The 72,089-nt window shown below is 32.4% G+C and overlaps 1 protein-coding gene, 2 long non-coding RNA genes and 1 pseudogene across 16 annotated transcripts; all 4 read left to right on the top strand.

Annotated features, from left to right (window-relative positions):
- Positions 1–19,810: 19,810 nt before the first annotated feature.
- On the top strand, positions 19,811–57,675 carry Syp (synaptotagmin binding cytoplasmic RNA interacting protein). 14 transcript variants are annotated; one of them, XM_083053265.1, is made up of 14 exons: positions 21,586–21,718; positions 22,384–22,438; positions 22,976–23,352; positions 23,487–23,594; positions 23,821–23,997; positions 32,368–32,503; positions 37,173–37,378; positions 37,501–37,650; positions 38,348–38,493; positions 39,355–39,470; positions 41,711–41,725; positions 45,505–45,653; positions 50,152–50,317; positions 53,383–57,675. In XM_083053265.1, the coding sequence occupies exons 3-14, from the start codon at positions 22,978–22,980 to the stop codon at positions 53,628–53,630; spliced, it is 1,992 nt and encodes a 663-aa protein (XP_082909391.1). In that variant the 5' UTR covers positions 21,586–21,718; positions 22,384–22,438; positions 22,976–22,977; the 3' UTR covers positions 53,631–57,675. The 14 variants fall into 14 exon arrangements, with proteins under 14 accessions (XP_082909393.1, XP_082909397.1, XP_082909391.1 ...); XM_083053270.1 differs by having other exon boundaries at positions 21,702–21,718; positions 22,387–22,438; XM_083053268.1 differs by lacking the exon at positions 21,586–21,718 and adding an exon at positions 21,765–21,892.
- Positions 57,676–60,035: 2,360 nt separating this feature from the next.
- Positions 60,036–60,428, top strand: LOC145944915 (uncharacterized). Its single transcript, XR_014426765.1, has 3 exons — positions 60,036–60,104; positions 60,264–60,279; positions 60,366–60,428. It is a non-coding gene; the product is annotated as an uncharacterized LOC145944915 (long non-coding RNA).
- Positions 60,429–61,425: 997 nt separating this feature from the next.
- On the top strand, positions 61,426–63,244 carry LOC145944485 (uncharacterized; annotated as a pseudogene).
- A 1,898-nt stretch (positions 63,245–65,142) lies between these two features.
- On the top strand, positions 65,143–66,041 carry LOC145944852 (uncharacterized). The gene is made up of 3 exons (XR_014426756.1): positions 65,143–65,178; positions 65,415–65,633; positions 65,833–66,041. It is a non-coding gene; the product is annotated as an uncharacterized LOC145944852 (long non-coding RNA).
- Positions 66,042–72,089: the final 6,048 nt, after the last annotated feature.

Here is a 72,089-nt window from a genome sequence, read left to right as displayed (position 1 = left end):
AAAAGTATGACTTAATGTGAGATAACATTTAGGCGACCTTTATTATGATAATCCACATAGCGCCCTGGTCCAACGACCCCTCGAGGAAACCGGGCTCCGCCTTTACCTCCTCTGCTCCTCCTTTTTTCGTCCGAATTACGCTTGGCTGTTCTGCCAAGCGATGGTTATTGTCCTGTAATACAGGTTCACCCCTATTTATCCCTGAAAAAGGGAGAATTTCTCTCAGAGACGAAACGAGTTTGCGCGAAAGCGAGTAAGGAGAAGACAGCACGACTCGCTGAGGATCTGCTGGGGGGCCAATGTTAATGCCACACTGTTTATGCTAGCTTGTGAGGGGAGGGGGGGTCTCTCCTGAGAAAAATCTTCCTCACTGTCTGCATTCGTGGTATGGATCGCCGATATTAACGTGGGAAACAAACCGAACTTGCACAGCGCGGTCATTAAATATTGTCGTCAGGAAAAATTCTCGTCGTCTCCTCTCTCAGCTGCTGTGCGGTCGAGCATCACTTGATTCTCTACATATGCTCTTGGGCTCACGCTCGTACTGATAGCTTTGTACATTCGATATTGTGTTAACGATATTCGTCGGTATTCGAAACCATCGAACAATTTATTGTTCCAATTTTTATAGTATATAGTAAAGGATTTGTCTATAAGTATAATATTTCTTTAGTATTCTTCTTTTGAGAAAATTTGCTTTTATTAAAAAAAAAAAAAATATGACGAAGTTTTAATATAACAAATATAACAAACATAACAAATAAAATGTAACAAATAGTTTGACAGCTGTCTGACTCATTAAGATCAAATATAAAATTAACAAAACGTAATATGACTTTTTCGCATATTATCTTCATTGATAACGTTGTTAATGATTGGTTTTCAAAATCAACAATTATGATGCATGAATATCTAGACACAATAAAAATGTAATCTATCAAAATGTGACAGATGCAGCTGTTTTTTGCTATTAACTTTTAATATAATAAATACGTGAATCATTTGAAATATTTCGATTTAGAATGTTTTGATTCGGAATATTATTTTATTATATTGATTTAGAAAATTGTGGAAAATTATTAAATCGTTTAGAAAATAGTGTCGGATAGTAATATGGAACATTTGTGATGAGACATTTATAGTCAAAATCTGAAGCATCCCGCGAAAAAATCCATATCAATACGCATATAAATCCAAATGTAAATATATACATATACATAATTATATATAAAATATATACATAATTATATATATATAAAATATGTCCATATATGTTTTCTTTCTCTTGTATAATCTCTGTACAAGAAAAATAATAAGAAAAAAATTGAGAAATAATTAGAAGAATAATTTTTTGCATCTTTTTTTTAGAAAAAGTAAAATTTGTGAGAAAGAATTACGTCGTTATCTTGTAAGTAATTAGTATAATGTGTGCAAAGTATGGTTATTATACATACAAGATGAATTTATGTCACGTGTTCCATAAAATACTAAAATTTGTATTAAATGTTTTATAACTTTATTTCCTTCTTTCCTTTTTAATATTAGTATTCTTTCTATATGATTCTTCTTTTTATTAATATTTATAATATGTACAGTCGCCGACTAAAAGATTGTCCGCTGAAATATGAATTTTATTAGCAATTTTATATATTAATATATTTGACACCTTATACATCTTGTTCGTCTGCTTCGCTAGGATATGCCGTATGCATTGGCGCTCATATACTTAAATAAGATCCGTATTCCGAAATTTATTCAAGCAAAAGCGGACGACCTTTTAATCGGCGACTGTACATTAAATATGAGCAAATGACACGTCAACCGTTAATGAAAGAGTCAGAAGTTGTCGTATTGCAGAGCTATATATTATTGAAAAGTTAGTAGCCGCAAGTAGTAGGTGCAAAATTTTAAGCCGAAAAAATTAATATAATTTTTAAAATAATGCTATTAAATCATATTCATCACTATATTCATCTCATACAGCGCTGCAACTTATGTTATATATCGAAATATCTATGTTATTCTAAAAAAAAAAAATAGTGCGTACATAATCAAAAAACAGATAATTTTTATTTTTATTTTTAAGATTACTACACGTACAATAAAATTTAAAAAATTAATAAAATTAAAAAATATATATAGAATATATATGAAATATGTCCTGTATGAGATCCTCCCTCCTTATGCAGGGTGTTAAAAAATCATTTAACATTTATATGGTAGATAATACATACAGTACTGAGTAAAAAAGTCTTAATAAACATAAGTCGAAAAAACTATCGTTTCAGAGATATAAGCAATTTTCTATATTACTATCATGAGTCAATACTTATTGTTAGTGGCTTTTACGTGTCACATATGAAGGTTTATCTCATAAACTGATGTGTAAAATAATGTGTACAATCATATCTTAGAATGCTGACCATTCCTCCTGAAAAAAATACTCTGTATATACTAGATACATAGTATTATAGGTACATATGTATATACTTACAATTAGTAAGCAGAATGCGCGCAATATACCAGCAGATTGACAATAACTGTATTCGCATCAGGCTTGGTTGTATCCGGATCTGGCGGCCGATTCTGCTCACAGAACCTGATGACAGATTCGCAGTAAAAACCGAGCAAGAGGTGCGGAGTGACAAATGGCAGAATTGCAAATGGCTGCAGATTTGCTTGATTTCTACCATCAATTTGCTGTCAGATTATGTCAGTAAGCTCTGTTCTACAGACATAATTTGTAAACATAATCAATAAAATTAATAAACTCTATAGTAGCCTTTCTACTGACAGAAATGTTACAGAAATTTATAACAGACACTTGGCAAATTCTGTTTAAACACATAGCTCACACACACACACACACACACACACACGCGCGCGCGCACGCACGTATGCAGGCATGCACGCACACACACACAGAGGATGTCTAGGTAAAAGAACGTTTCTACTCGGTTTGAATCGCTTTATATGTTCATACATGAGAGGTGTGGCGATTATCACCAGACATCCTGTATACAGGGTGTTTCATTTTAATTGCACTCATTTTAATTGCAATCATAAATATCTCAAAATTATTGTAGAAAAAATGTATTTGAAAAATAAAAGTTTGAGAATTCGGAGGGGGAAAAAAGAATGAGCACATTAAATCTTTTAAGTAACTTTTTTTAAAGTCATTTTAAAATCAACTTTGTTTTTTTTAAATAAAAAAATGGGTAATTTTTATTTAATTATTTGATAGAACTGAAATATAATAAACGTGAAATATGTAAAAAAAATTGTGTCTGAGACATATGTAAAATTCATTGTTTACGAGATGTTTAACAATTATACTTTTGACTTTGATTCAGACAATGAGCGTCTTGAATCTACACATAAAAACTTGACCTTCAAAATTTCAAAAGTAAGAATTTTCAAGGTCATTTGAAAATTGACTGAAATATTTTAAAGAAAAAAATATTTTTCTGAATTTGAAAGTGTCAAATTTCTTTATACAATCAAGCGACGCGATATAACGTCGCGATGCCAAGTACATATAAATATTTCTTTCTGGCTTGTCAACAGCTTTGCCTATGTACAGGAACCGTGGTGCTCAAGTTGCTTATCCGGAGTTTTATGTCTAATAAACTTTCGATTAAAATATCTCAGGCACTAAAGCCGTAATTAAAAATCTAATAGGACTTTTATTATATAATATGAAAACAAGTTTTCGATTGCAACCAGTTTAAATAAAATAATCTTAAATGTTTTTTCGATCACTTGTTTAATATATCGAAATTAATTAAGACTGATAATAATAATAAATATAAATAGTTTCAAATATATGAAAAAATATATATTATTAGCATAGAAAGAAAGAATATATAATAATTTTTTTAGAAATACAAAAATATTTATGAAAAAGCTAATAATTTACTAATTACAAAAAATTGTAATTAATAAAGTTTATTAGCTTTTCTATAAAATCTTAATTTGTACGCAACAAAAATTTTAAATATACATTTTTACAAAAGTAATTACTTAAAAAATAAATAAAAAATAATGTATTTCTAAAAAATATAATTATAAAAAGTAGTAATATCCCACAACATTAAACAAAACTTCACAAAAGTAAAAAAATACGCCAAATATAAAAAATATCCTTTAAAGCCAAATTTTTGTATGTCACTTTATTATTTAATTTTAACTTTTTTAGTTTTGGATTGAGCTGATAAAGTTTATAATTTCAAAATAAGTCGATTAATTTTTGGCACGAGACACTTTTAAATTCGAAATTGGCAATTGATGTAATTGACATTATTGCAGTAAGACTTAAATATTTTATGACTTGAATGAATTTGTGATAAAATCCATAACGTAATAGTAATATTTTATGTAGTTTTTTACGACTTATTATTTGTAATAAAATCCATAACAGTACTATTTTATACATACAACAGTACATTTTATTTAATATTATAGAAAATATTTATTTGGAACATAATAGTGTAATTTTATATACCATACAAAATTGAACTTATTTTGAAAATTAGGTTTTTCTTAATAAATGCATTTTCATTTTTTTTTTTTAGAGATTCTATCATTCATAATATTTCTATAAGCAAGATTAATTTTATGACAACTACTATTTTAAATTATAAATCCTCACAAACTGAATTGCTTCTAATTGTACTTAGCTGGTTAATTATATATTGATTTTATATTTAGTTTTTATTTTTTTATTTTTTAGAGGTTGATTTCGTATTTAATTTAGATTTTATATTTTTTAGAGGTACATTATTTTTTGAAAAGTACATTACTTTTTTTTAGAGATATATTATTTTTGGGGGGGATATTTCTTATCCACTTGGCGTATTTGTTGCCTTTGCGAGATTTTGTTTAATAGAATGATGTAAAACACACGCGGGAAAAAACTCAATACATTGTGAGATACAATTATTTATATTTTGACTTATATTTATTCATATTTATATTTTGAGATTATGTTTGTATATTTTTTTAACGAGTTAAAAAAATTTTGTAGAAATCCGCTGTCTTAGTATTATCCGAGATCAACGACATGGACATAGCGAGAATCTGATCTCTAAGATGCTTGATGGTTAGTCTCTTTGCCTCTCACTTTTGGGATGCTATTGTAATATGAGTTTTTTTGCTTCTCTTACGATATTTTGTTATGTTGAAGTTACAAATATTGTTCAAAGTGATTATCATTCTGTTGAATACATAACAGAAAACGTTTAAATATCTCTATTGTAGCTAATAAAACATGTTGCGGAATATTTCTGTTTTAAAAAGCATTTCTGTTCGAAATGTTTCTGTTTTAATACAAGTTCATATCAAAAGGTTAGTGAATGACGATATACAATATCTTCAAGATGATCTTATAAAAAAAATCAGGCATGAATTGAGATCGGATAATTTTGTTGGCCATGGAACGGGATCTAAACAACCAATCCAATAATTATTAAATGTTGCATTAAGGTAATGTGTGATTACTTCACGTACATTATATAGAGTCCCGTCTTGTTGAGATCATAACCGCAATGCTTAATACTTGAGTGGTACTAACGCATATTATATAAAAGAAAATGCCAAAAGTGATACTCTAACATATATACATAATAGTCATATATTTTTAAATATTTTGAATCAATTATTTGGATAAAATTTGATATCTAAGGATATCTAAGGGTTTTTAAAGTTGTAGCTTACGATTTTGAGGTCAAAATTGCAAAATCAAATATGGTGAACTCAAAATGACGGTTTATAAACTGTTAGAAATATGAACTACTTTTAATGAATTTGAAGATCGTTAATTTTATTCTATCGCGCAAATCGCTACCTTAGAGTTTTTATTTAGAGTTGGTCGTAAATTGCGATTTTGAAATTAAAATTGAGAAATTCAAAATGGCGGACTCAAAATCCGAACCAAAAATTATTGCAATCGGCTTAAAATTGGATTAATGGTTTATTATAATAATATTAATGGATTATGAGTTTATAGTTTATAGGGTTTCAGAAATAAATGGCTAACTAAACTTTGAGTATATTCTACTCATTATAAGAATGAAATAAAGAACTTCCTTACCAAGTTATAAACATTTTTATTTATAATAAATAACATTTTGTATTTTGTCATACAAAGATATATATATATATATATATATATATATATATATATAAACTTATACAAACCTACGTTATCAACTCCTTAAATTTAATTCTATAATCTCTACTTCTCCTATCTAAAACACACACACACACACACATACACAAAAGAGAGATTAGCACCCCCATGGTCATCACTGTCACGATATTTACATATTATGGGCGCTTTTCAGCAAGCAACACAAGTCGACACAGAGTATCATTCTATCTTCTTTCAACACCAGTGGACAACAAAGAATGATACTCTGTGTCACACTGTGTCGACTTGTGTCGTTTGCTGAAAAGCGCCTTATGATTTCTTAGCTTCCTGTGTGTGTGTGTGTGTGTGTGTGTGTGTGTGTGTGTGTGTGTGTGTGTGTGTTCGTGTGTGCGTGGATTTCAGGAAAAATTGAAAAATAAAGTCATCTTCATAAAATACAATGTTTGTGCATGAAAACAAATGTGCTGCTAATAATTTCTAAAGTTTTAATGGATTTTTGCGTGCAAAATTTAGAGAGAATTTAATAGAATGACAAAAGAATATTTTCTCTGAAATTATTAATAGAATTTCAAAATATATTTTCAAAAGATATTGTCGTTATAATTTGATAGATCATATTAAAAAATGTAAATTCATATTCAATTAAATAGGCTCTTCAATAGATTTTAATACAAATGCAAACTTAGGTAGATGGAATTATCATATTTTTCTTTAGTTATTATCATTTCAAGATTTAATTAAACAAATGGAAAAATGATTAGAGGGACTGTAACAAAATATGATTCTAAAATTATTCATTGAAGAAGTAAATTATACTTTAATGCTGGTAGACTATCCAGCCTTAAATTGAAAACCGCTTGCAATGATTGCTAAAGTGAAAGAGACAGAAAATAGGCAAGAATTAATTGCCCAAATTATTTTAGAAAGTAATTTTTTTAAAATTAGAAAAAAGATTAATTAACAGAAAACCTGGTGATTTCGATTATTTTCCAGGGAAAAAAGGAGAGATATCTTCTATATCAAGAAATCATTTCAAGAGATATTTTTGTCAAAATTGATTGGCAATGGCATTGTTATTAAAAGAAGGAATTTTACATAAAAGATGGATTCGAATTAAAAATGTTATATTCTACAAATTATTGTTCGGAAAAGAATTTGTCAAATTCTCTAAAGGAGTCTGGTGACTCCCCTTTCGAAGGAATTTTGAAATAAATAAAACTCTCGAAAAGATTCGAAAAAGATCTTATTGAGCAACTTGCAAGAAAGATGCTGATGTAAATTATGTAACATTTGCATTAAAAAATCTTTCTGATAAAGGAAAGTTTTGTAAATTTATAAATATTGGTGAGTTCACAACGTATATTCAGACGGATATACTTGGTCCTCTTCCGTCTTTATCTAAGAAATAGATACTTGCTAGTAATATACTGATTGTTTTTATGTGTAAATGGATAGGGGCCTTTCATTTAAAAAATATTAATTCACAGTTCATAGTAGATTAGTTACACAATTGCAGAAATTTTTGTTAATCAAATAATTTCTAAGCATAGTGTTCCACTAGAGAACACGGATTAAGGAAGGAATTTTGAGTCATGTTTGTTCTAATAAGAAATAACGCGGTTATTAGACATAAAAAATATAAGAACCGATGCTTTGCATTCATAATCTGATAAGCAGGGCATAACGACAACATCGAATTATTTTAAATTATTTATATAAATGTATTAAGAAAAATAAAAAAAATTAGAATTATTGAATTTCGATGTACCAGTACGTATATCGGAATCTATGAAATATACTAATAAATACATCGGAATCTATGAAATGTATCAATAGATACATTGGAATCTATGAAATCATTTCCGAAGCAATTCCCATGTTATATTTTGCAAAATTTAAGATTATCGTTGGACTTGTTGAAAAGACATCTGCCTAAAAATGAAAAAGGAAATACAATCAAAGCTTATGTTAGACAATTAAGAAAAAAAATTAGATAAAATTTATATAAATGCGAGGCATCAAATGAAAAGTTACAATTGAATAAACTTAATTTAATCGATGAGCGAGATAAATTAAATTCGAAAGACAGAAAATCTGATTGTATAATCTTCAATGAGAAAGAACTCTAAAATTACAAAGAAATTGGAAAAGGACTCTAAGAGATATACAAGAAATTGATGACATCGTATTTAAAAGTCGAATAGGAATAAAATTGTTTATTTGAATAGATTCTTATATTGTGAAAGACAGATAGAAGATTAGGTTCGCTAATTGGAATTGATTATTAAATTAAAATTAGATAAAACAGATGAGAGGGTTAGAAACGATAAATTTTAAATGTCCTCAAATAATAATCGAATGGATTCAGAGTCCGAGTTAATCAGACAATACTTGCACGATCCAAGGTCTGTAAATGAAAGAGGAATAAACAGGTCTTCACACGAGCGCCATCTTGAATACCAAAAAGTATGTGTGAGTGTGTTCGTACGAGAAGAGTAAAGAGTGTGGTAGAAAAATTGTGAAAGAAAGGTGCAATATATATTTAATAATGAGTGAGAGAAAGATAGCGGTCGTCATTTTGGTGCCAAAATGTGTGAAGTGAGTGCGAAGACTTTCCCTCTCCCCGTTCATCTACCTTGGCACGGTCTATCCATCTCCCAGAAAACTGTTCATTCAAATAACGTCTAGCTTCTCGATCGAAGTGGAGCAGAACACCGTCATACATGAACCACATACGATGATATCTTAGGTAAACTTCATTTAGTAATCCATATAAATGATAAACAGCAAATTGATCGAAGTTTCCTATCTTTTAACTCTGTTGGAAAATAAAATAGGTTCTAACTCGGAAACAAGATCATATTAAACATACGTTTATATAAACGTTTTTTTTTTTTATTTTTGTGTCCTGAATTTACTACTGCAATACTTTTCATTTATTAAGAAACACCCTGTATATATGTACACAGGGCTATACTGGCCAAAAGTATAAAGTACCTATTCTTAATTGCAATAATAATTAAACAAAATAAAGTTGCGAAATAAAAAAATAGTTGTCAATATTGACTTTCTTAAAATAAACGGTAAATTTTTTACACTAAAATTATTTTTAAACTATTTTTTATTTCATAACTATTTTATTTATATATGTTTTTTTATTTTTATATCGCTAGTATATTAATTATTTTATTTGTTATTGCAATTAAGAATGGATGCTTTATAGTTTTGGCCAAGGATTATAGTGCCGATTTTGAAGAGGGATGAAGAGAGGAAAGTAACAAATTTTAGGGAAGTTACGTTGGCAACGTCGCTATATTTATATGGCGATTTATACGGCGATACTGACAAAGAGGTTGAGGGAAAAAGATGGAGGGAAAAGATGGAGAGTAAGGGATTGATTCTACCGAATCAAGCAGGAAAGAATGGAAACAATGGACAATGTATATGTTTTGAATTATTTGATAAATAGACAAATTAGTAAGAAGGGGAGGTTGTTTTTCGTGGATTTGAAGGCCGCGTTTGATTCGGATTGATCAAAGTTGTTGATGGCGCAAGAGGAAGGGGATGAGGGAAGGGTTAGTGAGAAGATGTGAGAATATTTGGGGGAGATATGTTTTAGGGTAAGGATAGAGAAGGATTTAGGGGAGAAGTTTTGGACGGGAAAGAGAGTGAAGCAGAGGAGGGAGGACTGGGAGAGAGTAAGACCGGGGGAGGAAAAGGTTGATGTATTTTAAAAAATCGTTAATTTTTACGTTATTTTTATTCATTTGTATCATGTCTATATATTTTTATAAAAATTTCAATTATACTGTTTTCAATTATACCATTCAATAGAACAAAGTTTCAGCTTAAGAATCAGCTTTTTAATTGCAGTACAATGATTTTTAACGGAATTAAAATGAGCAATCAAAGTCAAAATGCTCATTTTTGTTTAATCCGCGATAACTCAATAACAAAAAATCTTAGAAATATTTTTAAAAAACGATTTTGTAGGGAAAACTTTAAACACATTAGAAAGTTGAAAATTGTCGCAAACAAGTTGTTTTTTTTTTTTTGACATGTGACCAGTGCTCACAAAGTGAGAAGAAAATTTCTTATATTGTCCAGCTCATAGTTTTCAATATGTAAAAATTATCAAACTCAAAAAATGGTGACTTTTCAAGTAGAGATTTCGCTTTGAATTTTTTCTTTGGTGGGATTTAAATTTATTATAATTTATTTTTAACGAAGTCACAGTTGCCTAAATTTTGCTTATTTTTTAAGAAAAATTAAATGTTCCTTTAATTTTTGTGAGTAGTAAAGACCGCCCACACTAAGTACATAGCGTTATTTCTTATCACAAAAATAAGTCGAAAAATCCTGAATAATTTTTTCTATAACATTTAATAAAGAAGTAATTATTGGATCAATTAAAGTTAGGTCAAACAGCGTCGAGATGATCGGACGACCACCTTGTATATATTCGGTCAAAAAAAATGCAGTAGAAAAATAGAAAAAAATTGTAAAGCTTCAAATGTGCTTCTAACGCAGCTAATAAAATTAGCTAATAATATCGAGATTATATATTAACATAAAGAAACCGTCGCAATCTATTGTAAGTTCCGGAACAGGAAATCTCGAATATTCCAACCATATGGTATCCAAATGTAACATCTGGATACACTATATAGAATATTACTGAAAAGATCCTCTGAAGAATTAAGAACTTCGGCAGGGAAGGAAAACGAACGAGAGAGATTCTTCCTGCACGCTTTATCATCTCGAGGAGAGGCCTCTCGCATGACTCAAATGTAAGCGACGAGCGCGATGGGGGTTAGTCACGGAGGAGAAATATGCGCGCTTTAAAAACGAAAATAAAGCTTGAAATTTTATTTGTATTTTGAGAAAATTTTAATATTGATTATGGAGATAATCAATTTTGAAATGGTGGATGACACAGTGAAAACTTGCAAAATTGATTAATAATAGAAGGTCCAGTTTGAGTTGCACGGAGTGAACCAGTTGACCTAACTCAATGAGATAAAAAGAGCGTAAAAGTTCAAATTCTTCCTTTTAAAATATGCTTTTGCGGAACTCGATACGATTATTTTTCGCTGAGTTATGTTAATCTAAAATAAAAGTTGTTTTTTAACGACAAATTATGATTTAAAAGTGTTTGCCGCCGTTATTAATTCGAGCCGTTCAAGATGTATCGTATTTATTGTTTGAAATCACATCTCTCTCTCTCTCTCTCTCTCTCTCTCTCTCTCTCTCTCTCTCTCTCTCTCTCTCTCTCTCTCTCTCTCTCTCTCTCTCTCTCTCTCTCTCTCTCTCTCTCTTTCTCTGTGTGTGTGTGTATGTGTTCATGCGCGCGCGCGCACGTATAACATAAATGTATGCAACAGGGATGAAGACTCTATGGTTCGTCACGTTCACAGTAAATTGACTCCAAATCCTCCTTGCCGTGTGTTATGACAGTATGTTAATAATAAGTGTGACTTTCGCAGGCTCGCATTACCTTCTCATACTATGAGGCATATTTGTGATCAATGCTTTTATTTCTGCCTGATCTATCTCATTCCATGCTCTTTCAAGAACTTCTCGAATCTTCGAGATATTTTAAATGCAGACACACATTTTAAATCACAATTTATCGTTATAGAAATTACTTTTTTTAGCTTGATATAACTCAGCGAAAAATTATCGTATCGAGTTCCGCAAAAGTGTATCTTAAAAAGGAAGAGTTTGAACTTTCACGCGCTTATTATCCTATTGAGTTACACCAAATGTTTCATTTCGTGCAACTCATGACAAACTGGATCTTCTATTAATCAATTTTGCAGGTTCTCACTTTGTCATCCGCCATTGCAAAACTGATCATCTCACGTAATCAACATTAAAATTTTCTCAAAGTACAAACTTCAAGCTTTATTTCGTTTTTAAAGCCTTTCGATATCATAATTATTAGTTGCGTCATAAACATTTAAAGTTTCACAATTTTTTCTATTTTTCTATATATATAAATATGTTTTTTAAAATTAATATTTTATAAACAAACACATATATTAATGTTTTATAAACATATATTTCTCAAAGATTATCTAATGGATCGAATTATAGTAAAATGTGTATGTGCATGTATATACACACGGCCAAAAAATAAGTGGTACACTTGAAAAGTAATAAAAAATTGTGAAATTTTCAATATTTATAACTCAGCTAATTATTATGATATTATAACTCAGCTAATTATTATGATATCGAGGTATTTCAAAAACGAAAATAAAGGTTAAAGTCTGTAGTTTGAGAAAATTTTAGTGTCGATTACGTGGAATGATCAGTTTTACAATAGCAAATGACAGAGTGAGAATAATCTGCAAAACTGATAAATAGACGTTTCAAATTTCCTGAATTGTACGAAATGAATCAGTTGACGTAGCTCAATGGGATAAAAAGCGCGTGAAAATTAAAAAATTTTTTTTTTTAAATGCGCTTTGGCGGAACTCATACGATAATATACGATAATTTTTCACTAAGTTATGTTAATCTGAAAAAAATCGGTTTTTTAACGACAAATTATGATTTAAAATGTGTCTGCTACTTTTATCAAATTGGAGCCACTGTAATTCTATTCACGAATGTTGCATTGAATGCGAGGTCCCGAAGCGATGCAAATTATGTCGGCACCCCGCGCAAATGGAGGCCGAGTAAGACACCCATGGGGTTTTCGCCGGTAAGAGTTTAGACTACCCTTCGACTTTAAGGACCTCGGGGGTCAGAGGATTTCCCCGTGTAAAAGAAGAAAAAGAAGAAAAAAGAAGAAGAAAAGTCACATTGATGTTTGAAATCACATTTGTGTGATGTACGTGTGTGTGTGTATGTGTGTGTGTTTGCGTGTGCATCACTTCGGAACATTTATTCGCATTCAATGCAATATTCTTGAACAGAATTGCAGCGGCTCAAATTGATAAAGGTAGCAGACACACATTTTAAATCATAATTTGTCGTTAAAAAAACGACTTTTTTTTAGATTAACATAATTCAGTGAAAAATTATCGTATCGAGTTTCGCCAAAGCATACTTTAAAGAGAAAAGTTTGAATTTTTACGCGCTTTTTATCCCATTGAGCTACGTCAACTGATTCACTCCATGCAATTCAGGAAAGTGGATCTTCTATTTATTAGTTTTGCAGGCTCTCCCTCTGCCATTCGCCATTGCAAAACTGATCAACATCATTCCACGTAATCGACACTAAAATTTTCTCAAATTATAGACTTCAAGCTTTATTTTCGTTTTTGAAACAATTAACAAAACTACATTCTTCAGTTAATTTCAGATAAAGTTTAATAGAATTTTAATTTAAGTCTTAATTACAAAAGATACATGGTGGCAAAATTGAGAACATGCAAAAAATGATGAACTCCTTTGACATTTTCGCTGAGAAAAAATTGTTTCCAAATTGGCCACAGAATTTGATGGTGTGCTCCATATGTTTTCTTCAGTTACACCCTGTATATGAATTTAGTATGTGTTTAAGAAATAATTAGAAATAAATTTGTGTGTGTATGAAGATTTTATTTAATTTTTTTTCAACTTATTATAAGTTTGTGATATATGCATGTATACTAGAAAAACATCAGAAATCTGAACGGCATCCAAATTCTGTTTTTTTAAATGCATAAATTAAATTTATACAATAGATAATAATACTAACACAATCTGATAATATTTTACATTATTGCATTTTGATCAAAATTTTTTACACTATTGCATATAAAAATATATTTATTATATTTACGTATTACGTTCGTTTAAATAATAACAATTTAATTGCATTTGTTAACTTCAGAAATGGATGTGAATATGAATAAATATATTTATTATCATTATTTTCAATTTTATAAAGGGCCTAGGGGGATAAGCGTGTAAAAGTTGCCCCCGCACGTATCAAGTTTAGATTGACACCATAGATTGGCGTCTATGTGACTAAAAAATCCTGCAAATATCAACCTTAAAATTACATTTTTGTAGAAGTTATGAAGGGAGAAAGCAAAATCAAAAAAGTGGTTTTTCTCGAAAACGGCTGAACCGATTTTTATGAAAAAAATATATGTTATAAACATCAATGAGACTATTTTAAGAATAAATTTAAAAGAAAATTCTGACACAAATACGGATTTTTTTTGAGGTTATGTTTTAGAGATACACCTCTAATTTTTTTTTTAAATAAACCTTGAAATGTCTACTTTAACATATATTTTTTTCAAATTTTTCATAGAGGTACTTCATGGCGAAAAATAATGAAAATCATGTATTCGGCGCGGCTGCAGTACGGTTTTAAACTTCTTATCGGGGTGCTTTATTAGTGTGAGTCCCCTTGCCTCTCACAAAACGGGGTGCTTTTTTAGTCTGAGTCCCCTTGCCTCTCAGAAAACCGGGTACTTTTTATGAGTCAAGATTATTTTTTTAATCTTCATCACTATCACTCTCTATTACTGGAATGTAATTGTTTTTCTTGAATACTTTGCTGAGTATTTCCGCTGGTTTGAAAATTTTTGATAAGTACCTAGCATGTGATAAATAATATACCACTGCAGCAATATGGGAGCAACAACCAACAGTTCGTTTTCCATTGGCACATTCACATGTATAATGTGTCAAACCAGAAAAACCAACACTGTTAAGCTTATATCTTAAGAAGCACCTATATGTTGTTCGAGAAATATGATGAGATGGAACTTTCAATTTGAGTACATTTGACTGATCTTTAACATACTAAATTTTTAGCTTACCATCAACCATTTCTGCCAAATATGATACGGCTTGACCGAGTTGGTATGAACCGGTGAATAAGATTTTTAAATCTCTTACTGTCATTTCTGGGAAATCTAAAATGTCATCTGATGTAACACTTTTGAAAGGTAGCTTTCAACGAAGCCAACCATTTTCTTCTACCTCAGCCGCCAAAGTATTCTGTACATCTCTTTGACTATGCATTCTCTGTAGAATGTCATCAAAAGTGTCTACATCAGAATGAAACCTTTTTCCAAAGGTGTTGTTGAGAAACGACGTGCTTAAACAAAAATATCGCCTTTTGGATCATAAAACAAGTTTATACCGAAAATTGGATCTTACTTCAGAATCGCGTCGTTTCTCAATTACACCTTTGGAAAAAGGTTTCATTCTGATGTAGACACTTTTAATGACATTCTACAGAGAATGCATAGTCAAAAAGATGTGCAGAATACTTTGGCGGCTGAGGTAGAAGAAAATGATTGGCTTCGTTGAAAGCTACCTTTCAAAAGTGTTACATCAGATGACATTTTAGATTTCCCAGAAATGACAGCAAGAGATTTAAAAATCTTATTCACCGGTTCATACCAACTCGGTCAAGCCGTATCATATTTGGCAGAAATGGTTGACAAAGATGATAAGCTAAAAATTTAGTATGTTAAAGATCAGTCAAATGTACTCAAATTGAAAGTTCCATCTCGTCATATTTCTCAAACAACATATAGGTGCTTCTTAAAATATAAGCCTAACAATGTTGGTTTTTCTGGTTTGACACATTATACATGTGAATGTGCCAATGGAAAACGAACTGTTGGTTGTTGCTCCCATATTGCTGCAGTGGTATATTATTTATCACATGCTAGGTACTTATCAAAAATTTTCAAACCAGCGGAAATACTCAGCAAAGTATTCAAGAAAAACAATTACATTCCAGTAATAGAGAGTGATAGTGATGAAGATTAAAAAAATAATCTTGACTCATAAAAAGTACCCGGTTTTCTGAGAGGCAAGGGGACTCAGACTAAAAAAGCACCCCGTTTTGTGAGAGGCAAGGGGACTCACACTAATAAAGCACCCCGATAAGAAGTTTAAAACCGTACTGCAGCCGCGCCGAATACATGATTTTCATTATTTTTCGCCATGAAGTACCTCTATGAAAAATTTGAAAAAAATATATGTTAAAGTAGACATTTCAAGGTTTATTTTAAAAAAATTTGGAGGTGTATCTCTAAAACATAACCTCAAAAAAAATTTTTGAATTTTTCAAAAATTTTTTTTGAGGTTATGTTTTAGAGATACACCTCCAAATTTTTTTAAAATAAACCTTGAAATGTCTACTTTAACATATATTTTTTTCATAAAAATCGGTTTAGCCGTTTTCGAGAAAAACCACTTTTTTGATTTTGCTTTCTTCCTCCATAACTCCTACAAAAATGTAATTTTAAGGTTGATATTTGCAGGATTTTTTAGTCACATAGATGCCAATCTATGGTGTCAATCTAAACTTGATACGTGCGGGGGCAACTTTTACACGCTTATCCCCCTAGGCCCTTTGCGGTTTATTCTATTGTGGCATGATTTTATTGATATCCAAATGCTACACTTTGCATTGTAAAATGTATGTGCGAATACATAAATATGCGTAAATATAACTAGCATAAATACACGATAAGAAACTCTGAAAAAAATGGTAAAAATTCGCTAACATATGTTTCTTAAATTTCAACCTTCCACAATAATAATGTGTAAGAATTGCAAAAAGATGAATTGTTTGCATGGTGCAGACAATCGATTCATATGACAAGGACGGCGCAAAAATTTAAATATATGTAGATAAAGAAAAGAAATAAAATCGATCCAAAGAAATTGATGCCTCGTGCACAAATAAATAATCAATTTCAACAAAAAATAATTCTTCCTTGAAACTGATGCACTAACATTTGTTAGAAGCGTTTGGCTCTTATTAGCCGTTTTTAAAATATGTATGTGACATTTGAGAACCTTATTTATAATTTAGTTGTTAAGAAAAAAATATCTAACAAAAAATATAAATATAGTCTATTAAAAATGTGTGTGCGTGTGTAGGTGCGTGCGTGTGTATGTGAGAGGGAGGAGAGAAAGAGGAGAGAGGGAGAGGGGAAGAGAGAGAGAATAAAATTAAAGAAACAGGAAAAGGAAGGTGTGTGGCAAACGGCGTGTAACGATGTTCGAGAAGAATTTTTGTAGCAAAAACGTGGTTTGGCCGGTCGGCTGCTGTTGGTTGGTAGTTTTCAGAATGGCTTGCTTCCGGCAGAGCCAATGTGGCGCAACACACGACGTGGTGCGACACCTGGCTGGCTTGTCTGCCTGCTTACTTGCCTAGTTGCCCGCTTGTTTGTCTGTCTGCCTGCTTATCTGCTTGCTTGCCTGCCTGCCTGCCTGCCTGCCTGCCTGCCTGCTTGCTTGCTTGCCTGCATGCGATTCTCAGCAGATAAAAATAATCGCCAAGAAAGTATAGAAAAGTTCCAAGCCGAACAGGTTTCTGCAGAGCGAGAGTGAGTGAATCAACCAGTGAGTCTCGACGTATTCTTGCTCTCGCTCAGTTGAATCACCGCATCGCACCGCACCTACGGAGGGACGCGGGTGCGTGCTCCCGACACAACGGGTGGCTTACGGTTAGCACGCAGGGCCGTAATATTATTAGGTTCCGTCGGTTGAGATCGCAAATCACTATTTCGATGAAACAAACTTGTATAATGATATGCCAAGAGCATAGGATGCATGTACGTATGTGCATTTACAATTCACCGAACGCAATTCACGTGACTATAAGAGAGGAAGAGATGTAATAATTTCAAAAAATAACAAGTATTTTTTAATACATGAGAGAGAGGGAAAGAGACTTATTAAATTATTTATTTATTTTTTATATATTTATAAAAGACAATGCACAATTTAAATCTTTTAATTTATTTTATTGCTTATCTTCAGGATTGATGAAAAAAACAAAAATGGAACGCTTGAATACATTGCAATTTATATGAGAAATCAAATTGAATAAGTTTATTTTCGGAATACAAAGTTTTAAAGATTTTAATAGAATAACTTATTTATTCTTTTGTACTTTCATGTAAAACATATATAGAAAATATTAGATGATTTCCTTTATTTCTTGTCAAATAACGATAATAATCTAGATTAAGAAGCACGAATTATAACATATAAATATAATATTAATTAATTAATGTCGAGAAATGCGGCGATTTTATATATTGAAAATATTTTTAGATCTCATTAAATCATTTAAATATATGTGGGAGAGTAAAAAGGAGAATAATAATAATAATAAGGAGAATAATAAACTTTTAAAATAATAAAATTAAAGAAGAAAATTTAAAAAATGTTTTTAAATATATATATTTTTGAACTATCATATACATATAACACGCATATATATTACTTATCTATTTTTTCACATAATCAAAACATACGGATTCTAATGTACGAAAATATATTTCTATGCACTTTCGTAGAGCGTACAAAAGGCGAAGTAACATTTGAAGATTTTTGAGTTTGATAGTTATCTATGTCGAATAGAATTAAAACAAACCACACGGGGCGACCGGAGTGTTCGTGACGATCCTGATTAAGGCGGAGCCCGTATATACCGCGAAGAGAGGTGAGCGATTGAATCGGATTGGACTAAGGCGCAATTCCGACGGCGAGCGCAAAGAAACTGGTTTCGGTTTTGTGGAGTTTGCACCATTGCACCGCTCTTTCAGTGAGACAGTCCAATTTATGCATCACGGCTATGTAGGCACTACACGATATCAAAACGCTGCGCCCGAGTCTTAAAATCCAGTCATCGTTGTCTCTTGTCTCACGCACACATCGTCATAATTATTATCGTTTTCATTATCAGTATCATTATCGTTATCGTCGTCACTGCCATCGCTGTCGTCTATATCGCTAGTAAAATAATTTATAAAATCTGTGTTTCGACGTGGTATTCTGCCCAACGGACGGAAATCCAAATAAAACAAGAAGAAGAAGAATTTATGTGTCTGTTTATTTGTCTCGTTCTTCGGTTCTCAATCACGTGCAAGTGCCTACGCAAACTAAATTTAATCCAAATGATCTAAAATAACACGCACTGATCACACATAACAAAACGGTCTTTCTCTCATTGCCGATCTCTCTTTATCTTTTCGCGCGTGCCGCGTCATATCGTTCGATGCAGTTACGCGCAATAGTGTAAACATAACCGCGAGTACAGCCGCAGCAACTGCTGTCTCTGCTGTCGCTGTCGCCGTCGCCGCCACCGCCACCGCTATCGTCGTCGCCGCCACTGCCACCGCCACCACCATCGCCACCGCCACCGCCACCGCTATCGTCAACATCAACGTCAACGTCAACGTCACCGTCACCGTCACTGTCAGCGCCACTGTTGCCGTTACCGCACTATCGTAATCATTACTATCACCTCCTCTATCTCCACTTGTACTGCCATCATTACCGTCAGTACCACCGTCATCGTCATCGCCACCGTTAACATTATTGCCATCATCACTTCCATCATCACCTTCACACCCATCACTACCATCATCATTGTCACCACCGTCACCGGTTTCACTACTATCATCATCATCACCTCCACCACCATCATTACTACTACCACCGCTATCGCCACCGTCATTTCAATCGCCACCTTCACTGTTGTTTCCACCGCCACCTTCACCGCCACCGCCATCTCCATCTCTACTACCTCCGCCACCGCCACTGTCATTGCCATCATCACCATTACCGCCATCGCCATCGCCACCGTCGTCGCCACCACCGACGCCGCCACCGCTGCCACTGCCGTTGCCATTATCACCATAAGTCAACTTGACGTACGGAGAACCGCTTTCCTCGTGAAAAAACTGTGACGTGCCAATTAATTATGAATTTCATGATACCTGGCCGGAGATCCTGACTATTTTCTTGTGTTGCCATTGCAATTGGTGTTTCTTCGTCATTGAAGCAACGAATCTGCTAAATTAATACCGGTGAGGAGTACAAATTCAGCACAGGTACACATGCATCTTTATCATTGCTCCTGACATTGCTCCATTCTCTTCGTCTTTCCTTTGTTTTGTCTTTGTGTCTTCCTTTTGCGGTTTATACAGAACTATCATTTTATTTCTTCCATACAAGGTAATCGAATAGGTGCATATCTCGATGCATTTTTCTCTCTTGTATGTCTAACGTGTAAAATATTATAGGATACGGTGCAGAGTCACATGAGAGAAAAAAGAGTATACATATTTCATTTGGAGAAATCTTTTTCGGTCGATAACAGATACTGTGTAATAAAAAATGCTATGTTATGAAAAAAAATTATAAAATGGATTTCCATGGGAACATTAGGAATACGTGCAGCAAAATTACGTTTCATTGCGAATGTTGTCGCATTTCGTTCAAGTTCATTTGTAAACGAATAGCGGTGTTCACACGATATGCAAAACAACGTGTAACACGTGCACAAAAATCATCATATCGCTAATGAAAAGCATGGTGAGGTTTTTGTGCATGCCGATAAGCGCGCACAATCGTCGTAATTTCCGATTTTAAAATCTTGCGAGATTAACCGCTGCGCGTTCGCAAATATTCAATCTCACGTAACGTTCGCCGCTAATACACGTCATCGCGTATATATATATATATATATATATATATATATATATATATGCTCGCTACATTCGTGAACGTGCAATTTTGGTTGATGTGTGCGAACTCTATGTTTGCCCAGAACTATTAAATACGAACAAGATGAAGCGAGCGTCCGGCGAATACGGCAAAAGGCTTCTCTGGAAGTGGTTCCAATAAGCAAGAAATATTAAATCAATCTTTTGAAATATTAAATTTATGTAGATTGATTTATAAACATTTTGATATAATATTTTATAAATGTTAAAGAGAACTGTGTTACTTGATAATATAAAATAAGGATAATAAATGTTCTTTTCAGCTGAACTGGCTGCACTAGTTCATAGTTTATCTCTTTCTTTCCAATGTGGAGTAACAAAGATAAACTTTGAACTAGTGTAGCCAGTTCAGCTGAAAAGAAACAGACCTAATATATTTCGAGAAATTAAAAATACAGTGTAGAAATACTATTCTTAACATTTTTGTGATATTATTTCCCAATGAAGTAAGAAACAAATGTTAAAGAGAAATCTTTGTGTATACCCAATAACATGTAAGAATTACAATATTTTTGGATGGGAAATGGACTAATTACAAATATTCGCCAATTATACCTAAAATATTATTGTAATAAATTGAATTTTTCGCTTACTAGGATGAATAGCCACACTCTCTGAAAAGCCTAACCTCTCGCTGCAATTTTTCCCGCAATTTCGCATCTCGCGACGATCGTCGTAATAAATGGAGATTTATCTATCGCCGTAATATATCGCGCCGAACGAGATGAGGGCTCTCTCGTTCAGAGCGCGCGTAAAATGTATATATATATATATATATATATATATATATATATATATATATATTCTCCCGGTCTTTCGCTCTTCTTCGGCGAACAAAACTCTGGGAGCCGGAGCGAACTTTTTTTCCTCGTCGGACGCGCTTCCGCGCGACCGACGGACCAATCAGAATTCGCGCGGCCGGAGAAATGGCCAACGTCGTGTCGCTGGGTTCGAGCGTATCTTTGCGCGTCGTTTTGTGAACCCCGTAGAGTCCGCGCAATCACGTTGACGTCTGTCGCCATTTCCTTCGGTACGGAGGAGAGACTCTTCTGTCCGTTTATTTCGCAAGGTAACCGCATTCTCGCCGCGTTCGCGCGCATCCATCCCGGGTACACAGCTGTTTCCCTGTCACCGGCCGACGAATTCGACGGGCCGCGAACGCACGGGCGGAAAATACGCCGGGAGGACTTCTGAAGCGCATCGCGAAGTGCATCATTTGTCGCGCCGGAGTGCATATATAGAGGTGCATCGTCGCGTATTTGGCCGGATCGTCGATTGCGTTTTGCCGGCCGGCAAACTTCTAATTCCGTGTGAAAAAATCGAGGATCTTATTTCATCTCAAAATCGTGTCGGGATTGATAGATTCCCGGGGGGAAATAATCTTCTATCGAGAGATTCTCTCTTTCGCCGTCCGGTATAGAATTCTTTTCTGTCCATCGCGTCCTGGACTCAGACTGACTTGATCGACACAACCGAGTGTCATGGATAAAAGTTCTTTCATCTTCGTATCGAATATATAACAAAGTGCAATATTATTCGCGTATATACGGATATTTTCAGTTTATTTGTTTTCGCGGAATTTTTTTTTCTCAGTTCGGACAATTTTTACTCCGTTATTTTTTTGTGACTCCCTCGTGCATCAATTAATAATAATTTCTGTTAGCTTTTGCCATCTCAAAAAGTCGCATTTTTTTTCGTTAGATACAGGTTTTTATATAGATATATGTTTTTCAGAAGAATGTGAAAATAATCGAGAACCGTCATTAATAATTTACATTTACTGAAAAGAGTGAGTTATGAATAAATAAATTAGAAATGATAAGTGTTATAAATAAATAAATAATAGTTTTTATAATAATAATATGTTGCAAAACTTGTTGCTTTTTGATATTAAAAATATATTTTTATTAATAATTGTTTTTTTTTTTTGTATTTTAGAATTATATTAATTCTCTGTTAATTAAAAAAATTTTTAATTGTACATTTTATATATATAAGATATAGAGTTTTTCTCTTGCCAGACAAAATGGCAGAAGAAGATATTGGTTAATGTTGCAATTTAAAACAAAATTATGAAACATATACTATAAAATAATTTTATTAGTATACACATATGTTACTTATTTGTATTTATATGTTAAATGTATTATAAGTATTTTGTAGCAAATATAGGATATATAACTCTATAATATAATGTGTAACTTTAAAAAAATTAATTCATACAAATATATATTTGTTACTTGATATATATTATAAAAAATAATAAAGTATACTTTATGATCAGAATAAAAGACTTTGATTAATATAGTAGTTGTTATTGTTTCAGCAATGGCAGAAGGAAATGGGGAAATAAAAATGGAAGAGAAACAAGAAATGGAAAATTTGGAACGGACAGAAGATTTTAACAAACTTATGCAATATGGACTAGATGAGAAAGTGGCTGCCAAACTGGACGAAATTTATAAGACGGGAAAATTGGCTCATGTTGATCTGGATGAAAGAGCTCTTGACGCTTTAAAAGAATTTCCAGTCGATGGTGCGCTAAATGTGCTGACGCAATTTCTGGAATCTAATCTAGAACATGTATCTAACAAATCGGCATACCTTTGTGGAGTAATGAAGACATACAGACAGAAGAGTCGTGCGGGTCAAGGAACAGGCACTAGCACAACACCCAAAGCCCCGGATGAGGACAAAATCAAAGTAATTTAAAGTGCTAGTTATTATGTGCATTTATTCAAGTTGCTTATACAAGTTGTTATTTAAATTTCTCTTAAATTGTTAGTTTTAGTTATTATTTGGTTAATATTTATGTAAGTGGTAAACAATTATTTTAGATGATTTTGGAGAGAACAGGATATCCTTTAGATGTAACTACTGGACAAAGAAAATATGGTGGTCCTCCGCCAAATTGGGAAGGTCCAACTCCTGGTACTGGTTGTGAGGTAAATTTATACATATATATATATATATATATATAGTTTTTTTTATATATAGATTTTTTTATTATAAAATGTTTAAAGTGCATTTTTATGTGTTACATAATTTTTCTATATTTTATATAAATTTCTCATAAAAAATTTCGGAACATCTTGATACTTTAAAAGCTTTTATGTATTAAAAAATGCTTGTATTTTTTGAAATTATTACATTGAATATTTTTGCAAAAAGGTATTTTGTGGCAAAATTCCAAAAGACATGTACGAAGATGAATTAATTCCGTTATTTGAAAAATGCGGAAAAATTTGGGATTTGAGACTGATGATGGACCCCATGTCAGGTTCCAACAGAGGATATGCATTTATCACATTTACTAATAGAGAAGCTGCACAGCAGGCTGTTCGAGAGGTATGTCAGTATATACTTTTCCTTAAATCATTATTGTGTAGTTTATATATGATCTATATATATTTATTTATTTCTTTTTTCCCCTCCTAATTACAAATATCGTTATGAATAATTTAAACAATTTTATTTTTTATTTTTTAAATTTTTAGAAATGTTACAAAATTGTTATTGCTTACCAAAATAATACTCCTTCGAAATGATTATAAATTAATAGAAATCTCAGTTTCTAAATGTTCAATTTTAAATGCTTAATGAATTTTTTAAATAATCTGATAGTATTGAATAATTATTGAATTTTATTTTATGTTACTTATAATATTATGGCTGAGCCATAATAATATTGATTGTCTAATAATATAGTAAAATAATATGTTTATTTTATGTTTCTAAGAAGTTGCTTCTTTTTTTTGCTGAACATTTCGAATGACTGTTATGTATTCCTATGTGGCTTGTTCTGCATTGTCCATTTTATTTATTAATTTTTTTTACAGTAGACTTACATGAACATCTTATTATTTTGTTCAATCTGTATAATCTTTTTTATAATTTTATTAATTTATATTTCTTTAATGTATACAGAGAGAGGATATCCTATTTTAAATAACGCGCGTGAATATCTTTGAAACTACTAATAATATGGAAAAATGTTTCGGAAAACATTGAATAGTTTTGAAAGAAAAACAAAATCTAATATCAATAGTTCTTTTGTAGATGGAGATGTAGAGGAGATATGATGAAGATCAACTTCATTTTTAAAAAATGGAATTATATACTTTGGAATGCATTAATTGATGCAGCTCTTCATTCACTATGAAAAAGCATTAGGGTATTTTTCGAAAAGCCATTAGTTTAGGTAATATTTTAATTTTGATTTTATTGTTGCGAAGTAATACTAATAGTACGATACGTATCTTATTAAAATTGGTGTTTACAAAAGAATATCTTTTTTATTTTTTAACATTAATTAGGCTTCACTCTTGAGTATAAACACACAAACTTGCATAGGCGCATAAGCGTATACATAAGAAATTCGATTGGTTTATTTTCTTATGCATACGTTTATGGACCAATCAATTTTCTTATGTCTATGTTTATGCGCTATGCAAGTTTGTGTGTTTATACCCTTAGGCCCAGTTCTACCAACGGCGGTTAACTTTAACCTACGGTTAAATTATATCTTTGTCTCTTTTTAAGAACATATCTAAAATAGACGAACATATAGTTTAACCGGAGGTTTAAGTTAACCGACGTTGGTTAAACTGGACCTTAATCTTCTAAATAATATATCAACTCTTATGTATTTCACTGGAAATTTATCAACATGCTAGAAGAATCCTTCAAGTTGTTCAAAAAAGAAGAGTTTTTGTTTTATTTATTTTTTCTTCTTTTATAAACTTTATTTTTTAAATAACTCTTCAAAAAAAATAATCCATGATATCAGATTCGATCGTCTTGAAAAAGTCAAGACATCATCTCGTTCAATCTAACAATTGGAAAATTTCTCACTTAAAATGGCTTGAGCTGTATTATTGTTTCGTGTTGACACCACATTTGTCATCTAGATTGATCTTTTCTAGAAATCATAAAAGTTTGGTTTAAGTAAAATCCTTTGTCATCAGTAAATGTATTAAAGAAAATATGAATTGATAATATATACACAATATATTACATTTTGAAAGATACTGCTGTGGAAAAGGATAACGCTAGTGCAAATTATGTTCAGTTCAATAAAATGACAGATTCGCTTACTCTCTGTTAATAAAACTTGCTCTGCCAGAAAACAAAGTATATGAAATAAATAATGGGTTTTAGAATATTTTATGCTGAGACAGAATATCGAGGTTTTTGAACAAAATCTCGTCACTTAATGCTTGATGCACATACACACACAAAACACTACACGCACGATACAATTACTGATTTCTTGTAACCGTTGATTGAAAAAGTTGTGGTGTACAATTTCACAACTAATATAGGGGATATTTCCAGCTACTATTGTTATATAATTACAACATTTTGTAAATCCGATGACAGTCGATGGACTTTTCTGGGTAAGTCTGTCTGTTCGATGACGAATGAAAGTTTAAATATCGTCGGTTTGGGTATCTTTCACGATACCGTCATGCTGCTTCTCTTAGTCATCATGTCCATAAATAACATTCTCCCAATAATAAAATTATGTCCACAATTTGGTTTGTGGAATATAATAGGACTTTCCTGAGCAGAGAAAAAATATCGAAGCCCTAAAGTACCGAAGACTCGATCCTAGGACTTCCTCTCAGTAGGCAGCCACTAAGCTATTCATTGCCCCATATCACTGTATTCTTTTCTGCTCGTTTACATATTCTCTACGAATCTGTCACTTTTCAATTATCTCACAAGCGAACCTCAGAATTGCCGAATTAGGAAAAATTATTTGAAAGTACACCTGTACTACCTGATCCTGACACGAAATTTCGTTTGTCTACTCAAACATCCATATGAGTGTAGATGTTAGTGGTTACACATAAATATATTAAAATAACGCGCGCGTAAGTACTACTTCGCAACATAAAAATTAAAATATCTTCTAAACTAATGGTTTTTTTTTTTTTGGTAGATATATTAATTTTTTTTACAGTGAATGTGAAGAGTTGTATCAATTAATGCGTCAAAAGTATGTGGTTCCATTAAAAAAAGAAATGAAATTGATCTTTATATATATATATATGTATATATATAGGGTGTGTGTGTATATATATATTTATATATACATATACATCCTTCCATCTATCAAAAACTATTGAACTACACCAAATTATATCCCTATCAAAATTGAATTTTTACTTAAGATATTTTTCTTTATCACCAATAGTTTTGAAGATATTCGCATGCATCATTTAAAATGGGACACCCTACACATTGATACATATATGTATACATATACATACACATACACGTACATAGGGTGTCCCATTTGATTTTTAATGCTTAAATGTAAAGAGGATTTTTTTTATTTTAAACTAAAGTTACTAAAGTGTTACTTCGTTTCAACGAAGTTACACATACAATGCTGCTTTATTGTTAGTTTGACCTTTCAAAGAGATCAATTATGTCAGGATTACTTAGATTTTTAAAAATATTTTAAAAATATATATATTATAATTTATAATATTATAAAAATATTTTTTAAATATATATATAAAAATATATATATATATTATAATTTATAATATTATAAAAATATTTTAAAAATATATATATTTATATATTCCTCACTTTTTATTGTATATTCTGAATAATTATATCGAGATTTTTCGAAAAATATAATAACGCCTTGTAAAAAATACAAATCCAAAAAAGTATAATTTGTTATCAGTCTGTACTCATGTTTACCATAAACCAGTTTTTAGAATTTAATAATAAAAGTATCACGTTATATTTATCTTTTTAATTAAAATTTAAATAAATTTAACTAATTTTGATATAGTGCTTAAGGATCGACAGGAGTGATGAGCAAACTTAAAATTTGGAAGAAGAGAAAAGAATGGACAATCACGCTATTCTTGTTCTTCTATCATATTGATAATATACGATTTTTCTTAAATTAATTACCTTTGCAAAAAATGTATTTAATTTTAAATATAGATATATTATTTAAAAGAAAATATTGATGACTTGATTGTTGATTCAGATTTGAGTTTTTATAACAGACTGAACATCTTGTACTTATAATTATTCCAGCAAACACAGATATATAACCGTAACATTACTAAAATAAGACGAAATGTAACGAGTAATATAACGTGTCATTACATGTAACATTCACGTTAGTTGTAATTTTCCACTTAAAATTGCAGTGATACAACAAATATAGCGCGGTATAAAATTGTTATAAAATCGTTATATAGATGTTATATAATCGTTATATAGATGTTATAACATGCAAATATGAAGGTTAGGCATGTATGTATATGCGTATATGACAAAAATACTTACAATTAGTCCAATATAATTAAATAATAAAATTTAAATAATTTATTTTATAAAATTTTTTCATATTTTTTAAAAATTATTTTATAAAATTTTAATTAAAAATTAAAAATTTTATTTATATGAAAATTAGACTTTACAGCTTAAACAGTATAATAAATGAGCGATTTCTTCTCATTTATTTGTCCGCTTTCTAAATTTTCGATCAGTTCAATATCTGAATTTCCTGTTGGAATGTATCAGAAAAATTGCAATAAACTCTGACAGAAATAATTATGACATCTTTAATCTTAATAGTCACTTTTTGTAAGCTTTATATAATTCTTATGACTGAAATTTAAATACGAGATAGATAGCTCATCGCACGTTGCATAGCGGTAAATGAAAGAACTAATGACTGAATATTGTTATTTTTTTATATTTTTGGAATATTACTGTAACATTTCTCATAAAATATTACAATTATATGTTCTTACAATGTCTCTACAATATTATATTGCAATTTGTAAGATATTATAACATTGCTGCAATGTAATTTAAATGTTCTGTGCTGTATGTGATGTAATATTTATGTTGCTGTTATTTTAAAATAGTTAGAAAATTATAAAGTAATATAACAATTATAAAGCACAGTTATATTGTGACTATCAAATAAATTATATTATATTATTGTATATAAAATATAACATTTGTTATATTGCATGTTACTCTGACGTTATATAACGTTTATATTCTGTGTTTACTGGAATACAGGATTTACAGGATTTAAAAGTGTGGAAACCCCTTAATTTTACGAAAACTACGCATTTTCGAAAAAGTTTTAAAAATTATAGGGTTTAAAAATATCTATTTACAGATCTTATCTTATCATTTGACCTTGAGTGGCGTTGCCAAGATTAAGACAAGATCACCTTGAATTTTTTAAACGGAATCACCATATTTTATTATATTATTTTTTTGAAACAAAATTTATAGGATTTTAAAGTTGAAAATATTGCCAACTTAATCTATGGTTAATTATACTTTGTTTGGAATTTTATTTTGATTTTTTTTTTTTAAAGGAATTGCTTTTGCAGAAGATGCTACTCATTATTTCATCATATCATAATTTCATAATTTTTTATCATATATCATAATTTTTTTGAGAATTTCGAAATTCACGATGGACCGATAAGTTTTCATAGTTTTTCCTATCAATTTTTAAACTAGTAACGATTGGTAACATTGAATGAGAAAAAAAGAATATGAGACGTTATCTGATCGCACAATCTTTTAAATGTCGAAGATGCCATCAATTTTAAAATTGATAACTTGGAAAGTAAACTAAACAAAAAAAATGTTATAGCTTTGAAGAACATTATAGAGATATATATTATATATATATTTAGAGATATATTATATATATATATTTAATTATATGTAATAAAAGTGAGGTTTCTATTCAGAAAATTTAAGTGATCTTGATATAAAAATCTTTGGACTAAAAGATTACTTAAGGTTGAATTAATTAAAATCAGCATTGTGTGTTTCTTTAAAAATTGACAAGAAAACCACGTAAATCGGAAAATTCAGATTTTGATGAAACTTTAGGGGAGCACTTGTAGGGGAGATAAATAAATTTAGAAATTTTTAGTTGCGGCCCAAAAACAATTTTACGGAGTGAAACCATCCTTAATATGTCGAAAAATATTCGAGATATTAAAAAATATGTTATAGAAAAGTTTCATGGTAAGAACATCTTTATTTAACCACACTAATATAAAAAAAAAATTTTCTTTACTTAAATTTTTTTTTTTTGTTTTTAATTACTTTTTCAAAATATTATTAATGTGGTTAAATAGAGGTACTTTACTTCATGAAATTTTTGTATAAAATATTTTTTGTTATCGTACATTTTTCGAAATATATCGAGAAAAACAAAAGCCGTTTTACATACGAAGAATGGTTTTACTCGGTTTTACCCCTTAGAATCGCGTTTTTGGCGACTAAAAAATTTTAAATTTATTTATTTTTCCCCCCTACATATATGTAAAGTTTCATCAAAATCGGAATTTTTGGATTTGCGAGGTTTCTTTGTAGATAACTTTTGTTTAAGGCTCCTGGTTCCTCACCGACCATGTTAGGATAGAATTGTGACGTCAGAGACGAGAAAACACACGCTAAAAATTCTTAAATGCCATTTCGATGAAATAACACTTCAGATGGCTTTAACACACTCTTAAAATACCTCGAAAACTATCCTTTTTCCCTTTATAATCAATCAATAGTTGTAAAATGACTGTAATATAAGGCCCAGTCCGTCTAGTCTTTACACATGCGCAGTCATTCCGCATGACAAAATTTGATATCACGATCATTTTACGGTTGTTGATTGAGCGTCAAGGGAAAAGAATAATTTTCGAGAAATTTTAAAAGTGTACTAAAGCCATCTGAAGTAGTGTTTCATCGAAATATCTTTTCATTTAAAAATGGCATCTAAGAATTTTCAGTATGTGTTTTCTCGCCTCTGACGTCATAATGTAACATGGCCGCGGCGAGAATCCAGGAGCCTTAAAACATTTTCTTTTTTTTTTAATGAGATATTTGAGCATCAAAAATAAAATATGAGACATATTGTATGTGTGATGTATGTGTGCGTGTGTGTATGTGTGGGTTTGTGCGCGCGCGCATTTGTGTGCGTGTGTGTATGTGTGCGTGCATACATATGTATGTATATGTGTACACATATTATGTATATATGTCGCACATGGAGATGCGTGTGTACTTTAGCTGAGAACAATACACATAATGTATGTTTTATATATGCATATTATGTCCTTGACCATTTTTAGTCGTGTTATGCGCAGTTATATATATACATATATGTATCCAACTGATCCCCCGAATATTTAACAACACCGAGAAATTATACATTAATGATGTCCTATGAATGAGTTTCTTTTTCCAGCTCTCCTCTTTGCTCAGTGGGCAAAATTGGGAGTGGAGAACCTTTCCGATAAAAATCACAATGAATTGTGTGGTCTCTAATTGGTTAGGGGTATATTTACCTAATTGGTCGATTTTCATTGGACAATTGTGACAATTTTTGTAACAAAATTTTTGGAAAATGTTAGGCTTAAAATTTGTTTACAGGAGTGTACATGATACGTGAAAGGCCGGTTTCATATATTGTGAAGATTCGAGCGACAAAGCCATGCCAACTTTCTCGCTTTCTCTTGGAGATTTACATTTATATTGTTAATAATGATTATATTCTAAATTGCACAAAAAATTTAAATTTCGCCATTTTAAACAAAAAAAAATTACGAAACAAAATTAGGCATGTGTATGTTTTCTTCATCCCACAGCTCGATAATCACGAAATAAAACCCGGCAAGAGTCTGAAAGTAAACATTAGCGTTCCTAATCTACGACTTTTCGTGGGAAACATACCAAAGTCAAAAGGCAAAGAGGAGATCTTGGAGGAATTTGGTAAATTAACAGGTAAAGTGAATTCGAGGCGTGTGTAACCTTACCTCTACCTATTACCTACCTGTCTTACCTTGTATTGTATAACTTATAAGAGTGGTAGTTTTTAAGTAGTGGTTGTAGATGGTATGGAAACTATATATTTATGGAGCATCCAAGGATCACATTGACTCCATAAATTCTGCGAATATACACCTTATGGCACCTTTAGTTCTGGTTCTCCTTGCCTCTCGGTTTATTAGTGAACAGTAACACCTCTCTGGTCCAAGTCTTCTTTTCCTCACATACATATTTTAGGTTTGAGTTTTATCGAATTTTATCTGCTTCCTACTCTATACATGCGATTATCTTACTCCCCCCCCCCCTCTGCTCCCCCTCTGCTTCCTGATTTTGCGTAACCAATCGATCAATCTTTAGTACACTGATCTTCGTCTTTGTTTTCCTTTTTTTTCTTTTTTTTTTTCTTTTTGAAAAAGACGAGGTGCAGAGATGAAAAAAGAAAATGTGGAAGTTACTTTTAGATTGTTTTTTACTTAGACGACACGGAAAAAAACTTACACACGCTGTCTTGCACTATTGCAATTTTGCAATATACGCAAAGGTGATTCATGACTAAGTCTCTCAAGCTTTTTTGGGGGTATGGGAGATTTGCGTGGACCGCTGGGGCGTTTGGCTCGCTAACAAACGGACAGGCACTCCCTCTACCCACTCTACGATCTCTATCGATCCTGGAAACCGATTATATACGATCCTTCGTGATATCATACTCTCAACGCTCTCTTATGTACCACAAACTGGTCCCCCTTTGTCCCCCCTTACTTCCACCCCCGAAAGGCGTTTCATGAAATCCCATGTTCAGACAGCCAATAAGCAGGTAAAATCATAAATGGCAAGCTTAATTGGCACTTTCCTTCCACATTATTCTTACAGCTGAATGATTATGAGATTCGGAAAGGGAAAAAGATTGGTGTTACCGTATCATATAACAATCATCGCTTGTTTGTGGGAAATATTCCAAAGAATCGAGACCGAGATGACTTGTTCGAAGAGTTTACAAAGCACGCACGTAAGTTGACAATTGTCCTTAAATCAGCGAGCAGTTATATCCAAGTTGGAAGTTCTATTATGGGAGAGAGATGATGGAACGAACAAAATTTTTTTATAATCAAATCACGAATTTTCTAGCCAGGTGGGTTAAATTCAACCCTCTCTTGCATAGATGTTAAAAAAAAATCTTGCAATTGATATATTCAGACACACAAAATCCAAAGTTTCATTATACATTTTTTCGGTGATTTTCTTTCAGTATTTGATAAATTGATGTCGATGTATTTATTAATATAAGCCAAGTGAACTCTTCATCGTGTGATTCCTTCATTTTTTTTTATTTCCAGTTATTTTGGGTTGTAGTCAAAGCGCACTGTTGTAATAAATAGAAATTGTGTATAATTGCATCCTACAACTAAATAAGTTTACACTGTAATTTTGTTTGAGTCATTTGTTCGACATATTTTCTCTTCTGTAATATATATAATATGCTACAGAGGAGTATATATATATATATATATATATATATATATATATATATATATATACTCCTCTGTAGCATATTATATATATTACATATATATTATATATATTATATATATTACAGAAGTTATATATATATATATATATATATATATATATATATATATACAGGATGTCCCAAAAAGATCGGGACCCTTAAAAATATCGAAAAATATAAGTTTAAAAAAAAATGTTTCAGATAAAAGTTGTAGGGTTTAAAATGATCTATTTAATGATCTTATCAGTTTGACTTTGGATGGCGTCGCCAAGGTCAGGACAAGGTTACCTTAAATTTTTTAAATGGGATGCTCCGATTTTTATTACATATTTTTTTATAGCTTACCTAAAGAGCTTTTCAAAACACTATAATTAAGTTATTTTTCATTAAGTACTTTCCGAGTTATGAGACTTGAAATTTACAGTATTTTGACATAAAATATAAAATATCTTATGAAATATTTAGTTTTTGGTAATTTTACTTTAATACTTTTATGCACAAAATAATGAAACCAATTAATTGTAAAGAACACATAGTTGATTTAAAAAAGAAATATGTTGCAAATTACATACTTTTTTTTCAAAGCAACTGTGTTCTTCACACCAATTGATTGGTGGTCTCATTCTTCTGTGCATAAAAATATTAAGATAAGACTTCCGAAAACTGAATGTTTCACAAGATATTTTATATTTTATGTCAAAATATTGTAAACTTCAAGTCTCATAACTCGGAAAGTACTTGTAGAAAAATAACTTAATTATAATGTTTTGAAAAGCTCTTGAGATAAGCTATAAGAATATATAATAAAAATAGGGGGTTTCATTCAAGCAATTGAAAGTGACCTTGCCCTGACCTTGGCGACGTCATCTAAGGTCAAACTAATAAAATCATTAAATAGATCATTTTAAACCCTACAACTTTTATCTGAAACATTTTTCTGTAAAACTTATATTTTTCAAGATTTTTAAGGGTCCCGACCTTTTTAAGACACCCTGCATATATAATATAAATTTTTATATTTTATTTGCATTTTTGAGAAATTTAATAGGTGATATTTGGTATTTTAAGACAAAGATTTAAAAATTTTATGTTAAAGAACAAATATAATTTTATAGTGAGCAGTATTTCATTCTTTTATTTTTATATATTTATGAAGAAAGTTTTAAAAAAATTTATTTTTTTAATTTTATTTTCTGATATATATAGAAATTTTTATAATATGTTAAGGCTCCTGGCTCCTTGTCGACCATGTCGAAATCGTGACGTCAGAGGCGAGAAAACACACGCTAAAATTTCTTAGATGCCATTTCGAAATAAAAATATATTTCGATGAAACAGCACTTCAGATGGCTTTAGCACACTCTTAAAAAACCCCGAAAACTATCCTTTTCCCTTTATAATCAATCAACAGCTGTAAAATGTAATATTATGAAGCCCAGTCCGTCTGGTCTTTGCACATGCGCAGTCATTCCGCATGTCAAAGTCTGATATCTCGATCATTTTACAGCTGTTGATTGATTATAAAGGGAAAAGGATAGTTTTCGGGGTTTTTTAAGAGTGTGCTAAAGCCATCTGAAGTGCTGTTTAATTGAAATATCTTTTCATTAAAAAATGGCATCTAAGAATTTTCAGCGTGTGCTTTCTCGCTTCTGACGTCACAATCCAATATGGCCGCGGTGAGCACCCAGGAGCCTTAAAAATATAATATTAGAAATATAATCACATTTTATGAATGAATAAATATATGTTTATCGTGATATCTTTAGACAATAAATTCAATATAAAGAGGAAAACATCCTATTTGTATGGTGTAAATATAAATTTGATAAAAGAGAATGAGATCAGTATGATTGAATGAATGTGTCTGATAATCACTACATTTTGTATGTGTGTGTGCATAAGGTTCTTGCATGTAACATCAGAGAATATGGACACAGAGAGGAGATTAATGGAAAAAAATACAATGATAAGGGCAAAACGTCATTGTTAAATGAGGCATAGGAATGACTTAGAAGTTAATTTTAAGAGTACAATTCATATAATGGTACAAGGCATCTAATTATTTTTTATGATACAATACATATAGAAAAAAGTTAATCCATTACATTTGTAAATTTATATTTTTATAAATAAAATCGATACACATCGATATACAAATTAGAGTGCTTTTCAGCAACGAAACACAGGGAGCTTTCCAACAAGGACACAGTGTGACACAGTGTATCATTCTATCTTCTTTCAATACCAGTGAACAACAAAGATAGAATGATACTCTGTGTCACACTGTGTTCTTGTTGGAAAGCTTCCACAGTCATACGTGTGACACAATGTTACACTTGAAGCTTAACTTTCTTTTTTTATCGCCAGAGGGCAGGGCAGTCACTTTATATAGCTTTTTCAAAGTTTTAAGTTTTTTAAAAACTTATACGGAATACCATTTCATGAAAAGAAAAATGGTACCAAATGTAAAAATGTTGGTATTTATGAAGTGATACAAAACGACAGTACAATCAAACACAGTCTTTTTAACTGTGTACAATTGATTTCGACTCTTGTAGTTGGAAAGCACTGTGTTAGTAAGCAATTACAAGGAATTTTTAAATAGATTATATATACTATATATAAGTTTAATATACGTTTGTCAACCAAATGGTTTGCTGTTTAGATTTATTAGTAAAATATTTATGAGATGCCTTGTTATCCAAATATCTTCTAAACTGAGAGGAAGGAGAGAAGGACTGTTTTTGAGAAAAATAAGTCTTCCCCTGGAAATTGTCAAATTGCTCATGTAACATTTGACAATTTTTCAGTACTTTTGAAGAGGATCTGTCAATTTAGATTAGAATGAGATATACATCAGAGCTCGAGAGAGAGAGAGAAAGAGAGAGAGAGAGAGAGAGAGAGAGAGAGAGAGAGAGAAAGAGAGAAAGAAAGAGAGTGAGAGAGAGAGAGCAAGCGAAAAAAAACGAACGATATTTTGTTATATCTCAGGATTAGAAGATGGAGAATATATATAATATTAGAGTGTCAATCTTTGCGTATATATATGATCGAGTTATTGCATGAGAATTCTAATAGCATGAGAATTCTTCTTAATAATATAGTGTTTACATGTCTTGAAATGATTAATCTTCAAATTTTTCAAATACGCAGATTCAGTAAAAAGTGATAAAGAAGGTTTCATACATATGTTTATTGAAAGAGTGTGTTATACAGAATTTAGAGAGCTTTCAATCTTTCTCTTTGTAGTTATTAATAACATCTTTGCATTTTTTTCTGTTCTTTTAATCTTGGTTATCTGTAGCCTTTTATTTCAAAATTTTATTGTGATACAGTGTTGGTGACGTAATATTACTCTCTTATTTTTATTTATTTTATATTCAATTCTCTTGGATATAGTTTGTGTTTATCAGTAAAACCATTCGATTAATTTGTTCCTTTTAATTTGTTTTTTTTATCTTTTTTAGACTTTAAGTATATTAGTTTTTAAAATGTGCAGAAAGATGAGACTTAAAATCATCTCTGCAAATAATAAAATAGAAACAATAATTTAAAACAATATGTTAAAAAAGATAAAATTAAGTAATCTCGTGTTTTGAAGATATGTACAATCAAGTGTTGTATTATAGATATTTTCAAATTGAATAACATATAGTGTCTGACTGATGCAATCTTTTATTACATTATTTTTTTGTATCTTTAGTTTAACTAAATACCGACTTTAAATACAAACAAGCAGTATTTTTTGTATTGAGTATCCAGAAATAAATAAAAATACAGTTGTCGGGAATTAAAAGCCATTTATTATAATATTTATATGTTCTTATAATAAAAACTTTTATGTGTGAATAATTATTATTAATCGAAATATAATCATGATAATAGTATTCTGTAAAATAAATATTAGGATGTAAATAATGATGTAATATTCCAATACATTAAATATTTAAAAATGTTTAAGAGACTATATAATGCAAATCTCTAGTTTACGGTAACATCGCACATGAAAACGTACATGAAATAGTTGCTTAGATCTATATTTTGTTTTTGCAAAGTTTCCACTTTTTATTATATATAGTAGCAATCCTTAAAAATTTCGCGATCGCCAAGATCAAAAGTTCGAGCGAATCTCATCCGCTTCTCGTATGATTTTTTTTCCGATATATAGCTGGCCTGACGGAGGTGATTATCTACAGTTCACCAGATGACAAAAAGAAGAATAGAGGTTTTTGCTTTTTGGAATATGAATCTCACAAAGCGGCTTCCTTAGCCAAACGAAGGTTGAGCACCGGACGTATCAAGGTTTGGGGATGTGATATTATTGTTGATTGGGCCGATCCTCAAGAGGAGCCAGACGAACAGACCATGTCCAAAGTAAAGAGTGATGCAATTGAGTTTAATTATTCTTATATCAATATTTCTATAGTCTTTTTTTTTATTCGTTATGCTATGCAAGTTGAGCAAATTGTTACAATGCAAATTACTCTCTGTTTTAGGTACGTGTGCTTTACGTACGAAATTTGACGCAAGATTGTTCCGAGGAGAAGTTGAAGGAAAGCTTCGAACAATACGGCAAAATTGAGCGAGTGAAGAAAATCAAGGATTATGCCTTTATACATTTTGAAGACAGAGATAATGCCGTTAAAGTAAGATATATTCTAACAATATACTGTTTTTTTCATTTGATAAAACTTTTGTTTAGTTGCCAAGGATGTTTGACCGAATTTAGGGTATTTTGGGGATGCTGAATCCAAAAATGACAACAGTTTAGCCGAATTGGCTCTAGTTTTTGAGATAATAGATACCCAAATTACGATTTTACCCCAATGCCCCAATACGATCTGTAGCTGCTGACATATGCAGCAGGGTTTGGTCTATCTTTTTATTCTTTAACATTGTTTTTATTTCCAACGTGATCCTGATGAGAGACCCACATAAAAGAAAATCGTACAAACAGTATTTTTCTATGCATTAATTGTGATTATCTGAATCAGTTTACTTTATTTTTATATTATTTTACTGAATACAACGTCATTAGGTATTTCATATATATACTTTTGTATAATTTGAGACAGTTTCCATATGATTTGGGGATAGACTACGCCTGACCATTACATTTTTTGCATTTTTTATGTTTTTCATGAAACACCCATTATCTAAAAAATTAGAGCCAATCTAGGAAAATCAATGCCATATTCGGAATCAGTGACACAAAGTTACTCTAAAATCGATCTAATATAATTGACAATAAAATCAGTGTTGACCAGTGTAATCAGTATATTAAAAATATATTTTGAATATATTTAAATTGATTGATGTACATTTACGTGTTCCCTTTTTAAGGCAATGAACGAATTAAACGGCAAAGAAATGGGTGGATCTCACATAGAAGTTTCGCTAGCAAAACCACCGTCTGATAAGAAGAAGAAGGAAGAGATGCTGCGCGCTAGAGAGAGACGAATGATGCAAATGTTACAGGGTAGAGGCGGGTAAGCTGTCTTTACGAGCTGATATTTATTTTTTTAAATTATTTGCGCAACGTTCATTATACAGGGTGTCCCAGGATTTAACCGACAAATTGCGGGAGCATATTCTATAAGTGGAAATAAGAAAGAAATGTTATATGAAGTTTGGCTAGAAATGCTTTATTACAAAGTTATAAACAAATATTGAAATAGAACATGAAATAGGCAACAACGGATTTTCCGTTGCAGAGAACATTAATGGAACAATTTAATAACGCACTTCAGAATGACTTTCTTGCGCGATAATACAAACTTGATTCGATATAATACGGAACTTATTACACAAAGAACCCCATACTAATTTTATGTGAAATTGGATTTCGGTTAAATCAGCAAGTTTTCTTACATGTTGTAGCTTATGACCTGCCGAACAAAAGATACAATAGCCTCAAAGTTAAATAATGGATAGTTATTGAATTACAGCCAGTCAAACAACTCGATTTTTCGTGTTTTACTAGCTATAAATTAGTAACTATGTCTATTATTTATCTTTGAGCCTATTACATTTTTTGTTCAGTAGATCATAAGCTACAATGTATAAGAAAACCAGCTGATTTTATTAAGATCCAATTTTATATAGGATTAGTGCAGGGATTTTGAACCTAAACTTTGTAATAAAACATTTTCTAGCCAAACTTCATATAACATTATTTTCTTATTTCCACTTGTAGAATATGCTCCCACAAGTTGTCGGTTAAATCCTGGGACACTGTATTATACCTTTACCTATTCTACCATTTCGATCTCTTTATTCTTCACTTTTTATTTATGAAAATCCAAATCAAGAAGGTGTAATATAGCTTTCTTTTCTTTTTTTTTTCACAGTGGATCTCCATCTCACCCGAGCATGATGGGAGGACCAATGCCAGTTCGTGGACCTACACAAGGACCTCGAGGTACCAGCGCAGGTATGCGTGGACAGATGGGACGAGGTGATTACGGTTAGTATCAATTTTTGTTTCTTTTTTCTTCTCTTTTTCTTTACTGAATTGTTTCATGTATTTCTCAAGAATATATCTTGCAATATATTCTTGCAACTTTGATTTTCGTGGCAAAATAAAAATTTTAGTAATTTTTTTTTATAAATGTGTCACGTATATGGATATAGTACATATATATGTGTTTTCGTTCCGCTCGAGCAATAACAATTTCTATTTGAACGTCAAATATTTCTCTCAATCGAAATTTGTGACACATACATATGTATGTATGTATGTACGTATATATATACATATGTATGTATGTATGTATGTATGAATGTTTGTATGTATGTATGTATTTATTTATTTATTTATTTATTTATTTATTTATGTATATTTAGAGCTCGAAATATTCAGACATTCACCCTCTTATTTATTACCCATATTGCATGGGGTAAGCATCGGTTCTACGAGTACTCTCACTCATGTAACATAATTTTCAGTAGATTATTAATAAATTAAAAAACTTAAAGTATATATAATATATATATATATATATATATATATATATATATAAAACAACATAGACTTTATATGATCAACAAATTATAAACGTTAGTTTACTGAACGTCAAATATTATTTCGGCCTACATTTATTTATGATCAACATTAGGTTTACATGTGGTTATTATTTAAATTTATAAATACGAAAGTATATTTTTATTATACAAAAAAATATACATGGAATTTTTTTTCTTGAATTTTTTTAAATGAAAAGATTCTATTTTTTATATAACTCGATTCCTCGCAATATTTAGCATAAAAAGTTATAAGGATAAGATGATAAAAAAATGAATAGAGAATTATCTTACCTCAATATGCACAAAATATGAAAAAAATCAATTGGCGTAAAGAAAACACATAATTGTTTTTAAGAAAAAGTATGTAATTTGCAAACTAGCAGCTATATACATATTTTTTTTTAAAAACAACTGTATCTTCTTTACACCAATTGATTTCTTTTATTATTTTGTGCATAAAAGTATTGAGATAAGATTATCGAAAAATGAATATTTTACTTTACAAGATACTTCATAGTTTATGTAAAATTATGACAAATTAAAGTATAAAATATATTTTATAAATTATTCTTACCATCTTACCTTTGTAACTTTTTATGCCGAATATTAGTAGGACTCGATTTTTATAAAAAACTTAGAATGGTTCCATTAAAAAAAAATATAAATGATCTTTAAAAGTATCCTTTAGGAAAAAGTCAGTAGCGCACCATCTTGTTTCCCTCTCAAAATTCTATAACTTTTGTTTGAAACATTTTTTCATAAATTGACACAACCATATTAATCAGGGTGATAGATTAAAATGAGACACTCTATATATTTTGTGATAGTTTTCTGATTATAATCTTCATTATCTTGATCTTGATTATAAAACTCTTTTATTATATTTTTCTATATTCTTATATTATACAATAATATTTGACATAAAAAAGACAAATTAACATAAAATTCAGTAATAATTATAAATTTTTTAATGTAATGCGACATTCTGCATGTTCTTAGAAAATATTAAATCTTTAATTAATAAATATATAAAATTATATTTAAGTAAATTAATATATATAAATTAAATTATGGTACAAGAATATATAAATTATTTTTGCTCTGTCAAAGTATTTCAACAAATTGTTTCACACAGTTGTAATGAGAGTACTCAGATTAAATCGATGTAAAGTTGACTTGACGTATAGTAACTAATTTATTTGCCACTTAATATAATTGGTTTGAATTCTTAATTTTAGAATAATTGAATAACATTTTCTGTGTGTGAGTGTGTGTGCGCGTGTGTATATATGTGTGTGTGTGTGTGTGTGTGTGTGAATATATATATGTATGATATTAGATGTGTGCATAGTATTATAAAAATACAAACATCTTGTTGCCTTATCACTATTATCTTCTGTGTGACATCTGTCTGTTTTGTTTTTATTTAACAAACGTTAATTGCATGTATTTCATCTCTATCTGTTTTGTTGTATTTTTAATTTTGGTGCTCTGAGAATTATACTAGTGACAATTATTATTTTGTGGCAGTGCACGGAGTTTAACATTGCATTGTCAGGAACAACAATTTTTGCATATAGCTCTTCTATTCTTATTTCTCTTTTTTTTCTTTTTTTGTGAGCGTGCGTGTATTTCGCATACCTTGTGCAATGCATCATCAATTCGAAAATCTGTTTACAGCTCTCAAGGAAATAGGTAAGCCGCGATGAATGGTTGAATGCAACAGTTGTAGAGTATCATATGTAGTGTTCATTTTTTTTCTTTTTACGTTTTAATGCCTTTTTTAATACTTTTGAGTACAGTATTGCAAGGTTAATCGAAAATCAATTTCCTCCAATGCGATAATGCTAATAACTCTGCGAGATTTAGAAGTTTTCTTTATGATTTATTGAATGTTAAATATTTTTGAAACTGCATTAGCAATAGAAATTGTTCTCTTTTTTTTTTCTTTTTTTTTTAAAGATCAAATAAGGACAATATGAGCCATTAGGCACAGATATGCGTATGCTAAAAAATACTTAAAAATTTACTACTATTTTTTCTACCCTCTAGTTATTTCTTAGATTGTTAGACTGATAAAGATAGAGCAAGGTGTGACTATTCTGCCTCTCTGTGATATTAGGTAGGCAAATTCAATACGTGCATAGGGAAGTTGGTATTAGGATTAGTATTAGATTACGTTTAGAGTTAGGTTAAGTTTGAGCTTGATTATTAAATTCTATACATATTTGAAAAGGAGGTATCACATATAATTTTCGTACAATAATTGGTTATCGAACTTGTCATTGTAGGTAGACTTTAAAGATGTGCATTATTTGAAATAGATGCGTTTAAAATGGAAATATAAAATACTTATTTTGTATTTTGCATTTAAAATACATTTTTTCAAAAATTATTTTACATTTCCATTTTTATTACTCATTTTCTATTTTCAAATGTATTTTTCTTGCATATTAAAAATTAATCAAGATATCATTAGTATCAATGATGGTACTATATTCTGGTATTATTGGTTCTAATTATGAAAAATAACGAATTCCCTCTTTGAAAAACTTGTTTTTTCCTGAAACTTCCACTTCTAAAGAGCATTGCAATAAAATTGTGATTTTAAAAAATAACAATAAATATCTGTAAACAATATAGGCAAACATGATTTTTAATCTTATATGTAAATGTTTATGTAATTTAATTTTTGTAATTCAAGTTTATATTAAAAGAAATAAGAATTTTATAAGAAATATGAAAAATTATAAGAAATAAGAAATAACAGTAAGAAAAATATTATAAATAATAAAAAATAAAAATTTTAATATAAATAAATATAAGAATATAAATATTTAAGAAAATTATTTTTATTTTCAAAAATTTATTTAAAAAATGCCTATTTTCCATTTTCTATTTTAAATAAGTGTCGAAAGAGCATTTTGTATTTTTTATATGGAAAAATTCTAATTTAAAAAATATTTTCCATTTTTTTATTTCAAATGGGTTTGGACACTCATCTTTTGCACATCTTTTTGGTAGACTTACATTTTACTATACTGCACCCTGCTTACATTTTCCGCACTTTTGAATAAAATCGAGAGAGGAAATTTCATAATTTTACAAATATTATATTATATTGCTATGTGTAAAATTTCTAATTAATTACAGAAATTCTATATACGCAGTGTAATAAGCTTTACCGCCGCGCGCATATCTCGTGTGCCGGTAGAGCGGATTAAACCAAGTAGAGTCTCTATCGTTTTGCAATCTTTGCAATAATTAATGAGAAATTAATTAAAGAAGATGGGGGGCAATCAGATGCAGGAAATACAAACGCTCGGGCAAGAATAGACAGCCCAGTGTTAAGCTGCCTTTTTATACGCAGCATGTTGCAGCAGCAAATCAGTCACGTGATCAAAATTTGCAGAGCATATTTTTTTGTTCTCTTATCATTTCAAGGTTAAGATTACGATTTTAGCTTTTATATTATCATACTCATCTATTCTTAAAATCTATTATTGATATCAACAATAACTGGAATAATAATAATAATCATAATAATTGGAATTAACTGGGTTGCGTGTTGCATGTTCTTCTGCTTTGCTGTCTTTGCTGCTGGTTCACAATGACGTATATACGTCATAGACTAAGCATTCCTAAACTGCCAAGTCTGGCTTCACTCTGTAGACGGAATGCTTGGTTTATGTATATACGTCATTGCTGGTTTAATTGAACTTCACCAATAGCAACAAACTGCTGCGGCAGCACGCTGCACATGAAATGATATGTACGTATTTGCTAAGCGAAAGGGGGGAGGGGGGGGGAGTATTTTCCAATTATACTCCGTTCAACGAAAGAACGTGCATCGGACCATCTCACCCATGATCGCCCTCTTCACTGCTTATTTAACTTGTCAATGCCTGCAATGAATGGTACCAGGTTCCCGAAGCATTTCCGCCGGTATCTCTCCCTATTTTGCCCGTCTATGCCTGTCGATGCACGTTCTCTCGTTGAACGGAATCTAGTCGATTATGACTTGTGATTTATTTGAAATGTATTGTTTGCGAATTTGAAGTGTGAATACAATTCTATAAATTAGATAGGCCAAATGCTTATTTTCCGAATTTTCTACTTATAAGTTTATTCCTAATTTCTTAAGAATGTCATTGTGTGTCATCATGATAGCGACATATCGTTAAAAAATGGAGAATAAACTTACAGACAAATTCAGAATAGGAGAATCTTGTCTAATTTTCAGAATTGTAACCACAGATTTTGATTCGTAAACAATAATTTAAATAAAACAAACAATCAAACAAACTGTAAACTACAGTCAGTCAGTTGCTATTAACCAACTAGGATCGCATCCAGTTGCATCTTTGCGTTATCCCCAGAACTGATTAAATTTTTGACACTAATATAAACTACAAAATAAAGTTAAAATAAAATAAATAAAATGCGAAAGTTAGGACAATCTTATTCGGCATGTTTTATAAAGTTACGAAATTCGCTCACATTACTAAAATTGCCTACCTTTGCCCTGGCTCTTTTCTATAAAATCGCATTATGGTTCATAAATGAACCAATGGAAGAAAATCGCGATTTAGCCTGTAAGTTACGTGTTTAAAACTGAGTGTTGTCTGTGAAATTGAGTACTTTACTAAAGATTAAAATTATTAGTTATTGCCTAGGAACAATAAGTTTCCTTTCAGCCAAGTGGCAACTAGTACTCAATTAGGTCCAATATTCGATTCAGAATAATTTAAATAAAGATCGAACCTGGTATAACTGAATAGATAGGTTAATTTTGAGTACTTAATAGGATATATCTGTGCTTAGCGATTCCTATTGACATTCTTTCGGCTCTGTACGTATAAATATTTATTGTTTATGGTAAAATATTGAATATATTTAAAAAATTATGAATGCCAGGATTTATCATGTTCAAAACATTATTATCGAATTGTTTTTTCTAAATAGATTGTTTTTTTCTAAATTTTTGATAATAAATGTTTGAAATATTTTCTATATTTATTTAAATTAAATTATTATATTTAGATATTTTTGGAGTATATGACATTTTCGAATAATCTTACACCTATCTCAGGAGAAATATGATGGTGATAGGATAATATCAGTATATAGTTATCCGTGTGATATTGCTATATAATATTATATATATAAAATTGTAATTGACAATGAGTATTGTTATTAATTATATTTTTTGTTTGTTGCTGAGAAACCGTATATTTTTTTTATACAAGTCATTTTACGTGCGATATTTTATCAAATTAATTTTGGTTTTTCTTTCTCTTTTGGTTTTTTTTTGTTAATTAGCATTTTTTCAAAATTATCTTTTCCCGGCATGCCTTTTTCATAATATTTGAATTAGCATTGATTGAAATAATGTTATATTATTTTAGTATGTTGCTAAAATTGGAATATATCGTGGCTAAATTTGGGTCTATTTGTAATGTGTGTTTTTATAGATTATGATTACGACTATTACGGTTATGGGGATTATCGAGGTGGCTACAGTGATCCCTATTACGATGACTATTATCGATACGAAGATTACTATTTCGATTATGCACCGCCTCCGCCGCCTGCCAGAGGGAGAGGCAGGCAGCCTCAACCGGTGGGTCGCTTTTTTCATGGTTCTAAAAAAGTCATTTTTGTTTTTGAAATTATTATATAATTATCTTTTTTTTGTATATATTAGAGCGGTAGTTTGACTGTGGCACAGTGTTCGCGAATTCTCCTAATATGTATTTATACATGTTTCCAATTTTTGCCTATAAGATCTCACTCTCCGCCTATATACATATTATCTTTATATCTGAGCGTGTGCAAATTTTAACGCTGGCTAACTGCCTATATGCTAGTTTATGATTATTAATTAACGTCCAAGGAAATGCACACAGGAAATGTGTGTTTTAATGTATAGTGTCTTCATAATATTTATAAATGCATTCACAGTATACCAATAATAGCACTCATCCGAGCTTTATAATTTTAGAATGAATTTTGAGAGAGAAAGAAAGAGAGAACGAGTGCATGAATAAATAAATAAATGAATGGATAAATATATATATAATGAAATGAATAAATAAATGAATAAATGAATTAATAGATGAATGAAAGAATGAATAAACTAATTAATTAATGGATGAATGAATGAATAAATGAATTAATTAACTAATTAATTAAATATTTAATGGATGAATGAATAAATGAATTAATGGATGAATGGATGGGGATGGATAAATACATAAATGAATGAACGAATGAATGAATGAATGAACGAATGAATGAACGAACGAACGAATGAACAAATGAACGAATGAATGAATGAATGAATAATTGAATAATTGAAGAATGAATGCTGTTTAAAGTACACTGTGATGCATTATATTTATATAGAGATTTACCCACACACACGCACGCACGCATGCGCGCGAGCGCACACACACACACACAACATCTACGCACGCACGCACATCCTTGTATATATGTTATACTCTGATTAACGCCAACGCTTTAATACTAAAGTTTTAATCCCTTTAATCCGAACACTTTGCCACTTTCAAATTGCTTGCAAATCATATCTGAGCCATGGTAGACCCATTCTAAATTTTTTCAAGCAAGATACAGCCGGGAAAAGCAATTTATCAATCAGAAAGAAAGAAAGAAAAGAGGAAAGAAATAATGCAGAATATATAAAAACGAACGTAATTAAATTATCCGAAAAATTCTCTGAAGGAAGGAAGAAGATTGCACATTTTTATATTGTTGCAGGATTTCCTAATCTTACTTTTCTCTCACTGCTGCCCTCTAGCACAGTTTCAGGAGAATTCCAGATATAGGCAGAAAGCAGCGTACAGGACTTTCTCACATACACACACAACACACATATATATAAAATCTATATACAAACAATTCACTGTTTTTTCTTCCTCTAGAGCGACGTTGCGTCTTGTGGCTCGGATATGATATACTTTTTCTATGTCAAGTTACAGGGTTATCCAAATATGACGTAGGAGAGTGTATGGGTGCAAGGCGCAAAATTTTTTAACCGTTTTATTTTTACTATACCTTTACATTGCGATCAACTTTCTCTCTTGTTAGCGTTTCATAGTTATGATACACAATATATATTCACAGTTTTATTATATGTCATACTCGGATGCTGTTACGTTTTTTTTTTCCATGCCATGATATGATCTATATGTCGTAGTTGGTCGTCAGAACCTTAGAAGAAAACAAAACGAGAGAAAAATCTTTTTCAAAAAATACCTTCACACTATCTTATTTATTTTATTTTAACAATAATTTTGCTTTTTTTAATATACTCCCGATGTTGCATACGATGATTGTCCGTTTTTTTTTTTTTTTCTAGAAATTAGATTAATTTTTTTCAAATACATTTTTGACAATCTATTTATCTAGTTTTATATTGCTTAAACTCGCACGATGTGGCTTCATCCACATTCTTTCTATGTATTTTCTTTTTGTTTCTCACGATTATTTTCTGTTAAATTGTCTTTTTCACTTAACAATATATCCGTATAGTATTTTAGATTTTTTTTCTAAATAATAAAAAAAGACATTCTCCACTTCTTTAAATAAGTTTTGTCAAATATGAATAAAAAACGTAAACTATAATATAGAGTACCTTACATATAGAGAGAGAAAGAGAGAGAGAGAGAGGAAGAGGAAAAGCATATCTAATAACGTGTGTATATATATAAAAAAACACGCTTTATAATATTCTAATAATTAAAACAAAGAAGATCTTTTAGATTATCACGTTAGGTATACTGTATAGTTGAATGGAATTTTTATCATTATATTATATTTTATGATTATCATATACATATAGGGTATCCCAGATCTACCGTATAACCTGTTAATGGTAGATTCCTGAGATCATTTAGAGACGATTTTTCCTCAGCGAAAATGTCGAGAGGGAGGTCATCATTTTTTGCATGTTCTCAATTTTTGCCATCATGTATCTTTGTAACTAAATCTTAAATTACAGTTCTATTAAAGTAAACTCTACCTGAAATTAACTGAAGAATGTGGTTCCGGTAATATTTTATTTCCATAAGGCTTAGTTTGCGAAGAACCCTTTATTTTCAAGCGTTTATAACTCAAAATATATTGGTGCCTCGACATTTTCACTGAGGAAAAATCGTCTCCAAATGATCCCAGAAATCTGCCATTAACAGGTTATACGGTAGGTCTGGGACACCCTGTATATTATATAATATAGTATATTATTTTACTCAAATAATGTTATGGAAGTATTTACTACTTTTTTGTGTCAGTGTTATTAATGTATGTACACATAAACACAATCATACCTTTTTTTAACTCAATTTTTTACAGGAGTACAGGAATATATTTGTATAGAGATCTCAGATTGTATAGAGATTTCTGTTTTTTACAATATTTACATATTCTATATTTTACATTTAGATGAACAATCGTTTAACGCGCGGGTGTAGCACAAGACACACATGCATATACATTTACACGTACAAGTTGAACAATTACTATAGTATATTAACTACACTTATAGTACTATACTATATTATAGGAATTATATTACACTACAACTATACTAACTATTATACTATAGCATAGTATACTATTACTATAGTATAGTAGTATATACTATAATATAGTGACTATAGTATAGTATACTATAGTATAGTAATATGTATTATATAGCTATACTATACAGAGAGTAGTATATTACAATTATATAATATATAGTTGTATACTATAATAATATATAGTATACTATACACACGTATATGTAATATATTATAATTATATTACGTATAGTATTTATATATATAGTATACTTGATATAAAATTTTGTACATAAATTTAATAAGCTCGAAGAAGCAATATTCAACTTGATATGCTCTGATTTGCCTTAAACAAGAGGAAAAGTTTGTCGCAAGTTGTAAACAACAACGTGTCTGAAATTGAGGGATAATGTCATGTGAATTTATTCACGAATGATTTATTATACATGTATTACCTAATTAATTATATGCTTAATTATATCTCATTTGTATATTGTGTATTGTGCATAGGTTGTGTGATAAAAACCATCACAGAAGATAGATGACGGAATAGAGAAGATTATGTGCCCCTCTCGTATATATAGCACCAGTAAACACACAACTTTTGCTTTGGCTCTCGCCGTCCGCCGCTCTTCCCCTTACCCCCACAACCCATGTATATAAGATATACCTCCATAGCTTCCAGCTGCTTATGAATCATTTTTTAAATCGCTTAATAATGTTGTGCCATTTATTTATATAATACGCCTTTTGGTTGAATTTTGTTTTAGCTACCAGTGCAATAGCTTGTGTCGCTTAAAAGTTCCTACGCCAACCAATCAGTTCGCTTTTCGCTTTACTACATTGGATAACTCTGCTAACTCCTACTGCTGTATGTAAAAAAAAAACACGTGGTTAGTAAAGATTTGGTTATAGGATCTATCTCTTCTGCCGCGCGTTTTCCCTCTCCTTTCTGCTTTCTCTTTTTCTCGTTTTGTCTTTTTCGCTATATTTTTTTATCTCTTTTCTTTTTCTCTCCTTTTCTCTCTTCTTCCTTCTCTCCTTTTCCTTCATCAGTCTTTTCTTTTTTTTCTCTGTTACTAATCTCTTCTCACGCTATGTTCATGATATATATGTGTATGTATGTGTGTATGTATATATATACATGCACACATACATACACACATAAGCCTTGTACATATATGTACATCTCTAAATATGTGAAATATGCATATATGTGTAGAAAAAAATACTCTTATTAGCGATATGTTGACTAATTTTTTTATTTTTATCGTATGTGTTAATACAATCATTACTTACATCCTTAAGGGCCACTATTCTACTGCGAAATATATATCTAATTTTATATATACATTCAATTATATATATATATATATATATATATATATATACATATAATACATATATATACATATATATAGGACAGAAGAAATAATAAAAAAGATGTAAGATAAGATTGAAAAGATATACGCAGATATATGCAAATGATGATGTAATTAGATAGGGTAACAATTTGGGTGTGTGTTATTTGGTCAGGCTGGTCGTGGCCGTGGAGTAGTGCCACGTGGCCGAATCGGTGGCCCGCAAGTCCGTGGGCCAGTCAGGGGGGGACGCAACCCCGCAGCTTCAGGGGTCCGTGGGGTCCAGCGGCTGGCCGCTCGTGGGGGGGTCCGCGCCAAGGGAAGTTTACCAGGTGAGGATGGTCTGTATCTCCACAATGAATCATCTTTTACACTGTCTACATTTAACTGTTCCCATCACATTTACACGCAGACACATATACATATACACATATATACATGTTCATCCTGACTGAATCATTGTAATACATCTCTGAAAGTTTTCACCGACATCTCTGAAAATTTCCACTGACATGATTGTATATCTGTAACTATTATCGTGAAAATTCGAATGTATTATATATTAATAATGGAATTTATTGAAACATTATTGAGGAGGATTTACAGAAGATGTAAGAAAAAAAATGATCAATGTTTGAGTATCTATATTTTTATATGTAATTAATGCAAATGTTACTTAGAGTTGTTGAAACGCAATGCTATTTAGAGTGTTTATCGTAACAATATCTCCGTGGTTTTTGCAGCATCTACAATAATTTGATAAAGGAATTTAATTAATGAGAAATTAGCGCAGATTCTGTTCTTCTAATGAGAATCTATTGATTAATTTATGTAAATGTACGTTTCCGTCTCTCGATCGGATCATCAGCAAATCAATCAAGTTAAAGAGTGTATACGCCCTTCAGTGACTTCGAAAGAATGAAGGTCATATAAGCTAGATATCAGAGCCTTAGATTTTGTTTGATAAAAAAGTATATATAAAACTGTAATTTACTTCGAACCCCAGTTCGAATGCCCCAGCAATAAATTAAAGTTAAAAACTGTCGAAAATTTTTTCCAGTACAAATGTCATACATGGTCATCTTGAGCTTTTAAAATAAAATAATTTATATATTTTTTTTACATAAATTTCTTGACAGACAAATGTTCTAGTTTTATAATGCATATAAAAATATTATAGAGAAAAATATTAAATATAGAATTATTAAAAAATTAATAGTTTACGAGATATAATTTATTTTGATATATTGTGATACAAAAAATATAGAACATTTCACTAAACTATTAATTTTTTGATAATTTTTTTAACGAAAAAAAATTAATTTTTTATAATTATTTTATTGTTATTTTTATTGCTCATTTGAAATAGATAGTTTTATATACATATATATATATTTTTTTTATTAAAATAATTAGAAGAATCATCGACATCACATTATGAGATAAACACTTTATAATACAAATGTAACTTTCATTCTAATAATAAAACATTAATTGGTAGTATTGCTTGACTCTTTAGTAGCGATTATTAATATAAGAAATTTTGTTGCTACTTCTCTCAGCGAATATACATAAAGTTTTTTCTTGCAATAACTACATTGCTATTATAGTTACTATTAGTTACAGATTATCGCATTATACGTAATGTTCTACTTGATTTTTCTTAACTGCTCTAAATAATATTCTTTTTGCTAAGCTTTCTATTAGATATCTGCTTTTGTTCTGCAATAAGTTTCTCTATTTTGTCTCTACTTTGTAAAAAAAAAGAACGTATGTTAAACGCAACACATCTGAACAGCATACCATTTTTTTTTCTCGTGATTGACAATAATACACATTAATTTCTTTTGCTCCTGCGTTTTTACACAAAAAAGATATACAGATAGTACATGTACATTATATGTTTATTCCTTGTCCTAATAATCAAAATATGAAGGCAATCAACTATAAAAAAGGAATGAATACGTATTAAATATGCTATGATCACTATATACACAATAACACCTTTTACATTGTTCGAAATATTTAATTGTATTCTGATTCTCTCTTTTTACAGATTTGCTTCATAGATATTTTCAGTCGTCCCGAGGTTTTTCGAAAGTGTTTATTATTTAGAAAATACATAGTAATTACGTGTTAATTAACGTGATATTTAGTGTTTACTTCATATATGATTGCACATTCCTTTACATTTTCATGATTTTTTCACGTATTGTTCACCTTACAGTAACCGATCCAATCCACCTTCCAACCAAGGTATCCGAGTCCCATCTACCTGATTGTAACAGAGCAGTAGGTTAGTTCTTCCCTTTTTATGACACTGTTTCTCAAAGGCCTGTAAAGAGTCTTGCAATTTCATAAAGTCAATAAAATATCTTTTGTTTCATTTTAATCTTTCACGAGAATCTGAGCTTGTTATGACTATATGCGGTTATCACTATTCAACACTACATTTTAAACACACCACATATACTCACACACAGAAAAACTCTCTTTCATTGTCCTATATACACAAGGTGTGCGAAAAGTCCCGGAACGATTTAATATTTCGGAAAAGAAGCATTTTATAAAAAAATGTTTTAAGGCTCCTGGCTCCTTGCCGACCATGTCGAAATCGTGACGAAAGGGAAAAGGATAGTTTTCGGGGGTTTTTAAGAGTGTGCTAAAGCCATCTGAAGTGCTGTTTAATCGAAATATCTTTTCATTAAAAAATGGCATCTAAGAATTTTCAGCGTGTGCTTTCTCGCCTCTGACGTCACAATCCAATATGGCCGCGGTGAGCACCCAGGAGCCTTAAACAAAAATTATTTAAACCTTATTTAGCGGTTTGAACGGTTTGACCTTAAATGACATTACGAAGGTCATCTTGAATTTTTAAAATGGAACTACCATATTTTTTTATATAAATCGATTTTTCACAATATTTTGCATAAAAAGTTATAAGGGTAGGATGGTCAATGAATAGTTACGAGATATTTCATAGTTTATGTAAGATTATGTCAAATATTAAAATATAAAATATCTCGTAAACTATTCACTTTTTGACCATCCTATTATTATAACTTTTTATGCAGAATATTGCGAGGACTCGATTTATATAAAAAATATAGTGGTTACATTTAAAAAATTCAAGATGATCTTGATATGACCTTTGTGATACTATCTAAAGTCAAACCGCTAAATGGGTTCTTTTAACTACAATTTTTGTTTAAAACATTTTTTTTAATTCTTCCTTTCTGAAATATTAAACTGTTTTGGAACTTTTCGCACACTCTGTATATATATAATATTTTTCAAACGTCACGCACAATGATAGGATATGTTTGATTTAATATTAATGTTTTTTAAACAATTTTTTTCATCCAAATATCTGTTTTAACACGATGGTGTATGATCTCTTTTACAGCAGGTAAACGAAAATTTGACGGGGGTCACCAGAACCAGGGGGAATCTAAGCGTCGCTTCCAGAGCAACTGGGGAAACCAACCCCTCGCCCAACAACCGCTGGGCAATGCATACGGATTGGCGAGTGTGAATGGTGGCAGTGGTGGTGGTGGCGGTGACATAAGTTTCGGAAACAGAGCCGGCACGCTCGGCGGTGTTTCTGGTGATGATCACGAATGGTATCAAGACTCTTACCAGTCATGGAGCTAACTTCTGCAAGCTTGTGAGTGATGAAAAAAAATACACCCGCACGAACAAATGCATGAAAAGAAAGAGGAAAGGAGAAGAGGAAGAGGAAGGGAAAGAGAAAGAGAAAGTAAAGGAGAAGAGAAAAAAATTAACATCAAAAGGGGGAAGTATATGTATGTGTACATGTATGTGTGCGCGCGCGAGAGAGAGAGAGGGAGGGGGGGGAGATTCTATAGACGAATGAAAGAGGGGAAAAATCATCCATTTATATTATTATCGCTCTTAATCGATTCGAATAATTGTAAATGTTTTTTCATATTAATAATAACAACGCAGCAACTGTATTCTGCGCCACCACCATCGTCCGCTGTTGTTGTGATTATGTACAGTGATGTGCCACTGAGACTAATTATTACATCGGAGTGTGACCGCCCACTCACCCCGTACTATTATTATTATTATTATTATTATTATGATAATACTAATCTAAGTACCACTACTGCATTGTCACATTGTTTACTGCCAAGTGATGAAGATCAGTGATGTTGATCATAAGGATTGTGATGGCTTGTATTAGTTAAGAGAACTCATGGAAGCCTGCGGTTTAATACATGATGCTGTTATGAATCTACGAAGCGTGCGTGTGTTGGATAAGCGAAATGAAACGAAGGTAGATAGCATGGGAAATAGCATGAAGAGGAAGCAAAGATGTTGGGGAACAAAAAAATTAAAGAAAAATAGAACAGACAAAAATTTCCAAGATTGATGAAGAGGCGAGAAATAGTAGTAGGTACGTAGGCAAGCAGGAAAGAAGGCACAGGGCGAGAATGCGATATTTAGCGAGTATGCGAGATAGATGAGGCGTCTAAGACGCTGTATTTGCAAGAAACGAGAGGAGAAACGGAGTTTTCTTTAAGCGGAATGTGTCTTTGTATGTGTGCGTGGAGCGTGCTAAGTGCGCCACAAGACCTTCTATTGTTGGTCTATAAACGTGTACAGTCAGTGAAACTATTATTATTAAGAGTCAGGCAAAGTTTCGCGAAAGTAGCGAATGTAAAACGTTGCAAGACAACGGAGTTTTTGCGAATGTCTCCCAGATTAAGTTTGGTTACAGTCAGGTAAAGGATTTTATTAAATAAGAGAAAAGAAAAAAAAGGGGGAAAAAGTATTGCTCACTATCGTAAAGAAATGCTGCTTGTACAGTAAATTTTTCAATAACACTACCAGAGTAGTAAGACAAATTCAGATTCAAATCGTAATATATTTATTTGTTGATGTGTTTTTTTATAATTAAAAAATTAAAAATTGTTCGTTGAAAGCAAATATCAAAGGTGAATCTATTTCCTTTGGAAGAGAAGTAAAGAAAGAGAGTGTATTGTTTTTTCTAAATTTTATGTACAAAAAATTAATTTGTTTTTTTGTATTCTCTTTTAAAAAATAAGAGAACGTTTTTAAAGATGACTGACTATGAATTTGATAATGATAGTCACAGATTGAAGTAGGATGTAAAATCTAATGTTTACAAATGCATGAACACATACAGCACACATTTTGAGTGTTGACTTGTTATTGTTAGCCTGTTAGTTAATTAGTAAGAGTTGTAAGTGCGGGCTGTAGTTGGTCCCTGTCCCTGGAGCCCAGACACCCCCTGTTCTGGATGATTATTTGAAAAAGGAAAGAAAAAAAGAAAATAATGCAAATAATTTGTATTTTACACGCACCCCTGGAATATGAAAACAAATATGACATAAAGACGAAAAAAAAGAAAAAAAAGATTTAATTGTAATAACAGAATAACTGCATATCAGTCTCCTGTTTATTGTAACACACCAAACGAGACGACAATCGCATATATAACAATATATTGGCTCTAAATCGGATTTGATATAATAGTAGAATTGGCGGATATATATATGTAATACAATATGGAGTCTGATTCTACATCGAATGATTATGCCATAGAGACCGACCAATCATAAATATAAAAGATCGCATATATATCACATTTGTAACATGGAACCGTCATATATGATTTACAGGCTGACACACACTACACTACAATATAAATGAAAAATACGAAAAATCATAGGTACATTACCACAGACAAGATGGTCTAGATGACGATTGTTTTCCCAATCTCGTATTTATGAGCATTTTGTTAATTTTTATTAATGTTTTACTTAAGTCTAACTCTTCTTTGTCATTGATACTGTTTTACTTATAGCGATGAATTTGATTCATCTAGAAGTAATGTGATTAGACGAAAGAAAAATTCTCTGTTCTTATTGCGATCATTGTTTATATATGCTTATCCATAATCATATTGCGATCATTGTTTCGAAAAGAAAAAAAAAAAACAAAGGAAAAGGGAAAAAAATCCGAGCAACTTGCGAAGACGTGATTTGTATTGGTGATCTTACTTTTCATTCCTCTCGTGCTCCCTTTTTCACCGCCCCTTTTTGCTGATTATTCGCTTACCATATTTTATATATCTTTATCTACCTACTCTACTTACCTACACACCCTATTTATGAAAAGCATAATATCGAGGGTATAATAATATTAATATTAACAATATGATAAGGATGATATTGCTAATCATAATTGAGTGGGTTTTTGTGACACACATGATAATATTCCAACATAATAAAAAAAAATCTGGTTTCTTCTGTGCAAAAAAATTGTAATGAATAAAAAGGAATAATAAGAACATGATAGAGAAAAAAATGAAGAAAACAAAAAGATGTTTTATATATATATATATATATATATATATATATATATATATTACATATATATACACATACAAGTACATAGATGCAGAGATACGATTATGAAGAGAGAGTTCGGCTTGCGGGGGCAAGGAATTATAACTTGGCTAAAGCGGAGACAGTTCACGGTGACGAGATTCTTAGACTGATCTAGGTACTAGTGTTTATCGATAATACCACCCGGCCCTGCTCCGGTTAAAAAGGCGTCCCAAAAAATATATCACCGACGTATGTTTTTTTTTTCTATTTTTTATCTCCATCCCTCTTCTGTTTTTCCTTGTCCCACCTGTATCATCATCTTCCGATCCTCTTTTATATTTTGATAATTGGTATGGGGTGCCTGGGAGAGAGGCGGGGGGAGGGGGGGGGGAGTTATCGGTCGCATTTTAGGATATTGCACCACACACACACACTGTGGCTGGCGATGCCGTAGCCGCGTGCGCGTGCCCTTTTTTTATCCGGTCAACGCCCCGATTAATAATGATGATGATAATGATAATGACAATATCGATAATAGTGATGATGATGACGATAATGATAATGATTATGTTAATGATGATGATGATGATGATGATTCGTGGCACATTTCTTTTTTCTTCGAGACATCATCATATCATTCGGGGTTTATATCATGTCGTAGTTGGCCATCTCTCATGTCGGATGTTGTGTGATCCTTGGGTCGCGAAACGTTGCGAATATTGATCAAAGCGACCCACGAAACACGTTTTTTTTTAATTATATATAAATATATATTATATTTCTGCGAATATATGCATTTTTGTGACGTGATGTTATTTAGCACTAATTAACGAGAAAGAAGGAAATCGATATTAGAAGGAATACGATAGTAACGAAGGATTCAGTAAGAAAAACACCCACCCCCAAACCCCCGAAAAGGAAAAAAAAGATACATGTACATGTTATATTTTTTTGCGCTACGTATCAGCTCCGTAGCTATAAAAAAAAACAGACGTGCAAAATTTTTATCGCTAAATTCTTTACCATTACTGACAATTATAAATTGTGTTTTTTCGGATTCTTTATTATTCATCTCCTATCTACTAATTTGCTTTGCTTTATAATTCCCGCAATTTTTATTTCTCCAAGTTGCCCCTAACTTTAGTGTGAAACGTAGTTAAACATAATGATTAATGATGAATTTAAAAAAGAATGTTATAACATGATTCCTTTTTTCTGGCTAAGAGCTTGATTTGAAGTATCAAAGATTTTTGTGTATGACCAGATGTATTCTACATGTCTCAATAAACAGTTGTATGTGAATTACCTTTCTTAAATTTGTGCTGCACTTTATTTCGTAACCTTTTCTTTCAACTCTGTCGCGATCGTTTAATGATTAATGTTTTTCATGTAATAATTATTTATATATTAATATATAAAATTTTGTTTTGTATGATATATTAAAACTTTATAGTTATCAAAGAAGCGCCGTAAAATTCTTTTTTCTATGCATTTTATGAAAAATCGTTTTAAAAAAATTTACTAGGGAAAAAAATATAACGACAGTATCATTTTGAGCTTAGCTAGAATTTTTTAAGATCAGGTGAAGATTATTTTTTTTATAAACATACATTTTTGTTTGTACTTTTAATATTCGTTTACATAGATGACATCAAGACTTCTGAAACACTGTTTGCTATTTTATTTTAATTTATTAAAGTTATAAAAAATTATAGCAAATAAGTTTACAAATTTTTTTTTTTTTTTTTTTTTTTTTTTTTTTTTTTTAATTTAAACCAGACAAGGTGCTTCTTTAATCCCTATATGAAAAGTAGTTTCTAGCTTTAATTTTTCATAACATAAAAATGAGATGTCGAAATAAAAAAAATGCATTTAATAGGGGATGAACAATACATTCATGACATCTTATCAGAATTTCCATAATGTTAATCTTTTTTTTACAAAAAAATCTCAAATATCGCAAAAAAGTTATTTTTCGCATATTAAATCAATTATTTCGAAAACCTGATGTGCTGAAAATTGGCTTGCAGCATCGTTTTCAGCATCCAAAAATCTAAAAAACATTTTGTCTCGTTTAAAATAATTTTTGGTTGTAAACTTAGCTAGTGTAATCTAATGCTATCTAAAAGAGCAATGCTGTATTTGCCTCTAAGTTCTTTTAGATGCTTTTTTAACATGAATAACGTGAATTTTTTTACTTCTATATATGAGCATACAAGCTTTCGTTTGCATACGATGCAGGGCATCAATGTAAATTGTAATTTATTTGAATATTGAATAATGCGAAACATTCTATATGTGAGAAGCAAGAACGGTATAGTAAATAAGACTTAATTGTATGAGAGAGGGGGAAAAACAAGCACTCCATAATGAGAAACAAGAAAACTATTAGTAATAAGCATTTTATACTTAAGATGTAAGGAGAGTTAAGCTAAATAACAAAAATCAAATACATGTTAATCGCTAATTGTAAGTATAGTCTACTCGCTATAATATAGTTTTAAATTTATTGGATAAATGTATGAATGAAAAATTTTATTGTGTTTCTTTGGGATTTTATCCTTTGATTACTCTCTTGATTATAGTCCTCTTTTTGCTTTATAATCATCTTTCCCTCTGCTTTTCCCGTTTTCGTGTTGAAATCAACTACGATACAAGTTAACACAATTGTACATAACTAAAATATTGTGTTCGACTATGTCGTTATTTTGTATCACTTTAAAAGAGAGCCTCGTGTAACTTGTTAAAAATGAGATGAGTTTTGGGTTGAAGAAACAATAATTCAATGAATCTTTTTGAAACTTTTAGAATAATTTATTAAACATTTAAGAAAGTAGAAAGAAATAATTTTTGTTGTAAAATAATTGTTATATTGAAAAGTAACAATTTTTGGAAGTTTACAGCTGTTTTGTGCTAGTCTGCTATTCCAGGTCCATACAGCAAACTTTCTGTTTCCTTGCAAAATTTTTGCAGTTTAATTTTGTTGCTCTTGTCGAACCGTTCGAGTCACCTTCATGCTGCTTAAGCTGCGATACTTTCGTCTCTTGAATTGCTCTGCGTTGCGAGTATCAGAAAAATTTACATTGCTATTTAATAGTGATTTCTAACATTTCCATAAATTTTAATGGCATAATAGCCTTTATTGAAAACTTCAGTAGCTATAAAAGCGGTGATCTTGATAATCTTTATGTCAGAATTCAAGTATTTCGGAGCTAAACGCCACACGGTAGAGTTGAAACTTTCATTTTGCGTGTGCCCGCCTAAACATCTTTCTCGAAGATTTTATCATAACAGATATAAATAATTGGTAATAAATGCCTCTAAATATTTAGATGAAATGCACACGGGTGGTCGAAATCTTGCTGTGATCTCAACGACACGCCATTTACATCAACTGTTGGCTCGCAGTGGACAATTTTGACTTGTTATTTATGGAATATAAATAGCACTGATCTCTATACTAACTGGATAGACTATGGCCGGTATTCATAGTCGGTTCTTATATTTAAGAATGTCTTAAGTACAATCTTAAGATGTGATTAACCAATCACAGAGCCGTATTTGCATCTTAAGACATTACTTAAGACGATCTTGAAATAAGAACGGATTATGAATACCGGCCTATATCATCTTCAGCGCCTCGGAATGTTCAATTAGGTACTAAACACTGCATTCTGCTGGTAATAATGGTGAATAGTGAGAGTGATTTGACAGTTGGATATTTATCCTGTCTTATAACCAATAAGTAATTTTTTGTGTCTCGTTATCGTTGTTTAAAAAATTATTATATATATTATTTATATTAGATTAATATTATATAAAATTTTATTATATACAAAATCATATTTTATACTTAAAATGTCTCGTTGTGAATATTGTAAAAAAACAAAAACTGAATGGAAAGAATTATCTTTTCATAGGTAAGTATTACAACATTTTTGAGATTAGCTTTATTTTTATTATTATAAATATTTACATTTCTGAATTTTTTTTATATATATACTAGATTTCCTACAGATGAAAGAACAAAACTACAATGGGTAAGGAATATGGGTCGAACAAATTGGATGCCGAAGTATTATAGTTCATTATGTTCAGAACATTTCTCGAAAGAATGCATTGACTTTCGTGATAAATTACCAAGATTAAGGAAAGGTAGTATCCCGACCATTTTTGATCATGAAAAGGAGAATGTATCATCACCGTTACAAAAATTTTCAGAGATAGAACATATCAACCATTTAAATAAACGTATGATTTTACACATATAGTATATATATTACTACTATTAATATATAAGCGATTAGAATTAGAACGCGCGCGTAAACTTAAATAGGAACCCTTATATAAATGCATATGAGACATTCTTTTACAAATCGAACGGATTTTGTAAAAAAAAAATTTAATTTTGTTATAAAAATAATATTTTTTTAGAATGGTCATTTGATCCCATCTGTATGTACAAATTAATTTATTCCATACAGATGGGATCAAATGACCATTCTAAAAAGATATAATTTTTATAGAAAATGAAACGAGGAATACGATGGTATTTTTTTTACATTTTTAAACTGATGGCCTCGAGTAGTAAAATGACTTTAAATACTTTAATTGTTTATAATAATTACAAGTTAACAACAAATATAATAATAATCGACATTAAGGGGTAAAACCACTTTAGGATTTTCAAAAAATCGATATTTTTTTTGGCTTAAACGATACTTTAGGGTCATAAAAACAATATGCCATTTGATTTATAGTGGAAAACAAATTTTAAAAGGTTCAATTATCGATTTTGCCGCAGCGCCTCAGAGCGCGCGCTGAGCACTCACGCGGCGCGCTGTGATTCATCGCTTTTGTACTACTTTTACCTTTCGAAATAATAAGTTTACCTGTTACTTACAAAGCAAACGGTTCTTAGGGTTCCTCGAGAGGTCACCAGGGTACGCTAATACTATAACAAACGTGTATGTGTGAGTCAGTACAGCTGACAAGCCACGCCGTGTACACGCTTCGTTTTGCTTTTCCCGTTCATTTCTCTGTTTTATATACATGTATATTATATATTTCGTTGTGTTGAAGTGAATAACAAAAACAATATGAATGATGAAACGCCAGTGTACAATGAAAAAAAGGCCGAAAAGGGGAGATGCAGCAATTTGAAGAGACCGAAAATTTCAAAGCGGCGGCCGTTGAACCGTTACGAAATGGAGAAGCCTAGCGTCGAGAATGTTGGCACATCGGCTAAAAAATTATCAGCAATCGATCCTGACGATTTTGAAGTAGAGGAAGGTTTTAGTTACCGAATTTTGAACTTTTTAGCAGTGTTCTCCGCTATATCGCAAGCTGTGGTGTGCAAAAAATGCAAATCTGATGTGACATTCACCGAATCTGGAAAGCGCGGATTGGGATTCAAAATTGTAATTTCATGTCAAAAATGCGACAAGATTTATATTCCTAGTTCTCCATTTATTGAAAAAGGATACGAAATTAATCGAAGAATTATTCTTGCTATGCGGCTGCTGGGCGTAGGATTGAATGGAATAATGAAATTTTGCGCGTTCATGGATCTCCCGCGGCCAATTTTCCAATCATTTTATGACAAAGTTGTTCAAAAGATAGCTGTTGGAGCAGAGGCGGTTTGTCAGCTTAGTATAAAAAATGCAGCTCGAGAAGAGAAGGAAAAAAGTGACGAAAAAGTGACGAACACAAGTGGCATTACTGTATCTGGTGATGGTTCGTGGAAAAAACGCGGCTTTTCGTCACTTTTCGGATTCGTATCGCTTATTGGATGGTTTACTGGCAAAGTGGTCGATGTTTTAGTAAAATCCAAATATTGTAAGAGTTGTGAATATTGGAAGAAAAGATCGGATACCGACGAGTACAAGGAATGGGCCGAAACTCACGAAGATGAATGCCAAGCGAACCACGAGGGATCCGCGGGAAAGATGGAAGTCGACGCCGTCATCGAAATGTTCCAGCGCTCAGAATCTTTGCACGAATTGAAATATGAAAATTACGTGGGAGACGGAGATTCAAAAACGTTTAAAGGCATCTTAGATTCACAGCCCTATGTAAATTTTACAATTAAGAAGAAAGAATGCATCGATCACGTGCAAAAGCGAATGGATACTCGCCTTCGCAATTTAAAAAAAAAGACAAAAGCCCTTGGAGGAAAAGGCTAGCTAACGGGCAAATTAATTGACGAGTTGTCAATTTATTATGGTCTAGCAATACGTCGAAATCATCATTCTGTTGAAAAAATGCGTAATGAAATCTACGCGACGCTAGACCACAAATTGTCGACTGACGATGAACCGAAACACGACAAATGCCCGCGCGGAGAAAATTCATGGTGCTCATGGCAGAAGGCACAGGCTACTGGATCAGACCATACGCATAAACCACCTCTATCTCAAGAAGTTTACGAAGCGATTTCTCCAATTTATGACGAATTAAGCCGTGACGAACTGCTTTCTCGTTGCATCGGCGACTTTACGCAAAATAGCAACGAGAGCTTCAACGCCACAGTCTGGTCAATGGCTCCGAAATCGACTTCCAGCGGCAAACACGTTCTTGACACGGCATATTAGTGCAGGCATATATAATGACGGCCTATCAACTATCATGAGGCTCATGCAGAATTTGGGTATGACAATTGGGCCGAACTGTTATAACTTCTGCGTGGAAACCGACGAGCGCCACATCGACTTTTCCGAGCTTAGCGATGCCGCAAAAAAGGCCCGAACATCCTTAAAAGCATCTAGGAAGGAAGAGGAGGAGGCGAACATCGACCTGGTTGGCCAAATGTATGGTGCAGGCATCGCAGATTAGAGGTAAACAAAAATTTCAAGGATTAAAGTGTTCATAAAACTTTAAACGCGTTTTTCTCGAAACCACTTTTTTCAAACTGGGAGGACGGATTTCTCGGAGACTATTGCATGGATCGATTTGAAATTTTTACAGTAGCTTCACAACAATATTCTCTTTGGAAGTACGTAGCCGTTTTTTGATTGAATGTAAACTTTTTTTTTTATAAACAATTTAATGCTAATTTTTAGGGCAAAAAATTGATTCATTTCTTAAAACGTGCACCATTTCCACAAAAATTGATTTAAAAAAAAAACCCTACGTACTTCCAAAGCCAATTGTATATAAATTATAAATTTTTTTTGTTTTTTGTTCCAGGACTCATACATGCCGAGAAATCCGTCCTCCCGTGGCGGTGTTTTCAAAAAAGCTGTTTTCGACGACGGGCTCTGTCGCCGCCATTTTGTATGAAAATGACAATAAAAAAAATTGTTTTTCGTACTTCAATATGTGTTAAATAAACCCTCTGAAAAGAAATTCTATTCCGTTTGTCATACTCCCAAAATAAATTGTCAAATTTAGGTCTTTTTTTCTGTCTCTAGAGGTTTTACCCCTTAAAATGAAGATAATTCTGTTACCTTGAAAATGAGCCTAAATTGAACTCTATACGATGAATAGAAGCGGAGTTATCGCGATTTAAATAAGTGCATAATCGGCGAGTTTTTAAAATTTTAACCGTCTGTTTTTTCGAAAATATTGACGAAAAAAAAATGCCAAAATACGTGTCGGCTTATTTTGTATAAGAAACGCGTAAAAAATTTTTAAAGCAAATAAAAAATGTTACCCCATTTTAGGTGTTCGATTTGTAAAAGAATGTCTCATAACAGAATATAAAAGAAAACTCTTAAATATAAACGAAGACTCGTATAACAATATCATTGAATTTCAGGGAGAAAATTTGTTGAAAATGAGGATATCTCACAAGAAACGAATGTCAGACCGTCATTAACAGATCACCTTTTTTTTTTTTTTTTTTTTTTTGCGCTGTGGAAGCCTCATGGTACCACTCACCCCCGGGTAGGGGATGAGGGTTATGTGGGACTCCTTGTCCCCCATCATCGATCCACGTGTGGATCGACGATGGGGTCCAAGACCTACCTCACTAAAACCACAGCGGGTGCCTTCGCTTTATGGGGATGGCAAGGAACTGCCGAGCATGACTTCTTGCCATCCCCTGGCCCTACCTTCTCAGGAGAGCGTCCTCCCCGAAAGGAGGATACTCTCCCCCGCGAATTGGTCGTGCGGTCCTTTCCCGGTTGTGACGCAGGGGGGCACCGCCTCCACGTCACGCCCTCCCAAAGAGTTTGGGGGGCGGGGTCACGGCTCGAGTGGTCCCGCTCGAGTCGCCACCCCCCGCCCCCGAAGCGGGGCTCCCTCTCCCTCCCTAAAGGGACGGGAGATTCGGCCGACGCTCCGGGGGCTCTTCTCCTGAGGGCTCCACCCAGAAGGGGGGGAGTCCTCACCGCAGGCAGTGGTGCCGTCTCACCGGCGCTCTATGGCACCGGTGAGAGGGCCGCCGCTGCCGCGTCCCTTCCCGGGGGACCACGTGCAATGGGGCCCAGTGTGTTTCTGGGCCCCTGTGATCCCCCGTGCCCCCAGGTCGCGGTTTCCTCCCTTTACGGGATTCGACCATCGGCCTGGGGGCACCGCCGAAGCCCTCCCCTGGGGGAGGAACTCGGCAGGGGCGGGAGCGGATGCCGCCCGACTCCCGGCCGCAGGGCTTACGCCGTGTGGCCGCCAGCCGGGCGACACCCGCCCCCGCCCTTCTCCTTGGACTGCTCCGCCCTAACGGGCCTCCTTACTTAACATCAGGCGAGGGGGGCACCGCGCCCCTCGCCCAACCATTCCGCCCTTTCGGGCCTCCTCCTCCACAACCGGGCGGGGGGGCACTGCGCCCCACGCCCAATCATTAACAGATCACCTAACTAATACGCAGAGAGAAAATAAAGGTAGAATTATTCAACAATTATTTAATTTGCTATTCTGTCCTGCATCTCATTGCTGTAGCAATAAATAAGGAATTTGCGATTTGTAATCTATTCTCATTCCTAAATAAAGAACTAAATAAACTAAATAAATAAATTTCCTAATTAATGATATGAAAATTATGCTGCTATTTAATATTTATATTATTGTAATCCTAACAAACTTTACATTGACTAAACGTGAATAAATTTTTTTTCAGAAAACGAAACATCTATAAATATAGTGAATCACGATCATATGTATGTGGAATCTTTGAATACTATGAAAGAGAAACTCAATGCTGCTCTCCTAACAATCAAAAAATTGCGCACCAAAAACAAACTATTGAATGAAAAGGAAGAACTGGCTAAAAGAAAAATCAGTAATTTGAAGAATATCGTGCAAGAACTTCGGAAAACTCAGTATCTTCTTGATGATGGTTTGTATATTTTGAAAGAGTTTGAAGATATTCCTGCAGAACTTTTTAAACGCATGCATAAAAACGTAGCACAGAAAGCACTGACAAAAGCGAAATATCCACCACATTTAAGATGTTTTGCTCTTACTCTTCATTTTTATTCACCTGCGGCCTATAACTATGTCCGTAAAACGTTTCAACTGGCACTTCCTCATCCTAGTGCTATTCGATCATGGTATAACACTATTGATGCTGAACCTGGTTTTTCTGAGGAGTGTTTTAACACCTTAAAATTAAAAAATGAAGAGTATATAAAACAGAACAAATGTCTTATTTGTGCATTGGTTATGGACGAAATGGGCATTAAAAAAGGATTTCAAAGAAGTCGAGATGGAAAAATGCGTGGATATGATGACATTGGTGTTGGTACTGAGGGTACAAGTGACTTGCCTGAGGCAAAAAACGCTTTGGTGATGTTGGTTGTGGCTTTGAATGACACTTGGAAGTCACCTACAGCTTTTTTTTTAATTAATGGTTTGTCTGCGGAAACTAAAGCTAATTTGATAAATGATGCTTTTATACGACCGCATGAAGTTGGTGTGAAAATTACTTCATTAACGTTAGACGGCCCTGCTGAACATTTTGCAACAGTTAAACGTTTAGGAGCAAGTATGGAGATGAAGGAGAACGCGAAACCACGTTTTCCTCATCCTGTTAAAAACCAACCTGAAATACACGTTATTATAGATCCATGTCACAATCTTAAAAATATACGAAATGCTTTAGCTGATTTATCAGTGATTCTTGATGGTGATAATAACAGGATTGAATGGAAATATATAAAAGCATTGGCATTACTTCAGCAAGAAGAAGGATTGCGTTTAGGCAATAAATTGCGTACAATACATATTGATTATAAGAAAATAATAATGAAAGTATTTTTAGCTGCACAAACATTAAGTGCTAGTGTTGCAGATGCGATTGAGTTTTGCTGGAAGGTTTTGCATTTACCTGAATTCAAAGGCTGTGAAGCAACAGTGCAATTTATTCGTTGTGTTGATTATGTTTTTGACTTTTTAAATGTACGCAATCCTTGGGGTAAGGGTTTTAAGAGTCCATTAAAATCAGAAAACGAATATATTTGGCGTCCAAAAGTTTTAAACGCAATCAATTACCTTAGTAGCTTGAAATTGTTAAATCATAAGCCAATTTATTCATGCCCAAGAAAAACGGGATTTATAGGATTCTATACAGCTGTTTTATCTTCAATTGCTATATTTGATCATTATATAAAACCGGTAAATGGATCATTGAAAATGTTATTAACATACAAATTAAGTCAACATCATATCGAATTACTATTTGCTGCTATAAGAGCCAGAAGTGGCTGGCCCAAATCCAACTGTAGCACAGTTCATCTCCGCATATAAGAGACTATTAATTCGTCATGATGTAGAAGTTAGTACAGGTAATACAGGACTAATGGATAAAACAAAAATTTTGAATGTTTCTGTTTCTACAAAAAAAGAGGTAGCGACAATTGATAGATATGATCCAACTATATATAATGCCGTGGAAAATCTTAGAGTTAAGCAAAAATATGGTTTGGACAGTAATGAATGTAACTCTTCTCAAAACACCGTTAATGATTTAAAACAATTTTTAAATTTTACTTGGGCTGTTCCAAATTATCTTTCTGAGTTTGCCACACATACCATCGGATATATAGCAGGATACGTAGTGCGAAAATTGCCAAATACAGTCAAATGTGCTGAATGTATAGCAGGTTGTAAAATATTGTCATCTGTTACGTGCAAAAATAACACCGTTAATTCTGAAAATGCTATAGCTCTTATTATTGCCAAAAATCGTGGTGGCTTAATAGTGCCTTCAGAAAGCGTCATTATTATTTGTAAAGTTGCTGAGTTGATGTTCAGAAAAGCGTGTAATTGTAACATGGGCAAACCACCAATTGAAACAAATTTTCCAGCTGTACTGGCTAATACAGTTTACAAAAAACTGCTACTGTCAAAAAAAAAATATTTTCCAGAGCTCGAAGAACATTTTCATGATACGTTTATGTCAGATATTTGTATCAATCACATGTACATACTTATAAAACATATTCTGATGCATTATATTGAAATCCGTATGTATGCTGCTACTAAAAATTTAGCACTTTCTATAACTGGTACAAATATTCGACATTTCTTAACGCGACAGATTGTATGGGCTCATCAATGATTGTTATTTATTTATTTATTTTTTTTACTATAAACTTTCACTGGAAATGTAACATTTTTTCTACTTAACACAAATATTTAAATGACCTATGACTATTATGTTTTTTTGCATGTACAAAATATGTTTTGTTTATTCATAGTTTTTAAATGTGTTTAACTATGTGTATTTTTTGCATGTCATAAAATATGTTTTGTTTATTTATAGTATTTAAGTATGTCTAACTGTGTTTTTTTGCATGTCATAAAATATGTTTTGATTTTGTTATTGCTTGTAAATATGTTGCTTCTATCATATGTCTATTACTACACATATGTTGTTATATAAAATACTAATACTAACAATAAAATACTAATATATCATCTAATAAAGTTGTTTATGTAATTCATATATGATTTATTTACACAGCATTCAATACATTATTTGCAAAGTTGTCGTCATGCAATACATATATAACTGGAGTTAGATAGACGACAAGTGCAGTATACGAAAAAGGAACAATGTTCAATTTTGCATCCGCGGACAAATAGCACAATGAATATTTCTCACTTCGTGAGAATTACCACTAATCTACTAAATTGTATTAATAAATAACTAAAATAAATATAACTCTTTTGTAGTTAATCTATATATACACATGAGGTAATTTCATACTTATTTCGGAGACTATTTAATAATTAATTTTATTAATTTTATTCTAATTTAGATAGATAGATACTTTTATTCTCCCCCTTGGGGATTGAAGGCGCTTTTGTGAGGAGCGCTCCCGAACCTCTTACAAAATTACACTATATTACAATAACCACCCCTACATTCCTCCTGTTCTCTTTTCCCTCATCCTTACATTCCTACATACTCCGCTCTTATCTCATGTCACACCACTCGCCGCAATTACTTAATTCTACTTCTCGCTCGCATCTACGACTTAGCCTACTCTATCTTTCTTCGAAAAAGAGAGAGAGCGCTGTCCCTAACTAATTAACGCATCGGCTTCCAGTTCCTTCTCATTTTCTCCACATTCCACATTCACCCTTCCATTCTCCCATCCATCTCCTACTTTCCCTTATCTTTATCCTCCCTCCCTTCCCCCCTTTTCGCTTCTAACTCCCTCAACCACCACTCTCCCTCCCCCCTTGTTCCAAGGTCTCCTTCATCCTCTCCCACCAGTTCCCTTCCCTTCTACATCCTTCACATTCCCCCAGCACATGTTCCCACGTCTCCTCCTCCCCCCACACACCCTACACCTCTTCTTCTCTTCCTCTTCCCAGTACCTCGCCCCTTTCATCTCATTATTCATCCTAAATCTGATCATCCTCCTCCACCTACTTTCCCTCCAACCCTTCCTTAGATATTCAGGCACCCCCTCCTTTTCAATCTCTCCATACCATTTATTATACCTCGACTCTGTAATCTTCCCCCACCTTTCCTCTTTCTGCAGCTCCCTATCCCGCTGCTCCCATCCCTCATAACCTCCTCCCCCCTTTTTCTGCTTTCCTCCATTTCTCTTACTTCCTTCCCTTTCTCTTCGAAAAACTCCCTTCTTTCTCGCTCCCATCCCGACACCTCTTTTCCTTCCCAAATCCTCCTTCTCATTTCCTCAAAGCATTTCCTAGCCAGCAGTCCCCCCCTCCCCTCTTCCAGTTTCCTCTCGAACTTCACCGCCCTCTTTCCTGCCACTAATCTGAACTTGTCTTTCCCTACTTCATCCCTTACTATGTATCCCGGTGTACACCAATCCACCCCTAGCGTCCATCTAATCCACCTTTCCTGCATCGCCTCCACCTCCCTTCTTTCTTTCCATCCCCATATTTCCGCGCCAAATTCCAACACCGTTCCTACCAATCTTTCACACAGCCATACTCTCTTTTCCCAGTCACTTCCAAACCTTCTCTTGCCAATCCCCCAGACCTGCCTTATTACCGCACCCGCCTTCATCACTCTCTCTTTCACATGTGCCTCCTGCCCCCCATTGTATTTCAATTTATATCCTAGGTACGTAAACTCGCTCACCTCCTCCATTATCTTCTCCTTCCACCTCCATTTCACCTTCTTCATTCTCCCCCCCTTTTCTAAACCTCATCACCTTTGTCTTTCCCATATTAATTTCCAGCTTCTTCTTATCGATATATCCCTCTAGCTTCCCTAACATGTGTGCCATCCCCTCCTCATTTTCCGCCAACAGTACCATGTCATCTGCATACGCTAAACAATAGACCTTCTCCTCCCCCAGCTTTACCCCACCCCATCACCCTTCCTTAATACCTCCTCTACATCTGCCAACACTAAATTAAACAGGTGCGGGCTCATTGGGCACCTTTGCCTCACCCCTCTCGCCGTCCAGAAATTCCTCCCTATTTTCCCTCCTACCCTCACTCTGCTTTTCGTTTCCCTATACACCTCTTCTATCCTGTTTCTCAACCCTTCCCTAACCCGTCTCTCCCTCATCGCTCCCATTAGCACTTCCCTGTCCACCGAGTCAAAAGCCGCTCTCAAGTCCACGAATGTTGCTACTACCATTCCTCCTTTCTTACTTATTTGCCTGTTCACTAAATAATTCAGCACATATATATTGTCAATCACCCCCATCCCCTTTCTAAATTCCGTCTGACTCGGTGGAATCATTCCCTTCTCTTCTACCTCCTCCTTCAACCTCTCCGTTAGTACTCCTACATAAACCTTATACAGCGTCGGCATCAACGTTATTCCCCTATAGTCCTCCACTTTATCCCCCACTCCCTTTTTAACTAACGGCACTATTATTCCTTCCTTCCACTTCTCCGGCCACCCTTCCCCCCTCCAAACCTTGTTGCAGAACTCCCACATCCACTCCTCCACCCTATCCCCACCATACTTCCACACCTCATTCGGAATCCCGTCTGCCCCCGTTGCCTTTCCTTTTTTCAACTTCTCCACCACCTTCTTTACCTCCTCCCTCCCTATATCCCTCTCCTCATCTTCCCTCTCCCTACCTTTCCTTCCTTTCATTACTCTACCATCTACTCCTCCCAACAACCTCATAAAATACTCCCTCCATTCCACCTCCTCTATTCCTTCCTTCACCTCCTTCCACCTCTTCCTTTCCCTATTCACTATCTTCCACGCCTCTCCCTCCGTCCTCGCCTCCTTCGCCTCCCTAACCCACGCCTCATTTTCCTCTAATCTTTTCTTTCTACACAACAGCTTGTATTCCGCCCTTATCTTCCTGTAGTTTTCTCCACCCCCTCCTAAACTTCTCCATCTTCTCAGGATTCTTCTTACCTCTTTTCTTTTTTCTTCACAATCCTCATCCCATCATCCCCTCTTCTTCCTTTCCCCATTCTCCTTTTCTCCCTCCTTTAAATCCTCTCTTATCTGTCTCGCTCTTTTCTCCAACTCTTCATCCATATCCTCGTCCCCCCTTTCCGCCCAATCCATCCTACTCCTAATTCTTTCCCCTCCTCTTTCTGTCCATTTTCCCCCTCTTTCCTCTTTCTCTCTCTTTCCTACCTTTCTCTTTCTATCCTCTATCCTTTCTATCGTCATAATCAGCGGATGGTGATCCGATTCCACACCTTCCCCTACTTCCATTTTTAACACTCTATCCCTCACCTTTTCCTCTCCTATCACGTAATCTATCACGGATTCTCGCCTCCCACCCGTATAGGTAAACTCACCCCCTTCATCCCCCCTTATGCTCCCGTTTAGGATTCCCCACCCTACCTTCTCCAACCCTTCCACTAGCATCTTTCCCTCCTTATTCAGTTTCCTGTCTTTTGACTTCCTTTCCTCCTCCTCCTCCTCCTCTCCCCCTTCCCTCCTACCTCCTAGTGTGCCCGTCCTCGCGTTAAAATCTCCACCTATCATTGTCCGTCCTTCTTCCTCCTGTTCTTCTAACCAGTCCCTCATTATCTCCATTTTCCTCTCCATATCCCCATTCACGTATACCCCCACTATTCTCCACCTCTCTCCTTCCATTCTCACCTCTATCGCCATTATCCCTTCTCCTCTCTCCTCTACCCTCATTATTTCGTCAACCTTTCCCTCATTCTTAATTCCAATAATCATCCCCCCCATCGCTCTTCCTTTTTTATTCCTCCTCTTCGCATACTGCTTCTCCCACCTGTATCCTTTCGGCAAATTCCTCTTAACTTTATCCCAACCCTTCTCATCCACCCAGGTTTCCACCATAATAACTACCTCCCATTTTTTCACCTCTCTCCAGAAACCTTCTCCTTTATTCCTGATCCCCGCCACATT

This window comes from Prenolepis imparis, unplaced genomic scaffold (assembly GCF_030444845.1).
Source record: "Prenolepis imparis isolate NDT839.2.m4 unplaced genomic scaffold, iyPreImpa1.0 SCAF_13, whole genome shotgun sequence".
NCBI classification, from domain to species: Eukaryota; Metazoa; Arthropoda; class Insecta; order Hymenoptera; family Formicidae; genus Prenolepis; species Prenolepis imparis.
Note: the sequence above shows the minus strand (reverse complement) of the source record. Positions and strands in the feature narration are given on the sequence as shown.

Excerpts from the sequence above, each read along its gene's own strand:
- Syp (XM_083053267.1), top strand. The coding sequence starts at position 22,978 with ATGGCAGAAGGAAATGGGGAAATAAAAATGGAAGAGAAACAAGAAATG. Across the intron at positions 23,353-23,486 it reads CGGATGAGGACAAAATCAAA|ATGATTTTGGAGAGAACAGG; the intron begins GTAATTTAAAGT and ends CAATTATTTTAG. Across the intron at positions 32,504-37,172 it reads AGAGTTTACAAAGCACGCAC|CTGGCCTGACGGAGGTGATT; the intron begins GTAAGTTGACAA and ends TCCGATATATAG.